The sequence below is a fragment of the Neopelma chrysocephalum genome, unplaced genomic scaffold (genome assembly GCF_003984885.1).
Source record: "Neopelma chrysocephalum unplaced genomic scaffold, ASM398488v2 Primary Assembly neopelma1_22, whole genome shotgun sequence".
Classification (NCBI taxonomy): Eukaryota; Metazoa; Chordata; class Aves; order Passeriformes; family Pipridae; genus Neopelma; species Neopelma chrysocephalum.
The window spans coordinates 11,391,639-11,462,732 of record NW_020897689.1 but is presented as its reverse complement, the minus strand read 5'-3'; the positions used below and the strand labels follow the sequence as shown (position 1 = coordinate 11,462,732).

Sequence of the window (71,094 nt, the reverse complement as noted above, 5' to 3'; positions counted from 1 at the left end):
ATGTCTGATTAAATGAGAATCGGGTCACTGCACATAAATTTTCACTCCCGTTTCAGGATCCCAATTCCCATTGAATTTACACAAAAGTGAAAAACAAATCTATTCAAATCCACCAGACTGTATGACTGGGAAAACAGAGTACGGAAATCTTGATTAGATGAGATGAGCAGCAGTTGTCCATGTTTAAATGGCTGCATGCTTTGTAGCGTTAGAATATACAGGATTTTGTTCATGCACCCTTTTTAAACTCTGACAGTTTAGGCCTTCATCTTGAAAGACAGCTCCAGTATCAATTCTGAATTTATAAAAAGGAACAGAGCACAGTTTTGCATTAGGTCCTGCCACTTCCAACTATTCATGACAGATAAGTATCCTGTACCCTGTTTTCACCCGGTGATATGTTAGAAGATAAATTATTAATAATACTGATTAGGCTGGTAGCTGGTCAAATTCATATGATTTTGCTTGATTGTACAGCTACGTGACATAGTACTCAATTGTCTCATCTGCCATCTGCTTTGGTGTCAAGATGGGCTTTTTCCCAACTGACATTCTGTTGTCAGTTGCAAGATTCTTGACATTTCAAAATGTCTTCATTGAGAATTTTACGGTCTACTTCAGGTTTCCACATAAAAGCGTTGTTGATCATCACCAGTACTATGGAACTCGCTGTTTGTGGCAGCCAAAGGGATCGTTTGCCTGGCACTTCTAGGCAGCACCATAAAAAATTCTGAAGCTTTACAGCCCTTTCTCCCAATTTCCTCCCAGTTTCACTTCTGAGTGAAGAATTCAGATGGGTTCACTTGCTCTGTTTGCTATTTTGCTCTTCACTTGCTCTACATATTTAATATTCTTCTATTCATCTATATGATGCAACTACAACAACAAAAAATTAATATTGGTTATATTCCATGAGGTCTTAGTCACCTCATGCAGGACAGGACTGCAAGAGTTAATATGTTATTGAGATGTTCAGTTTACTGTTTTCAATTTAATTTAATGTGGACTGGCTGTGTACTGTACTATATTATACTGTGTATTGTATTATATTTTAGAAAGTGGAGCCTCTCATTAGGCATCAGTTGTGCACAAAATGATGTTATACTGTTTCATGAGCTGTATATGAATCAAGTCTGTGGTGTTGGGGAAAAAAAAAGCCATTCTTACTCTTTGGGGTACTAGAAGGAAGGCAGGAAGGCCATTGGCAAGACCTGGGAGATATGTTACTAATGTTCACTTGGGATATCAAAGCCAAAGAAAGATGTAGCCTTTCTCTAAGAAAGCTTCCAGAGGACAGCAACAAGAATAAAAAGTTTGGAGAACCAACCACAAATGAAGATGGGTTAGAGGTACAATCATCATCACTAAAACTTCTGGAGGTCCTTCCCATTTGCAGTGCTGCAAGTGTGTGGTTTTTGAATTCTTGACGCAATCCTTCCAGCCCACAAACACCTAAATGTTCTCTTGGGGAAACCTTAAAAAATCTCAGGGAATTGTAGGGAATAGTTGGGAAAAGCTGCTTTGCTGAGGTCTCATTCATCATCCCTGTGTGGGTATGTAATGCAAGTTACAAGGATATTATTAATTGTCTGCAGCATCTGCATGATTTTTTTCCCCTTCCATACCGTTTTCAACAGTTTAACTTAATTATGCCCTCTGAGGGTACCCACCCGTATCTTGCAGATACTCAGACAATTAGTAACATCCTTGTATACCTAACTGTGCCTTAACTGTATACCTTCAGAAACAAACAAAACAGAGCAACTCTCTGGCTGGATGCTGTAAAGCTGTGGCCTTCTAATTAGTTTCACTGGCAGTGTGTGCACAAAAGCAGGCTCAGATAGCTGGCAAAGCTGATGTAACTCAAGGAAATGCCAAGTCACATCTGCCAAGGATCAGGTTGTAGACCTGTACAGTAGCAATTAGAGAATTTGGTTTGTAAAAGCTTTCTGGATCAGGTCCCACACAGCTTTCATAATGAATTTAAATAACTGCTCTTAGACACTGTAAAAAAATAGCTTGTACCACACAGAAAAAGGTCACAACAGCACTTGTGTTTCTACAAGAGGTAATTAACGTATTATTTGGCCTTTGATTTGTCAGTTCTTATAAAGTGATGTACATGGCCAGCAGTTACACAAGGACTCTATTGTACTAATGTTAGCACAGAACAATTTCATTGAGAAACTCCCAAAGTTGCAGGGATAGATTCACACGGAGAATAAATACACAAAATTTCTTTGTGAGGCAACTTCCCATAAGACGTACATTGAAACAAAACATACATCCCACAATCCATGTTCTGTTGGTGCCTGCGCTCCTTCATTTTGATATCACAGTGAGAATGCAGGACTTTACAATTTTGTGCTCAGTGAGGTACACTATTGGAGGATTTCTTTCAAAACTCGCAGTTAAATACATACTTCACTTCAAACCCTTAAATCAGTAGGGCTCTTTATGTACCTGAGTACCTTCCTGGATCAGGCTGCAAACAAGAGTTTCCCTACCTAGTTTAGCTAAAGATGAATCAGACAGATGAAGCATGGTAGCAGTCAGCGTATTTTGATTTGTCTGAACAGCTCTCATCTAGCGTTACCTCTCATTATCTTGGCAAGCCTCACTCACTGCCCAAAACATGGGGAAAATCCAGCTAAATTTTGCTCTTCTCTATCTAATGAAAATGGTAAAACACTGATGTGCTTTTAGTGCTGTTACAGCAAAAGTTTGCTATGCATGTAAACTTAAAATGTGTCTTCTGGATGTGAAAGATCTATCATGCCACCCATTTTCAGACAGAAGCATAATGTGAAAGCAACTTTTCCTTGACAGTTGCTGTTATGCTACTGTATATATACCCTGAAAAACAGCAGAACAAAGGAGTATTTCAAGGGACTTCGGGGATTTGTACATCTGGGCATTTTGCAAAGAGCAAGTTTGCAACAATCTGTTGAATTTTCCAAAATTATAATGAAACCAACTCAGAATCATAGCCTGTGTCCTCCATCTCAGCAAATCTGCATTTTAAAAAAGTGGGTTTGTAAAAAAAAAGAGAACAAAGCTTCAATTCATTAGGTTTTTCAATTCATGTTTAATATAGTCTGCCTTGGTTTAAACTTCAAAATCCAAACAAAGGAAAACACAAGTGACCAGCTTGAAAAACAAAAGTAGCTAGCTGAAGGGAGGTAGGAAAACAGGTTTACAAAGATAGTTTCCTTTTTATATATATATAATTTTAAACTAGTGTAATTTACACAGAAAATACAAACTCAAAATTCAAACTCAAATGTGAAGGTACAAAAAAGCAAGATCAATTTTTTTCCCAGAGGACAGCAATCAGTATTGCAGTCAAAGTGCACTTTTCCTACATGTAAAACAAAGATTTCACGCCACCTTGAAGACCTTTGCTAAATTCATTGAGATGATGAACACAAATCTTGAAATTTCCAATCCAAACCCAACCCTTTTTGTCTAACAGGATGTTTGATAGCATCCATCTACTCTTGGTTTTGTTCAAATTTTTTAGTTTAGAGGGTTTATTTAGAAGACACAGACTTAGTGTCAGATGCTTCCATCATAGTAATCCATAGCCTGAACAAGAATATCTCCCAAGATCTGTGAATATCCTCAGTCCAGACCTAAACCACCTACAGAGTTGGGTTTTTTCTCTCTCTAATCAGTAAAAACGTAATGAGAATATGCTTTATCTAGAGCTGTTTTGCACAGCTTGAGTAAATTGGAGTGAAGGAAAAGCTGCAATCATTCAAACCATTCATTTAAAGAGATGTTGCTCACCTCCTTCTTCCCTACTGATCCTCTAAAATGCATTTATGAAGTATTTTTCCATGTAGCTTTCCTCTTCTTTCATCTACTCTCTCTGACTGTAGTTGTCTGTATTTTCATTGGTGTAGGATACAAAACTCAGGAAAGGCCTTAGCAAGTGAGTGAAAAACAATTGCTTTTCAATATATAACACTGTCCACAGCAAATGTACAGCTGGGATTTTCCATGATCCTTTAATTGACTGGTAACATCAGAAAGAGTTGAGTCATAAGCTTAATTTACAACTCAAACTTACCATCAGCTCTTTCTGAAACTTACCAACACCTCTTTCTCACACTTACCACACCATTCACACTTATTGTGCCATTTATTATCCGTGCATTATAGGAAAGTTAAGCCTGGCTTACTCACACAATTTAGTAGGTACTTTTTCCAGGTCCTCAGAAGTGCTCTGTAAACCTGCATCAGAAACTCATGCTCTGACACACCTGAGCACTGCAAGTAGCTGTTCTGTCCACCAACAAACTAATCTGGAGACAGGCTGTGGGCTGCAGCAAGATTTCCTCAAAAATCATGGGCATTCAAGGTTGTTGTATCACAGAAATAATTAGAAATACTAATGGACATGATCAGAGTAGAGCATAGACTATGAAGAACAGCTTCAAATACAGGAGCAAGTAAGTAAACTCATTAGAATTAACAGGCCTTGGAGATCGAGTTGAATATGTCCCTGCTCACTGCAGGCAGGTTGGACTAGATGGCCTTTAGGGGTCCCTTCAAACCCAAACTATTCTATGACTCTACATCTGCTTTAATGCAGTGAAGAAAGAAGAACAACAGAAGGGAATGAAAGTGATGAGAGGGAAACAAGGATCCAAGCGATGGGTTACATGGAGCACCTCTGAGGCACTCCAGATGATGTGCTCTGGATGCAGCAAGGCAAGTATTCAGAAGCTCAGAGAGTAGGTAGTGTTAAATCATCTTCAAGAGAAAAGGAAGGTGCCCTATGTCAGAATCAGGGATATTTGGGACACTAGAGAATGCGAGTGCTTGGCCCTGTAAATACTAGAGAGAAAGGAGCAACAAAGAGCAGCCAAGCAAACGCTCCTATTTCCATACAGCACCTCACACTAACACGTAGTCCCAGAGGCAAAGACTGAACATGACCTGTATGAAAATTCTGCAGGTTTTAAACCCGTTTAACAGTATGGTGGATTAAACTGTTCATGTACCCTTGGCTAAAGAAGCAAATCTTTTAGTTTGTCCCTTTCATTTATTGTGTGAAAATATTTATTTTCATTTTATTGCTCCTAATTACTGCTACACACAAAATTGCCCTGCCCCTGCTTTAAAATTTCCTCAGTAATTCAGAAAAATTACAGATTGAGCAGTTCCTACGGTGCCTGTAGAAGGATTCTGGAAACTGAGATTGTATCCCATTTTGCCCTTTTTCTTGTAATGCAGCAGCTGATGAACAGAGACACTCCGCAGAAAACTAGAAGAATAAGGATGCACTGTGCAGAACAGCTGATTTGGGTTTGTGGCAGCATGAGGGAGGCTCTTAGTAGCTCAGAGAATCTCATCCCCTCTGAGGACCCTAGAGCTCTGACTGCAGATTAGGACAGGGATTTCAAGCCCCAGCTCTGAGGGCTCTGATTCAGCAGTAGCAGCAGCAGCAGGGAGGTTACCTCGTGAAGACCAATGTCATTCTTGCTTCCAGCTATTCCCACCCCACTCCTCTGAGATGCTCCAAAAACCCTTTGCAGGAATGACTGAGAAACCAATTTAGCAACTGGTTTAGTTTATTGTATGTTATAGTAAGGTAACAGCAAATTGCTGCCAGTTTCCCTTAATGCACCAAGCTGTGAGTTCTGGTTGGTATACGAGCAGTTATGGGAGATCTCTGATGCTACATGAGGAGTTAAGCCACCTTTACAAGACAGACTTCTTCATGAAGAGGTTTGGTAGGCTGCTGTAGACAAATCATGATTGTTTCTCCAAGGGAAGCCATCCCTGATTGTGAGTCAAGCTGTGGTTAATTCCCTCAGGGACAAAACCAGTTTGAGAGATTGCTGTTCCCTCTCAAATGCCTAGCCCCGAATTCGCGCTCCCACCCCACCCCAGAAGCTATGCTGATTCAGCTACCCTGCAGGCATGGTCTAAAACATGCGAAATGACTGTTAATCTCTAGGACTTCTTTTTCAGCATAAGAACTATTTTAACCAAATCTGTCGTCACTGGGTAATGATGTAGAGTTACAGCCTTAGGCTGTATGACATTCAAAATGAAAAATATTTGTTTAACAGAATTTCCCCTAATTTATTCTGAACCACAATACAGGTAGAAGCTCATACAAGTTTATAGATGATTCTTGTCTTACATGAGTCACCTGTGGTTACACGTGGTTGAAAACCTCCCTAACATCTTGGATTGAACCTCAAAAGTGCCATATTTATGTGTACAAAAAGATCTAAACCAAGACTTCTTTCCCATTTCATTGATAACTGTCAACTAAAAGTGTGTTACTAAGACCTTGAAGTCTTTAATGTAACTTTAAGACTAAAATAGTCTGAAAAGTCATTGAGGACAAAATTCCATCCTGACAGACCAGCCCCACAGATGAATGGAAATGTGGAAGATAAAAGGCTACAAAACTGTGTTTGGGGAGCCTTTTTCTTGCTGTCAAGTACTGCCAAGGCTTTGAAGACACCTTTGGCAAGCAGCACTTCAGCATACATCTCCATGTCATCCAGCAAAGGCTGGGAGAAGACTAAGGCAGTTGTGGTATGTGAAATGGTTGTGGTATGAATATGAAATGATGCTTGGATCTATGCCTAGGCTCAGGTTCAAAGTTCTTCAGTAAGTCTCTGAAGAATCATGGTCCTGAATGCATCGCATTGTCTTGCTGTGAGATCAGGTCTCATCTTTTTTGTTTTCCCAAAATCAATATTTAGATCTCTCTTGCACCCGTGAGCACTGTTATCTGCATAGGTTTAGTCACACGCATGGAGTATTTGTACATGCACATAAAAGGCTGAGGTTTTCTGCTGAAAACATGTCCCAGTAAAGCCACTGCTGGGAAATGGATTATTTCTGACTCACAGAAGCATTAGAATATAGGAACTGGCATGGTCATTTTCAGCAGACATACATTTACCCTTCTCTCAGATGGACAGTATTGAACCTCCTGCTCCATTTGGTTTGCATTGTGTCCCTGTGTCAATAAAAATCAGTAATGACTATGACACATCTTTTGTATCAAGAATAAAGATTTACATGTTCCATTTCACTCCCACTGTCGGAGATACTTCCAATCATGAAAAGAAAGAATTTCTTTACGGAGAGGGTGATCAGACATTGGAATGGGCTGCCCAGGGAAGTAGTGGATTCTCCATCCCTGGAGATATTTAAAAAGAGACTGGATGTGGCACTTAGTGCCATGGTCTAGTAACCGCAGCGGTAGTGGATCAAGGGTTGGACTTGATGATCTCAGAGGTCCCTTCCAACCCAGCTGATTCTATGATTCTATGAACCCAATCCAAGAACAGAGGAACCGGTTTTGTTCTACTGGTTCCAAGTGCAGACTTAATCAAGGGCAAATCTCTGTGCATGACAGATTTGTTCTAAAAGAAGGAAATGCGTTCATTGGCTTTTTTTTAGCTTGTAGAAGTAATCTTATGCCAAAAAGTAGGTCTACTCTAGACAGGTGATAAGAAGGACTGACCCCAGAAAAAGAATGTGTTACTATGTTGCCATTCTTTCCATCACTGTCTGATAAAGTTCTCACTCTGTTCTTTAAATTATCCTAGAAAACAACCAACAAAACTTAGCCACACCATTGCTGGTACTTCTAATATTAAGACCATGCTACAAGAAAACTTTCTCAAAAAAAATCAGGTCACTGTAGAGCTCATAAAAAAAAAGCAAACCACATCACAATCTGTTCTCAGTCTGATTCCCTAATGCATAGCAAGATAGGCATCAAGCACTTGGGAAGGCCTCAAATTAGCTTAGCTTTGTTTTGTTTACCCAAAATCAGTTCAGTGAAACCACACAGTCACAGCCAGTCAAATGATGAAAATAGATTATGGTCAACCCATCACTTTCCACAGTGCCTGCAGTCATCCAACTCCCTGCTATCTCACCAGTTATCTATGTTCTGGTTTCTGCACCAAAAATCAGGCTCTGCTTAGTAACTGCATTCCCAACTACCCAGTCTTACGTTTTGAAACTAGAGCTACAGCCTCCCGAGTTTTATCTGCACATTTTTTTCACAAATTCAGCATTCTGCTATAATCATACTAAATCTTCAGACAGAAAATCTGCCCGTTTACAAACCAACTAGAATGGTTTTTAAGCATGTGAGCATAGATAACATTATCAACATCAACAGAATTTGCTTAGACTTAAGCATGTCCCTTACTAGATTCCTAGTAAGGCCTTGGAGTAGTGAAACCCTGAGAAGGAATGACCCACTATCTGTAATGAGTAATTTAACTCTTCTAATAGGAAAAACTGTGACTGCCAGCTGTACTTTTGTTATACTGCTGAAGTAAATTCTCATATTTTATAAAAGATGGTACCTAAAGTATTTGCAAGTTTTTTATTCCTTAAAGACAGTTCTTTTCACATTATATGGACTAGTGACTAGGAAAGAGTCTTTGTTTAGCCAAATTTGCACTCCTCTTGTTCATTATTTGGGTTGAAAAGGCACTTATATGTCCCAGAAAATAAGATACATGCTGAAATAGATTCTACAGGGGTAAAAAATGTATTAGGAAGCAAAATAGGTCCATAAACTGATGTACTTAATTTAGCTTCAGTGAGCAAATAACTTCTCCCTTATATGAAGAAATCCTACAACATAGATTTTTACTTCAAAGTGTACTGAACAAAGTCAGTGGAAAGCAATGATTTGGAGATAGTGTGGATATTTTAAGGGTACTTTCTACTATTTGCCAAAATTATCAGCACTTTGAGTTTTCCTGATAAAAGTGTTCTTCATAACAATCCTCACAGCAGGCTTATGAATTGGTTGAATCATCTTGTAACTACATCTACTGCCATCCAGAGGTAATTGGCAAAAGTTTGAAGAGTAAATCTAAGTTAATGGTATCACTAACAGTGAGACATTAATCCTGCACATTAGAGCAGCTCCTATCAAACACAAACTTAAAGCTGTAGCCCAGCTGAACAGAAACTACAAAAATAAGTTTAAGCAGCATAATTCTTTATTCTTTTCCAAAAGAAAAACAAACACAACAGTATATCATGTTGATGTTGTAGTTCTTTTGGTGCATCACACATATCTTGCATTACGCTTTCTATTAATCTTTTGGGCAAGTGTTTCTTCAAATTACACGCTCGCATCTTATGTTTTTCATGCAGTTAAAATTTTTATGTGGTAAAAAACAAACAAACAAAAACAAAAAAACCACTAAAACTCTACAGCTTTCTTCATCCTAAAGAAAACCTGCACTTTGCAAAAGCATCCAGATTCTGTCTGGTGACCTCACAGTAAAGAAAACAAGTAAACACTAAGGAATTGAGCATGTACACACACACACACACACACACACACACACAGACACCAGGACATGTATTACTATTGTTCATACTAAAGAGATAAAGAACCTCATGGAAAGGGAAAGCAATGATGAAATTGTTTATTTATCTATGGATTGTAAGTGCCCACAGTTAGCTGCTTTCAAGCCCTACGGCTGAGCACTTACAAATCCAGTCCACAGGCAGTTTAAGAAATGCAGTATTTCAGATGCTAAAAGGAGCCCAGGAAGCCAAAGGCAGAGATGATCAAAATGCATAAACTTTTCTAAAATTTCACTCTTTTAAAACTTGCTGAAAAAGTCCATTAAATAACCCGGAACAAACATGAGATAATGAGAGCATTCATTTCCTAAAAGCCATTTCTATAGTTCAACACTGGTATCACCATTTCATCTTTTGAAAAGCCCAAATTTGCAGCAGTACACACACACCTATTCCCTTAACATAAGCAGTATTCCCAGCTCTAAACTGGGAGTACAAGCTCAAAGGGTGGCTATGATCACTATAGTGAGCATCTCAGAAGTCCCTTCTCAGAATGGGAGTTTCCCAAAATATCCATGGCTATTCACAAATCTTGGTTTACAAATCCATTCAAATATTCTTCCAGCTACCACCTTCCCAACCACACCATGAAACCACAAAATGCAAACGCCAAAAGCACGTTCTGGCTCTGAGGCGCAGATTTCTGGAAGGCACAAAAAGGCTGGAATTCAGTTCTACAGAGCAGTTTCCAGAAAGTAGCTTTTACCTTCTGAGATTCTTCTACATGTTTTCAGGTAAAACAAGAAGACCAATTCCTGGCATGCACTCCTTCTGCTATTCCAGTCATAATCATTAACACTTCAAGTAACTTAGGAAGTGCAATAGATACTACCATTTATGTCCTCTCAGTCCCAGGCATTTACCTGAAGCATCCTGCGCTTTGTATAAATATAGACCAAAAGAACTCCAAGATGTTAGCTGCATAAGGATAAAACAGGAGGGTACATGGATCAGTGTAAAGGTATTAACCAGACTGCTGAAATAGTGGACCTTGCAGTTCAAAAGTTTAAATTTATGCCTGAATATAGATAGTGCCTATGCATCCCTTCAAAGAACTGCCTTTAAAATTAATTTTATCTGCAATTCCAGGTGAAAGTATGAGCTGTCCAAATTAGGGAACAAAATATTGTCCAATGCCATCTTGTGGTAAATGAGAAAATAGTCTGTGCCATCTGGCTTGGATTTAAATACATAGGGACTCTGTTGCTCCACAGTATACAAATCATGCTCAAAACTGCTGACTTGGGGGAAATAAGAAAATTATCATAGTTAGAGTTAAAAAGGGTAAGTTTTTATATGCTAGCCATTAGAATTTCAGAATCAGCTATTTGTCTTCATCTTACATTTTCTTTTCATTTCAACAATACTGTTGTGGCATTACACTCAGAATCATTTCCATCACTCCAAAACTAACATAAAGGAAGATGTGATATAACTTAGTAGAGAACTGTACCTAGCATAAAAACTCGCATCACTTCCCTCAGCTACCATGAGTTAAGTGCTACCATGAACTTGTTTTTTGGGCACCAGGGATCAGTTCAAAATGTCATAGCCATACAAGCCAAATCACTGTATAGCTATAAAAAGATTCTTCCATAGCACATTTGTTTAAAAATAGCACAGAGGTATCTTCGACCCAGCTGACCTTTGGGCTCACACCATATCACCCGATCACCTCACTTGAAATTATGCCTGATGAGACATCTGCCAGGTGATACTGCTTCCCAAATTCCTCCCCTCCCTTCTCTGCAGGGAGAGAACACCTCTGTGTCAGTCTCTGGGATCCTGCAATAAAATACTATAATTTTGGTCCTGCAAGGAGCAGTTACAGGCACTGCTTTACAGCAAGGAGTGTCAGACATAATCATATGCTAAAAGAAGGGAAAAAAGAAAGAAAAAAAACCCACAACCAAAAACCACAGGGAAAGTATGTTCCTGTGTCGCAGTCCCTGTCCTGTTCAGTGTTTGGATGTCATGGCACACCCCTAGTGCAGGCAGAGGTAGGGGAAGCTGCAGGGCCCTGTTGGCTCTATGATGGTCCCAGCTCTATGCTTCTGGCATTGTCTCCCCTCACCTGCAGGCTCTTCCCACGCATTTTCCACCTCAGCACCACTCGCGGTGGCAGTGAGAGATGGGTTTGGGGCCACCACAGCCCCCGCGCAGCCCCAGCCTGGGTGTCACGGGGGATTCATGAGTACCGTTGGTGATACCATCAGTGAAGGGTCTAGAGAGTAAGTTTTCCAAGGAGCAGCTGAGGGAGCTGGGGTTGTCAGCCTGGGGGAGGCTCAGGGGTGACCTTATCACTCCCTACAACTACATGAAAGGAGGTTGTAACCAGGTGGGGGTTAGCCTCTTCTACCACACAAGTGACAGGACAAGAGGATAGAGGCTTAAACTGTGCCAGGGGAGGTTCTGGTTCAATATTAGGAGGAATTTCTTCACAGAAAGGGCAATTAATCATTGGAATGAACTGTCCAGGGAGGTGGTGGAGTCACCATTTCTGGAGGTGTTTAAGGAAAGACTGGACGTGGCACTTTGTGCCATGGTCTAGTGACACGGTGGTGGTGTTCGATCATAGGTTGGACTCGATGATCTCAGGGGTGTTTTCCAGCCTATTCGATTCTGGGATAGGAAGCGCCTGCCCGTAAGCCAGGGACGCCAAGGTGCGGTGACACAGCAGCGGCGGGGGCAGACCCCGGGAGGGTCTGTGGGGACTCGCGGCTCTCTCAGGCGGGGCCGCGACTCTCAGCGCCTCCCGCGCCTCAGGACTACATCTCCAGGCGGGCATTGCGCCGATCCCTCCCCCACGGGCAGGGCTGTTCCGGGCACGGCGGTTCCGGCGCTCTGACCCGGAGGAGCTTCCCCGCACTCCCGGGGCGCCGGCGGGGCCGCTCGCACGTGGTGCCGCCGCCGGTATGGCGGCCGTGCGGGTCGAGGCGGTGCTGGCGGCCGCCGAGGAGCAGGAGGCGGAGAAGCGGCGGAGCATCACGGTAGAGAAGGAGCTGGAGCTGGAGTTCGACTTGGGTAACCTGCTGGCGCTGGACCGCAACCCCCCTCCAGCGGCGGCGGCGCTGCGCGGGGCCGGCCCGCGGCGGGAGGCACTGCTGCGGGCGCTGGCCCGCGACAACACGCAGCTGCTGGTGTCCCGGCTCTGGGAGCTGCCGACCGAGCGCGTCGGCGGTGCCGGGGGGCCGCTGGTGGCGCGGCTGCCCGAGCCCACCTTCCGCCTGCCGCGGGAGAAGCCGCCGCCGCGGCCGCGGCCGCCGACGCGCTGGGAGCAGTTCGCGCGGCTCAAGGGCATCCGCCGCCGCAAGAAAACCTCGCTGGTGTGGGACGAGCAGGCCAAGGAGTGGCGGCGGCGCTGGGGCTACCGGCGAGCGGGCGGAGACCCGGCCCGCGCCTGGCTGGCGGAGGTGCCGGCGGGCGCCGACCCCGAGGAGGATCAGTTCGCGCGGCTGCGGCGGGAGAAGCGGGAGCGAGTGGCGCGCAACGAGCTGAACCGGCTGCGCAACCTGGCCCGGGCCCACCGCGCCGGGAGCGCCGTGCCCGCCGCGCCCCTGCACCCCACCGGCCACCAGGACCGCGAGGAGCTGCGCCGGGTCGCCCGCGTCGCCCGCGTCTCCACCGCCTCACTCGGCCGCTTCCAGCCGCGGCTGCCGAAGGAGCCGGCGGAGCCGCCCTCCCGCAGCGGTGGCAAGAAGCGCCGCTTCGAGCCGCTCCTGGGCAACCTGGCGGCCGAGCGCAGCCGGCAGCTGGAGCTGCTGCGGGACATGGGCAGCAAGAAGCCGGTCCTGGACATCACCCGCGCTGTCAACAAGCAGATGCGCCAAGAGGAGGCCGAGGCGGCCGCCGCCCACAAGGGCAAGAAGCAGTCGCAGCGGGGCAAGCGCGGCCGCCGGCAGCAGCGGCCGGGCCGCAGCGGCAAGAAGAGCGGAGCCCGGCGGCAGCAGCAGAAGCCCGCGGGCGGTGGCACCGGCGGCGGCAGGAGGAAGAAGGCATGAGGAGGGACAGTGTGCAGCACGGGCTGGGGATGCCCTCTAAGGCGTGGGAAGGGACTGTCACTTGCAGCCTCCCGCCCCGTGCTCTGTTCACACACATACTTGTCAATAAATATGCTCTGGCCTTTCTAAAATGTCCTGCTTTTGGATCTTATCTGGCAGTCAAGGAAGGCTGTGTTGTCCATCCAAGGGAAATTGGTGGTGTATCAAGGGGGTTGAGAGGCTGGGGGTTTCACAGTGACATGTGTCACATGTTGCTTCAGCATCTCCAGGCAGGACCGAGGCTGGGCAAAGCTGTCCCATGTTTGGGTAGCTGGGACTTGGAGTGGACCACAGCTGTGACCTGTGTGATGGAGTAACAGCCACGGATAAAGTTAAGAGGATGTGGCTGCTGTTTTCTGCTCTGGGCAAGTGGCCTGACGGTGGAGCTCTTGCTCTGTTAAGTCAACTTCTGCTGCTCAGCCCTTGTATGCAGGCTGAGTTACCAAAGAGATGAAAAAACTTACTGTAAGATTTATTGCAGGGCCTAAGAAATTGTACAGATTCTCTAGAGCAATCTGTTGATGAGAAAAGGAAGTCAAAACCAGCCACTGAATTCAACAGAAAAATGTTTGCATTGAACAGCAAGTTAAACCCCAGATTTCTCCCCACAGTAATACTAATCCATCATTTCATAGAAATAGTTTTACAATGCTTTTCTTCACCAAGCAGTCTGAGAGCTAATAGTGGAAATTATTTCAGACTTCTGCACATTATTCTTTTGAACTTTGTAGGTAACATGTAGAAAAAAAAAATAAGCCACCAGTGTGTGGCTTAACTATTTCCTGGTAAGAAAGTTAGTAAAACAAGTTTCAGCAGTCTCTCTTCAGTTAGGTTTTCAAACTTTCAAGTTTGTGAATTGTTAGTGATATTATAATGCCTCACTGCAAATGAGTTTTTGAAAAAACTGGGTGACTATAGCAGTTCTCTTGTCCTATTTTGTAGCAGTTCAGTTCGGATGGCAGCTTCAGCAAAAAGCATCCTAAAGGAAAACGTCTGTGTAAGGCAGCTGCCAAGGGCAGAAGGGGTGTGTACACCTTGGGGCTTGGATGGCATTGATGGACTGAGTAGCACTCAACCATGTGTTGTTTGCCTCTTAAATGTTTCTTGTCCCTGTGCTGAGCAGTTTGCCCTGCTGCAGGCTGCTTCAGTCTTGCTGATGTCAGGAATGGCCTTGTGGACACAACCCTCTGTTATCAAGCCTTCAGTGTGAGTATCAAGACAAAGCAGGGGCAAAAAACACTTGAACAGGTGGAAAAGGTTGTTTAGAGATACGTTCCAGACCTCTGAACTTCCAGGCATTGCCACAGGGCATGTCTTTTACCTGCTCAGCCAGAGAGATGGGGTCTTTCACAATGCATACACACACCTCGTAAGTATTCTATGCTGTTGATGAGGTTATTGGTAAACTTTCTTCACCAAAATCCTGAGCGGTCTGTGCATTTCCAGCAGTGATGAAGTAACCTGAGCAGAGGTGCAGGTGCCCCTGTGGTGCTAACAGTTTCTGGTTCTCACAAATGGATGGTTTCACAGCTTCATGTAGGTGCCTGGTCAGGCCATTAATATGCTTTTCTGAGCTCAGCACCTTGCAAAATCGTCCTTTTTAAGCTCAGCTGATCCATTCATAGAATCACAGAATCGTTTGAGTTAGAAGGGACCTTAAAGCTAGTTCCAACCCCTCTGCCATGGGCAGAAACACCAGATACTTGCATGTCCACAAAACGGAAATTTTCAGTATCTTCAATATCTGAAGTACTTTTTCTTTCCTGGAGACCCAGAGTACACCAGCTGCCTGCCTTTAAATTGTATTGCAAATAAATTCCTTATTTGATGCATTAACCTTTTTTGCAACTCTCAAATAAAACATAGCAGTATGCAAAGGCAAAATACCTGCTACAACAGAAAAATGATGCTTTCTTTGTCAGAATCCAATATCACCTTTGCTTAATACTGATATACATTTCTGTCAGCTAAGCAGTATACCTTAGAGAATCTTAAGAATGTGGTTACACATTTTGACTCATCCTGCACTGTAGTTTACTATGTAATTTCACAGAATCATGGAATTCTTAGGGTTGGAAGGGACCTCTGGAGATCATCTAGTCCAACCCCGCTGCCGAGGCAGGGTCACCTACAGCAAGTTACGCAGGAACACGTCCAGGTGGGATTTGAACGTCTCCAGAGAGGGAGACTCCACCACCTCCCTGGGCAGCCTATTCCAGTGCTCTGCCACCCTCAATGGAAAGAAGTTCTTCCTTGTGTTGCGGTGGAACTTCTGGTGTTTTAGTTTATGGCCATTGCTCCTCATCCTGTCGCTGGACACTACTAAAAAAGTCTGAAAAGTATTTAAGCTAATTGCCCTATGCTCAGGACCGTGGCTTTTTTATTTATTTTTACTCTGCAATCGAACTACTTTCAGTATTTTTCCGTGACAAGTACTATGACCCGCGCTCAGCCCTAACTGTACTTCAGTGGCTCTTCATGGGCACTCTGTGTTGTGTATTTTAGCAATCAGGCTTTGCTTGCCTTGAAACAGGCGCGGGTTGGGTTTTGCAGTTCGGTGCCTGCTTTGACCGCAGGGGCATTGACTGGGGAGGGACTGAATGCGGACAGTTCTTATTTAACCCGTGCGACTGGTGCGGGGCCGGGAAGCGGCGCCTGACCCGGGAGGAGGCGCTGCCGCCGTCCCGTCCCCGTCCTAATCCCGATCCTCGTCCGGCCGCAAGTGCGCGATGGCGGCGGGGCGGGCGCGGGCCGCTCGCCTGCTGCGGCAGCTGGAGCGGGCAGCGTGAGTGCGGCGGGACGGGACACCGAGGGCCATGGGTTTTCCCCCCGGGGCCGGCACTGCCGGGGGCCGGGGCCGGGCGGGAGCCGCGTGTGGAGAGTGAAAAGCAGCGGCCACTCCGTCCTCCCTCCCGCCGCACACCGCTGGAGGCTCTTGGAATGGGTGCTTGCAGGAGACTTTTAGGCAAGGACAGATTCGTTTGTCTGCTTTAGTTTCCCCTTTTAACCATACTTTTCTTTTTTTTTTTTTTTTAACATTTTAATTAGATGTCGGTGCCCGAGCCATGGCCACACTTACTCCCAAGGTAAGACTTAATTTGCGCTTCCAGAGTAAAATTCTGTAGGAGACCGTGGCCCTGCAGAACCATATGTATCAGTGTAACCAAGGCAGAGGTGTAGGTAACAGGTGGGAAAGAGAGCAGCTTGAAGGATAAGGTAAGCAGTCTGTATTTTGCAGCTGTACAGGGATACTGGTTATTGTTGGAGAGATTCACTGTTCCCACATAAACCAAAATTACTGCCTCCTGTCCCCTCCCTCCCCATACCTTGAGGCATGTTGATCAGACATTTGCTCTGGCTGCTACTACTGCTGTCACCACCTGAGCCATCTCCACTTTAGATCTGCTTTTGGATACACACCTGGTACATTAGAAAGGAAACATGAAGCATTATGGATAAGAAGTAGCTATTCACAAAGGTGGAGAATAAAATCTCTGTAGACTTTTTATACAGTCAGTGCCAAGAAGGCAGCTCAGGCCAGGGTTGTGGAGTCAGAGCAGGAGGCCTGTGCTGAGTAACCAAGCCACCCTGGAGGAGTTTCTGTGTGCATGGACTGTAGGGAGGCTATGAGAATAACTATTTGTGTCAGTCTCCAGATAGCTGATTGGTCTCCAGATCCACTAAAAATTAGTATTTTTGGGCCATAATTTCTGTAATGGGTAATTCTGAGTAGCTTGGTTTCACATGTTTTACTGAAGACACTTTTTGAAAAGTTGCCATTGCCATTTCACATATAGAAAAGCCATATCTATGTTCAGATACTTGTCTTGTCCAAGGCCATCATACAGGAAGACAATAGCACAGCTGAGAAACAGAATCTCATTCTTCTGCTTGTCTGCTTGATGTTCTACTCAGTCAATTCAAACTAAGCTCTTCCTAAACAGAAGTCTTAGTTAAGCACACTCCGTAAGTTTTAAGCATCAGTTGAGTCTATAGTGTAGCAAGATGATATCAGTTCAGTAAGTCTCTAAATAGTCAGAATTGATTTAAAGTGACTGTAGAGGAAAAATAAAAGTTCTTTATGTTTCTTGGCAGTGTTCAAGGAAATAGTGCCGTTTTTGAACTCAGTCAAATTTCCTGGAAGTTAAGTTTGGCTCAAGAGTACAACAAAAGGACATCTATTATACTATCAGAAAGCAAGAGAGTAAATGATTTGGACATGTTCTTAGCCTGTCAAATTAATGACTGAAAGTACAGCAGACTCAAGCTCCAGGAGAGGTCAAACATGTCCAGCCTGGCAAGAGGTGGCAATGAAAGAGCTGATAGCAGCTGGCCTGGGCTTCAATAGAAAGTGCATAAAGGATTTTAATACATCTGTGTGTTACTGTTGTGGGTCAGTGCTTCAGTGCACCCCAGAGTGTCTGTGATTCATTATCATGGCTTCACTCATTGGATCTGAACCCAAATTACATATTTTCAATTAATATAGCACATGTAAGGCATGACTTCAGCAGGAAGAGCAGAATGCCTCATCTGACCTTTCCTTGGAGAAGAATGGGCAGTGTCAGTTGATGTGGTTTGTTTCACTCTGTGGCAAAATCAGGATATGCCAGAAATTGAGTTTTGTGATGATTCATGCAAGAATGACATGACAGAGAGAGGCTGTGACTGAAAGACTGTCCTCATAAATATCTTTTCTTCTAAGTAAGGTTGATAGTAACACACTGATTCTTATTTATTATTAGAAATGCATGCAGTTTCTTACTTTTCTAGCAAGCAATTCAGTTTCACCTGTGAGTTCAGGACTAGGCAGAAGTAAAGAGAAGTGTAAACACCTGTCAGTATTGCTCCCACACATACAAAAGATTTTCTCTATCCAGGTGTATATGGAGGATGTCTCATGGATTTGTCTTAAAAGTTGTTCTGAAGGTTATCATCTAGCCCCTACACATTTCTAGCACCTCCCAGCTTGTAGCACCCTGTGTGCTCTGCACATACTCGATTCTACTTATCATGTGCTTTTCTGGTCTTTGCAGACTGCAAACATTCTCATACAAACTTCCTGCTAACTTGTTCGGTTTTTATAGGAAATAATTCTTGAAAGAAGGGAAAAAAATACTTGTTTTGCGGAACTATATTAATCAAATCAAGTACTTAGATAATCTCACAACCAACAAGGGATGAAATGGGTAACTGTTATCCAGACAAGCTGAGACAACCTGTGCAAATATGTTAGTGATTCTAAAAGCAAGGAAGTCTGTCAACTTTAGTGTTGAGAAACAGATTGCAATAACTTTTTGTTCTCTAATTTTACTGTTTCATTTCCATTCCAGTCCCTGAGCGGCCTACCCTGGGAAATACAGACTATGCATTTGAGGTAGGTTTAATAATCAAATGTATTTGATTTAAAAGTAGTATACAAAACACTAATTGCTAAACATGGCATTTAACAAATAGTTACATTATTAAATATTTATATTTCACTTTGTCTGTGTGGTAGTAGATACCATTTATCCATTTTTCCAGAAAAAAAAGGTTGTTTGGTTTTGATTTGTTCTTTTTTTTTGTAGATGGCCATTTCAAACATCCGATATGGAGAAGGAGTTACAAAAGAGATTGGCATGGTAAGCTGCTGTGGTGTAAGTCCATCTCGGGTGAGAAGTTACTTTCTAAAGGGCTGATGGTGCTATCAATCCGTTTTATGAAGGAAAATTTATTTATGGCGTGTCTGAATCTCCACTGATTTGCAGTATGTGTTGTCATATATACCAGTGTAAAAAGGCTGGAAAATACTGTTGGGTACAGAACAGAAGCATGTTGCATCAATGTTGCTGTGGTATAACTGAGAACATGAAATGCAGCTTGGGGGATAATTAGATAATTGATGATTTGCTAGGATTATGCAACAATATTTTTCACTGACAGGGAATTTAATTCAGAAAGTTCTGAATCCTGGTGACTCACCAGGATTTTCTCAAGATGAATTAGAGACTTTCCATTAAATTAACTAGATACTCATTCAGCTCTGAGTTTGCACCGTGAAAATGAAGAATTTTTTTTTCAGCAATGTGAGATGATTCACCTGAATACATTGTTCCAGTTTGCCTTTATCACTGGCTTTTTTCATTTATCATTTTTTCCTTCTTGGCTTTTCTGGCATTAACAATTCTCTTTTTTATTTGCAAATTTGTAAAGCAAGATAACAGTCAGTAAATGAAATCAGACAGAACCTCTGTCTTCAAATAGTATTAGAATTATTTAGAATTGCATGTATCACTTCATTCATCATTGTGACAATTAATTTAGCAAAGGTTAGGATGTATTATTTTTCTCCCTTTTGACACCTTATTTTGATTTTTAATCAATAAATTAATATTCAGTATTAAATTTCCAAGATTTTGATCCTGTGCTTTGGTAGGCATCTAGGGGAGATAACCTGTGAAAAAACCTTTTTATTGTCACAGAAATTGTGTAGGAAAATTATTTTAAAAAAAAAATTTACATTTTACTCTAGTCTTAACCATGTGGTTCAATAACTTTAGTTTTCTTCTACCGTAAGACTTCAACTATATCCGTTTGGCAACTTTAAATTTTATGCTGCTTTCTGCATCCTATATGTGTGTGGTTAATGCTCTTTTTCTTCAGTTTTATGGTTTTAAAAATTTTACAATAACCAACTATTTTTAGGTTGGGGTTCTTTTATTATTAATTGATCTGTTGATTTTGATTAGTTTTTAAATTGTTCAGTGTATGATTTTTACTAGTCATTTGGTTTTTAATGTCATTGTTATTGTAGGACCTGCAGAATCTTGGTGCTAGAAGAGTTTGTTTGATGACAGATAAAAACCTCTCCAAACTCCCTCCTGTAAATGCAGTATTGAATTCCTTGGCAAAATATGGTATAAACTTTCAGATATATGATAATGTCCGGGTGGAGCCAACAGACCAAAGGTACTACTCACTTCTGACAGTGCATTTCTCCAGGTAGTTCCTAGGCCTTTCCAGCATTCCCTGTGGCTGTTTAAACACCTTGTGACCTGCATGCTGGTCTTAATAGTTAGTTTCCCTATGTACTGGTTTAATCCTGACTAATTGGAAATCCTTTCTTGTTTTCCAAGTTTCCTGGACGCCATTAGATTTGCCAAAAAGGGAGAGTTTGATGCCTATGTTGCTGTTGGAGGTGGGTCTGTGATAGACACCTGTAAAGCTGCCAACCTGTATGCAGCCAGCCCGACATCAGAATTCTTGGATTATGTCAATGCTCCTATTGGGAAAGGGAAGCCTGTCACTGTTCCCCTCAAGCCACTGATTGCAGGTAAAGCAGGAGGGATGTGTGTGGAGAGTGAGGGCTTGGGGGAAGGGGAGTTATTCTACACTCTCTGTGATATTTCTATTGAAATCAGTTTACCATGATTATTTCAGCTTCCTCTGGGCTTACTTCTCCTCTAGTTGTATTCAGCAGCAATTTTGCTACTTACTTCAGTGTAAAAATCAGAGCTGTTGTAATTAGTTTGTCTTGTTTAGCTCAGTTAGACTGCTTTTACTGAGAAAAGAGATCAAAGTAACAGTTTCTCTTTGACCTATTGGCTTTGGATCAGGGATTCCTCCAAGATTTCCTGGTTCCTGTATTTTTGGTGGTGTTACTATTGTGGTTTTATTTACTTATTTTGCAATATTATATATTATTTATTTGTTGTTATCCCCATTCTTCCTTTTAAGTTCCTACAACATCTGGCACTGGAAGTGAAACCACTGGTGTTGCCATTTTTGACTTCAAAGAACTAAAAGTTAAAACTGGTGAGGTTTTGCTGTTTTGTTTGGGGGTTTTTGTTTGTTTGTTTTGTGGGTTTTTTTTGTATGCTATGCAAGACAATTGCTTTTCCAATGTCTTTGTTATTTCCCTGCCATGAAAGGAAGGGATACCGCATGTCATTTCAGGTGTCATTTTGTTTGAGTCAACTGCCACAGGCAAATTTGAAGAGCTTAATGGTTTCCTCCTTGAATTAAATTCATAGCATATTAACATAATGAAATACCTATGTAATACATTGGATTATAGTTTGAAGGCAAAACAGGAAACTAAAATCTTTCAAGTCCTTAAATGGCAGAAAATGTTAATTGCAAAGGAAATTTCTACTTATATTCAGGGTCAACCAACTGTTCCTTATTTCCTCTGTATTTTTCTTTCTGCTTTTAAGACTTCTGTTTCTTTGTTGTGTAATTGCAACCAAATGTTCCTTTTCCTGACTTTTGAAACCTCAGGCCTGGGATGCTGTGCAAGTGAGGGACAGTCTTCCCTTGGCCTTTTCATCCCTGCCAAATAAAGATTAAGGCTAAAATGTCATCTTGAGCTTCATAGCTGTTTCGAGGTTTTACTTCTAAACATGAGGTTTTACTACTAAACATTTTATATGCCATGCAGTCTGCAGTACTTGGGACCCAAATGGGTATGCTAAGATGTTCTGATAATAGCTCAAGAGTTTTCTAGTCTATACGTAGTCAATCAATCTGTGTCTGTCTGTCTCTCCCTCAAAGCTACATCTGTGCCTCCATAACCAAAATACGAGGGCATGGTTATTACAGATGCTGCAGACAGCAATTGGCAATAGCAATCGATTGTAGTCCCAAACCAGTTATGCCCTCTGATTGTTCACAGGAGATACAAATTAAGGAATACTGCAGATGCCATGCAGCACAGACATTTTGCAAGTATAGGCTGTTCAGGGAGTGTTGCAAACAGAGAGAGAATGCTATTCCCACTTCAGGCAAAAGTCTCAAATCATATAAGCCTGTTACAGGGACTTCATCATCAGTAAGATACCTATGATCTACATTTATAGGTACTCCTTGCTCTCCCTTCTCTCTCTTCACTTTTACGTTCATAGTTTCAAATAATTTCCCCTCCCTATTGTGATGTTTTGAACATTAAGCTTGTCCTATTTTGTTGCAAAAAATCTTTCACCGATTTCCCTCACTTACATATTGCAGGTATTGCTTCAAGAGCCATTAAGCCAACATTAGGCATCATTGATCCTTTGCACACACTGTCTATGCCTGAACGAATAGTGGCCAACAGTGGCTTTGATGTGCTTTGGTGAGTTTTCTGTGTAGGCTGCTACCTGAACTTATTACATTTTTGTATTTTTACTATGATGATTGTAGAAAAAAATATATTTTGGGAGCAGAAAAAGATGATCTTTTTTCTCCTTTTGCTCTTCTTGTTAAGGTGAGCTCTGTTATACTTTCCTCTTAGTTTCACTGCCTCCCTCAGAATGTATGGAACCAAATCATTCATTTGCAGAAATTTGCTTCCAGGATGGTTGCTGTCAGGGAAGAGGCTCCAGGTGTCCTTTTTTAAGAGGTCATGGAGATGATTAATCAGAATTTGGACAGCAGTTGTCATGTCTCACAGACATGGCAGGGAATAGAGAACAAGGATTTTCTAACAAAAGCCATGATGTGTCAATAAAAGTTTGTAAAGGCTTCTGAGATGCTGGCAGGTCTTCACCCAATTATGGCCATCTTTGGAACCTCTTTAATTTGCTGTTCACTTGGCACAAAATTTTCTTCATCTTAAACCTACAGCTTTTATTTTCACAAAATGCATTGACATTTCTATTTGGAGAGCCAGAGCTTACTTTGCTTCTGGGTTCTGTGTATATTAAAGCAATAGAGCTGTAATGAAACAGTGATTTCTCAAGCTTGGTGAAGTACCCTGAACTGCAATGCGTGTAATGGAATCGAGGCATTTGTTCACCAATGCAAATGGTTTGTCTGTAGTTTTAAACATCTAAATGTAGCTATGTACTCAGTGCCCCTTCTTTATGTGGTCAGATTCATGAGTATCTCAGAGATTAAACTGTTGGCGGTTCCACTCAGCTTAAATATCATACCCCTAATTTTTTAAAGGTTGATACTTCTAAAAGAAAGGTACCTTAACGATGCTTCCCGTGCTAAAGCTTCTTATAGTTCCTGTCCCACAGAAAGGAAATGCACCCATTGCACATGTACAGTGTTCTTCAGTGAAAAGCATTACACACCAAGGTGCCAATGCATCCAACCTAGCTTTAAGCATGGTGTGAGCTGATAGGTAGTGACTGTGTTTGAATTGCCGTCTGTGTGTTTGTTGGAGAGTGAAGCACTCTGGAGGCGCCTGCCTGGCATTCTCCCAGTTGTCTATGAGATTGTATTTTTGTTTTTGGCAACTGTTAAACACTAGAAATAAATAAGAACCTGCATTCAAAGGACAGCAGGGCAGTAACATGCAGCTCTCCTCCTTAAATAATTAATTTTTTAATCTTTCTGTTAGCCATGCTCTAGAATCATACACCGCTCTTCCTTACAACATGCGCAGTCCCTGCCCTTCAAACCCGATCAACCGACCAGCTTACCAAGGCAGCAACCCTATCAGTGATGTCTGGGCTCTTCATGCTCTGCGTATTGTGGCTAAATATTTGAAAAGGTAATACATCTAACAGCCATCTACCTTGCAGTATGTTCTGTCTTTAGTGCCCTGAAAGGGATGCTTGGAAGAGCTTGAATTTTAGGCTAAATTAAGGCAAGCTGCAACATTAAACTTTCGTTTTTTACACGGGGTTTTTCTTAAATAAAGGAAAAATTTTTTTCAAATACAATTAAAAATAAATTTGGGGTTAATAGGTTTCTTGAGGAGGTAGCTTTTTAATGCCTCTGTGAATCTATTTTAGAAGTCCTGTTAAAGGTATTTCAAGCTGCTCAGTTAATATGGGAGCATCAGTTACATATTTTTCCAAGAATCAACTTTTTATGACAGTACAATGGGAATATGTAACAAACTGAACAAAATACTGCTGATGTAACTTCTGTGACCATTAGAGTAAATTAAGATACTTACACATCCATCGAGAAGGTAGCCACATACACTTACGAATGTGCAAAATTATGCATTTATTGAAAACCTGCTCGTACTAAGAAGACCTTCAATTTAGAATAAGAATTGGCTTAATTGGATGTTGATTTTTATTCCTACCAATAAAGTTTTAGCTGGTATACAGCTTTTGTATACCATGTGCCCTTCTATTAAAGATCATTGTGGAGTTTTGTTGTAAAAGACTTTTTACAGTACCTAGCTAGTCAAAATAGTTTTTTGTTTTCATGTAGAATCTATTCACGAGACTTTTTCTCCTTGTTGTCAAAGTACACAAGGAGCCTGAGGCATAGAAAGGCAAGGAACCCTGTCTTTTTCTCACAACAGGTGATGGGGTCTAGACCACCACCTAATGAGTGGAGCGATCCTTGAGCTGTACATAGAATGGCCAAAGCTCCTAAGTAGTTGTTTAAATCACCACTGAGGTTAATATGGTTAAATTCACTCTGTTTACTCATTTTTTGGAAAAGTGAAAGGAGGCTTGCCCTTCACTGAATCAGTGTGATCTACTTAGTGATCCAGAAGCAGGATTGTTATCTTACTGCAGTGTGACTTGATCCTGTTTCCAGCATTTTCATCTCAGCTTATCTTAGAGGGTTTTGTCTATCTGTCCATAAAGAAGCCCTCTCCCCCTTCTCCCTCCTGAATCACTAATCTATTTGTGCACAGAGCCATCAGAAACCCTGAAGACCGTGAAGCAAGAGCTAACATGCACCTGGCAAGTGCTTTTGCTGGTATTGGCTTTGGCAATGCTGGTGTCCATCTCTGGTGAGTATAGACAAATAGTAACCCCATATGAGGTCAGCTTCTAGCTAGTGTTTGTTTCAGATTGTCAAAGATGTCACTGCCTTTGTTGCTGAATGTATAGTAAGGGATTGTAGCCTGGCCTGTGGATGCTGAGGGAGCTGTGTGTTGTGAGAAATTGAGGGGCTTTTGGCATTTATGTGTATGAGGATTGTGTATTCTGGTTTGTGATACTCAAATCCAATCACGTAAAAATTACAAAACATGGCCTTCTTTACCTTCCTTGATAGTAAAGACCACAGTAAAAAAAAAAGTCAATTACATCTAAAATATTAGATTTCATGCCAGCTTTTCTGCAGTGAGACAGAATGATGTAATCTTGTGCTTTTCCTGAACTGATGCAATTGTCTGTAAGTTTGTCTGTAGGGTAGGCAATCAGCAGGCTGAAACGAGCTGTAATTATTATTGTAAGTCAGTATAGTTTCATTTGGATGAAAATCTCAGAGACTGAATTGTGTGAAGTTATTAGCAGTCATTCTTTTCAAAGATGTTCCTTTTATTCCTTTTCTTTGAGCAAGTCTACTCTTTTAATTATACCTTAAAATTAACGTTTATTTTTCTTAGACAGTGTGATCATGTAGGGATGCAAATTATGGTATTTTTGGCATATCTGTATTATTTCAGGAACTGAACATCTTTCAGTCCAGTCAATGGAGTAATATAGCTTCACACTCACAAAGTAAGGAGGTACTGTTTTTTACAGCTATGTCCCTGAGGTGCAGAGGAATGAGGATTGTCTGTACCTCATATCCACACCATAGCTGTATGTCAATACCTTTTGAATATCTGTACTGAAGACACTTGCATACCAAAAACTGACCACACAAGGGACTGAAAGCAAATTTTCCAAATACCAGGAGTGCTGCCCTAACCACTTGCTCTCTGCTCTCTGTTCCAGCCATGGAATGTCTTACCCTATTTCTGGTTTGGTGAAAACTTATAAACCAAAGGATTATAATGTGGATCACTCTTTAGTGGTAAAACTTGGTTTATCTTTGGTTTTGTATTATAAGTTTCAGTTGTCTGTTATCTGTCATTAATGAGCATTAAAGCATATTGAAGTTAAAAGTACGTCCTTTTTTATTTTTCCCCCAGCCACATGGCCTTTCTGTAGTGCTGACATCCCCAGCAGTGTTCGCTTTCACAGCACAGATACATCCTGAGAGGCACTTGGAAGCTGCAGAGATTCTAGGTAGGAATCTCTATGGATACAGCTTACACGTACAAATGGAATTCTTTCCAAAACGTCGTTTTGAGAGGAAAAAAAAATGTGTGCAAGCAATTGTTGTTTGTTGTTGTGAGAGCATTAAATTTAAAAATCAGGGTTCTGGAGTTATGTGTAATGCAAAGTTAGCTAGAATAACACTAAATTTTGATATTGAATGATGTGGTTAGAGGAGCAAGCTGGAGAAATCTTCTTGGCTAGAAAACTGGACAGCTGAAATTAACTGTAGATCTGTTACACATCAAAGGAGAGTGGCTGCAATTGGCATATCTCTTGGTGCTTTATGGAGAGTAGTTGCCATAAAATGAACAAGTGCTCAGGTGCATTTGCTGAAAAAAAGGATTTTGCCTAACAAATTCCCTGCTGTGACAATGAATTAGAACAGGGTGGTGTTTCGAATCACTCCTGCTCTTTTTCCATGGCACACAACTGTGGGTTTGGGTCTTTTCTAATGTACACCTAAGCTTGTTTGTAGGTGTTGGAATTTTTCAGTGGCTGATGTCAAAGGAAAGCATGGAGTAGCTCTCCTGTGGACACATGTGATGGCTAAGAAGTGGATTAACAAGCCAAATGACCTTTTCTGCTTCTTAACAGAATAAAAGTAAATGCTGCAGGCTGACAGCTCATTTAAAGGTTACCTTTGTATACAGCACTTTGTTATCAGTGCAACCCATCACAAAAAGGTGTCTTAGAGAAAGGATACCTCTTAATTGCACCCCCAGCATGACTGTGTGTAATAAACCAGCTTCCAGTGGTGTAATCTCAGAGCTGTTAGCAGTCTAGCTGTGGCAGCGTGGCTCTGCAGTGAGCTAATTTATTTATGTCTAAGATCAGGTGTTTGTCTGCACTAGGCTCTGTGTTGTAACTAAACTGCTGCTGATACCTATGCTGGCTAAGGAGCAGTCACAGTCAGACAGGCAACAGTGCAGAGAGTAGAGAGAAAGTAGTTAGGCCAACTGTCCTTGTATTTGGAAAATTTGTGTTCAGTCCCTTGTATGGTCAGCCTTCTGTATACAAGTCACAGCAATCAAGCCATATCTATGACTTGCTTGTATAAGTAATCTGAAAACATCCCCAAGAAAGAATGGGACTTTTATATAGACAGTGAAAATATCACAGTATTTTCAAGAGGTCGTAAAATAACATGGTCAGAAAAACTACATTCAGGGAAAATTCCATTTATTTCATAAGCGGTGTCTGTGAGGCTCTTCAGGCTTCCTCTAAAGTATGCAGTCCTGCCTGTGGTCAAACCAGAACACAAACCTGGTTGGAATCATATACTAAACTACTAAACGTCTGTGATCCTGCAGCAATATCACAGAGCTAAAATTAGACAAAGAAAATGTTTCTGGATAACTAGTCACCACAGCATATCAGAGAATTTGAACTCTGGCTCTTGATTTTAAAACAAGTGGCCAAAAAGCAGTTCCTTTACTTTTTGTGATATTAACTGCTGCTATAAATTCTGTCTCTAGAAGTTCTATTAATTTTGTCAGTAGAAATTTTAACTATGTCATTGTGTGCCTTACTGTAAAGGGACTCTGCCGAAAACGTGTCACAGGGAATTGAATTTATTACTTCCCATCTGGGGTGTTTACTTCTGATTCCAGTCCAGGGTCTAACTGACTACAGTAGCTGATTCAAATCTGTCATGTTGCCAAATGCAGTGACTAATAAGGTATTTTATGACATGAAGCAGATTACTAAATAGTTATGTTATGTGTATGTACAGCTGTGAATTTGGGTAGATCCAGAAAAATCTTAATACCTCCCTGGGTGGATTCTTAAATAGTTGAAATAGGTGTGCATGTGGTCAGAAATTTTCTTAAGTGCAATCAAAGACTGATGTATCCTTTAGGTTGAGAAAAAAGAAAGTACTAGAACTATAGCAATATTTTTAAAGTGCCAGTCACATTTACTGTCATGTTTTATCCTCCTCCTTTTGCCTTTCACTGTACTATCTGAAGATAGTGTATTTATTTATTTATTATTTATTTATGTCTCAGTTACTCCTCCATAGCAAAACCCAAGATAAACTCAGACTTCATGCCATAATCCTAATAGCACAAGAGTTGGTACAAGACTTTGTCATATCTTATTTATCAATTTCTGCCAGACATTATCTGCTATAGCACTGCCAGTCCTACTACCCGAATATCTGAGCTCTTCAAATGAGCTTGTAGGTCTTCTGTTCACTTTAACTCCCTTTGAATGTTCCACTGAACTGCGTGAGGACCACAGGAAGTGTTTTCCCTGTAGCTATTTAGTGCTCTTACTCATCTCTCAGTATGGCACTTGGACCTAACATAGTTCTGGTGTAACATCATTGAGGTTACACAGAGAAGCAGTTTAGCTTGGGTTACTTTGAAAAAGAAATCATATGGAGGAACCTGTGTCTTTTGTCTGGGCATGCTTTTATTATTACTTTTAAGTAAGTCCTGACCATTCATCGAAAAAGGGGAAGCAAGCTATTCTGTAAGAAATATTAGTAATCTTTCTTTTTATATCAATGTTTTCATTACTGTTCCATAGTTGTTTCAAAGATATCAGTTCCTCCCCTTCAGTTCTGCATTATCCTACACAAGTCTGCACATGCTCAAATTAAATTTAGGATTTACTCAGCCCCCTGAACACTTCCCTGCCATCTCCTGCCTTTTTCAGCCTACATGCTCTAGTCCTGTATGTGAATGTGTAATTGAACAGAAGAGTCCTCTAGATGTCAGCAAACTCAAGGCATTAAAATGAAGTTTGCAATTGGCACACTGTCCATAAAAATAAATACCATTGACGTTCATGCGTTAGCTTCTTTCCTCCCAGCAGTTAGTCAGTCTGAAAAGTGCTTCTCCCTGTAAGTGCAGAGGAAAAGGAAGTTAACCTCATGTGGCAGTTAGTCTTTTTGGCAGCATTTACCTGCTTCTGATCTTGTTTTATTTCACCTTTCACAAACTATTCCAACTGTAAAACGAAGGCTGATTCCTCTTTTTACTTCATGTTGCTTTTAGGGCAGTGACTGCTGTGTATGGATATGTATTCAGCTGATATTATGATTAAATTAAGTCCAGAACAGGCTTCCTCCGCTCTCTCCACCCTACAGTCAAGGCATTATGTCTTATTTTAGGAGCTGACATCCGCACTGCCAGAATCAAAGATGCAGGGTTTATTTTGGCAGACACACTCCGGAAATTCCTATTTGATCTGAATGTTGATGATGGCTTAGCTGCAATTGGTTATTCCAAAGCAGACATCCCTGCGTTAGTCAAAGGCACTCTGCCTCAGGTAAGACAGAAAGCAAAACAGTTTTTCTTGTCAAATAAAATAGAACAGATTCTGGAAAAAACAGAATTGCTTCTTTTCAAGCAAATGTTATTTCTGTTCCTGCATGAAAACAATTAACATGGAGAAAATTACGGATAGTCAACTGTGTTTTGTTTCATTCCACAGTTTAGGTTTTTCTTTTCAGATTGAGTGAATGCTGCAGTCTGCAATGGCTAAATGTTCGGGTTTTTTTTTAAATGTCACGTTTTTGAAAAAGAGGATTTTTTCATAGACCTTTGATCTTTGTAGAAGATAGTGCTTTTTTGTAACTATCTCTGTTAATTATGTATGCAGATAGGCTATAGATAAAGCCTTAATACCAAGTGCTATCTGGTAAGAATGACTGAGCTCACTTTACATTAAACTTTCCATATTGAGAAGTTGCATTTTTCTTCCCAGATGGCTTTTTTGCTCCATTGACCCCCATCAGAATTTGAAATAAGGTCCCCTGGGATGATATGGATTAAACTTGTGATACTCTTTATTATTTTAGTGCCCACAAAGACATTGCAAAAAGCAGCACACCACTCTAAAAGCAAAATCCAGTGTCTTCCTTGTAAAAAGAGAGTTTGATTCATGTGCTATGGACTCTTCTGTCCACTTAGTATTTATTTCCACCAAGTTGCAAGGGAAATAAACACTATGGAGAAAGTGAAAATTTTTTAGGCCAAAAGGTTATTCGTTTTTTACAGCAGACCTCTTACTATGTCTAGTTCTTCTCAGTCATGAATCTCAGAGCAACTTAGAGCAGTTATATTAACAGTAAATATTAGTATTCCTGGTTTATACCTGAGAAAACAACAAAAAGGTGCAACTATGTAGGATCAGACACAACAGAGTGGTGGCAAAGCCAGGGAGAAAACTAAGGTCTCTGAACACCCATCAAATAGGTTATGCATGTAAATTGTTGCGGGGCATTTGGGGGGTTTGTTTAGATTAATATGTTTCTTTAAAGCAATTAGGTTTAGGTCATCATAAGCAAAACATCTCATTGAAGACTAGTTTTGCATAGCTAGGGGAGGGGGAAGTTTCTTCTCCAAAAGATGTTGAAGGGTTTTTTTGTTTGTTTGTTAGCTTAGCTCAAATTGACTTTTAATTCATTTACTGTGGTCTCATGGCATTGATGACTGTACTGTGTAAAATGAGTTGACCTGATAGTTTCTCAACCCATATTTTTGTATATAAGATGTTACATGATGAAAATGTATTAGTGTTCCTTAATAGTCTGTTAATACCCACAGAGTTAGTCCATACAGTTTAATCTTTGGTATATTTTTTTTTCTTTTCATCTTGCAGTAGGTTTGCTTTAGAATACAGCACTGACCCATTCGTGTCAGCAAAGCAGTCTGATGCAGTTGTTATAGCACTAAAAAGTGTGCAAAGTTTATTCAATGCTGTGAAGTGCAGGCTGCAGGAAAACAAAACTAATCTGACTGTCAGAATTTAGGTGGGAACTCTGTTGGGGCAAACATCTGTGCTTGAAGTTAAAACAGAATTTATTTTCCTTCCTAAGTGAGTCTATTGAAATTGATCCTATTTGCAGACAGCAGTGATTCTAGCAGAAGATGCTCTCTTGATGTCTAAGGTGGCTGGCCCTGTGGTGGTGTTTCAGAGGAGAGGATGAGAGAAAATGAGAGAGTGGAAGGGCTGTTCTCTGGCCCACCCACCCCTGCAGACATCCCAGAGACAGCTACAATGGGGCTGAACCAGTGATGAGCCTTGAGCTACTCGGTTTTGGCACTAGACCAGAATGCACTGAGTCAGATTAAGGGAGCCAGGGCCTTGCTGTCTGGGCACCAGCAAATATCAGCAAGCTTGTGCAGAGGTAGTGCTGGTGCCTCTGTGTCGAGGCAATAAAGGAGGAGCATCCGTTTGCAGCCTTCTGTCGATATAGCTGGGAAATGCTACAGTCTGTGAGGCTGATTGTATCCTGTCTCCCGGTGTGGCTTTACAGATAACTCTGGCCATTTCAGTGCACAGAGCTGCAAAACTGTACTTTGGCCCACAGTGTCCTAATGTAAGCCTGATGAATTTATGAATATTTGAGCACTGAGTTGTTATATTTTGCATATTGTGAGTCTGAAAAAAACCAACACACTTTTACCGTAGTACTATTTGAATTTTCCATTTGGTTTCAAAACTGCATAGAAGAATCTTAAGCTTCCCTTTGGCTGAGTCTGTGTGTCTAGCAACACTGGTCAGGGATGGGGAAAGAGGTACCATTTGATTGCTACTTATGCACCAGCAAAGCTTCTCCTGTAGGTAAAATTATGCACACAAAGCTGCACTTTTCAGACTCATCACAAGCCGTGCTAACCATGATTATGAACTGTGAATGCCTCACAGCTGGCTTCCTCACCATGCTAGACCAATATTTCACATTAAGTTTGCAATGTGGTGGTACTCTTGCTGTGTAACCACATCCAGCCTGCCCACAAATCGCATCCCTGCGGGCTGAGGGGGAAGTGGAGCAGCTGCAGCATTGCATTGCGGCATCGCCCTGGGCAGGGGTGTGTGCTCCACCCAGGATGGCAGCTCAGCTCAGACTCCCACCCAGGCAGGGGGCTGGAGGAGCCCCTTCCCCAGCATTCCACTTGGTGCATGAAGCAAGGACCTTAGCAAATGACATCCACTGTCTCACATGTGAAAAAGGGGAAAGAATTTAAAGCTGGGGACAGCATCTTCCACAAGGGAGATGTTGAAACAGGTTGTAGCTATAGAAATTTCCTCTTGCCAAAATACACCACATTCATCTAAAGATACTGCATTCCTAGTAGTAAGTCTGGCTTCTGTCTTTGTAGGCATCTCTAACTCTTTCCAGTATTTCAATAAATGTTAAAATCATTGGTTGTTGGAAACAGAAGTGCTAATCATAACAAGTATGAGTACGTTAGCATTAGGCCCTTTCAGCTGAGTGTTTCTGCAGTATCCAAACACCTACACTAATACAGCTCCTCATCCTCAGTAACATGGGGCTTTTCTGAATTTCCACCCCTGCCTTTGTGGTTATTTTGTCCAGCAGAGCAGTGAAGTAAATACCTGGCTTTCATTTCTGCCAGTGGTACTTCAGCACCTACAAATTCGGTTGAATCATTACCCAAATGAAGGTCAACCACAACTACTTTGTGTTCTGATTACAAGGTGTCAGGCTGTTTATTAAGAAGTTTCATACCATATCTTGACGTGTCCCTTTATTGCAGTCTGAGTTACGAGCACTGTTTACTCTGCCCATTTACAGCAGTTCCTGGGCCTTGAGAGATGTTGGGTTTTGAAAGTCTTGGTCCCTAAAACTCGAACTCCTAGTTCCAATGCTGACAAATGAATTTTAAAAGGGACTGTGTTCCCAAGATAATATCCTCCAGCGTACTGACATCTTGACGGACAAGGCCCATGTTTGCAGTACTTGACTCTGCAACTGAATGACGTTCTAATCTTGCTTCTCTGTATTTAATTATAGGCAGTTTTAGGTAGTATGTTCTTGAAAGTCCTGTACAGTTGACGATGCCCCAACCTTAATTACTTGATTACTTATTTGCAAAACCTTGTTGTTCTCTGTAAAGGATGTATTACAGAAACACATAATTCAGCTACTGTTTGATTAATTTTATTGGCAACCTTATGTAATTTAGTTTTTCTTTAATCTTCTAGGAGAGAGTGACTAAGCTATCACCACGTCCCCAAACAGAAGAAGACTTATCAGCCCTCTTCGAGGCTTCCATGAAGCTTTATTAGCTTAAACTTGGTGTTCTGAAAAGTGTGCTCTATTCTAACACAGAGGTAATTTCTTACAGATACAGCACTGAATTTGTTTAGAGCATGGAAGAACTTGGGTATTTTTGACCTCTGTTCCATTGTACACTGCAAAAAGGTCATGCAATTCATCTTTAGCTAAACAGTACTTTGAAGTGAAGACTTGACAGTGGTTTCCTTTTTGCTCAGTAGTCAGTGGTATTGACTTGCATAAAAGTTGGAGCAGATTTCTTGTAGTAGTGAAGGCTTTCTTGTGCTTTAGAGGTAATCAAAGGTGGAAAAATGTTTTAAGGGATATTCCAAACCATTTTGCAAATTATGCTTCTATTTAAATTATCCATGATTTTGTTATGAAAAGTCATGCTAGTTACAAAATAAGTAAGATCATTATTAATTAGGGAGGGGGAGTTCCCTGCAGAAAATGTCAGCTTACAGTATTCTGTTCTGCTTATCATCATCTTACCATCCGGTTTTGCTAAGAAGGCTATTGAACTGGGGTACTTCTTTTATTGTTTGGTTCAGAAAAAAACTACACACTTCATAGTTGTTTGGAAAAGGCTTCCTGAAAATTTGTTTTGGGTTAAAATTCTCACATGTATTGTCAGATATTTATCTTTCCTTTTAAGATCTATGTGAAGTGTTCATCAGAGGAACAAAATCAGAGTAAAACACGGTCACATGCTCAACAGGAACCATATAATAGCAAGACAGCATCCATCATGGTCATTCTGTCTCTGGAGGCAAGAGCTCCTTTTTCCTGCTGTCTTCTGTGGAAGGAAGCTCTCAACTGTGTCTAACTTTGCTGTGAATCAATTGCTTCTGCTGAGCTCTTGCAGGTGCTGTCCCTCAGAGTGCAGCCACCAGCTTAAGGAAGTGGCTGTGTGCTGTGGTTCAATATTAAAAATTGGTGGTGAAGCATATGGCTGCACAGTGCCCCGTGGGGAGCACTGGTTAAATGTGGGAATGAGCCTGCACCTTCAGAGCAGTTAACCAGCTGGTTGACTGTCAACTGAGAAAGGGAAGTGGGGAAGGGAGAAATGAAACTAAAATTTTAATACTATTTTTCTTTTTTTGAAAGGTTCATGTGGCTGTGTGTACAGTTCATTTAAATCAGTTTCTGCTTCGTGTTGAACTCTTTCAGCATCTGATTCATGCAGCTACCACAGCACAAGACAAATGTGAGAAGAACCCCATAACCTCTTGTGTGCTTGTTTCTTTCTGCTGGGAAGGGAGCACTTTTCAGTCACCCTGTTGAAGTAGAAAGCTCTATACTTTCACCTCTGCATTTAGATGTTTGTCTGATCAAGCTAGTGCTCTCCTAGAATCTGAGAACAGATGTGTACTCAATATTGACACTGGATCTGTTTTAGTGCTGTTAGAATAGGTGGATGGATGCTATGGTTGAAGCCTGGTTGTTTTTAGCAACAGAACAGGTTTAGTTGCCATAGGACTGCACTGCCAGTATGCCTCAGCCTGTGCTGGGATACAAATCTGATTTCCATGTCATTCTGAATCTTTTCCTCTGCTGAAATTGCCCACAAGTACCTCTGTCATGAGGGGTGATGTAATAGCAAGAGCTTCACTTTGTTATATTGTGCGAAGCTTCCATGTTTTGGAAAAAAAACCCTTTTTGTCAAAACCTTCTGTCAAACCCTGTCGTTCAAGGTCAGGCTGGATGGGCTCTGAACAACCTGGTCTAGTGGAAGGTGTCCCTGCCCACAGCTGGGGGTTGGAACTAGATGATCTTTAAGGTCCCTTTCAACCAAAACCACTCTGTGGTTCTATATAAACTTTTGACCTGTTTTGTCTTTCCACTCCTGTCTTTCTCCAAGCTGTAGTCCTGAAGAGAGAATATTTTTGTACAGGAGCCTAAGTCATGGCAGTCATGCTGCATTTAGGGAGAATATACTTTCTGGGGAACTGAACAGCACATGATTTCATCACTTCAGCAGAGCACTTTGTTGGGCTAGTTAGGGAGGTAGGATATTTCCTTCCAGCACACTTTTTATTTGCCATTTATGCCAGTATGGCAGTTATTGGCAGGCTGCATTTCCAGCTGACAGAACCTCACACTTAACTTCCTATACCAGATAACCCAGAGCTCTTGCTAGTTTTTAAATAAAACCTCATACCCCCACTGATATCCGTATTTTGCAGATGAGACAAAGGGTTTGATGTAATACCTAACCCAACATAAGCAGATGGTGCTGTAAGAAGGGCCCTTTCTGTCTTCCACAGTCCTTTCGCAGATCAGAGTCTTCAGCTGACTTAAACTGGTTGTGAAATCTCACTCATGGATATCAGCTACACAAGTAGTGGTTTTCCCACCACCAGTTGTTAGTTACTAGTGCAAATTTGCTGAGGAAAAAATGGGGGAGCTCATGTCACCCCACAGTGCTGTCTTTCAAATAGTGGTGATGTGACAGGGAGTCACACCCTGGCTCACAGGCAATTGTAGTTTTATTCACAGCTGAAGAGTTATGTGGAGTTTTTCATGTATTATCTTACTAAATTACTCTGTACTGAAACAACCTAGTTGGTCAAATGTATCTGTATCTTTGAACATGTCGATTTTGTGCATGAGTCTGGCATTTGTATGGGGAGCTGGGGTGACACTGTAATTCTGAGTGCCCAGCAGTGATTTGGCATATGTGTGAAGTCTGGGCAGCTTGTTCTTGTGGCTCTTGTTACCACTCTGTTACTCAAGCCCTCTGTGATAGATCTCTTACTATGTTTAGATGATGCTGAAATGCAAATAACAAAAATAAACACAAGCTTGTTCAAAAGTGTTTGAGAGCAGTGTTTAACTCTGTCATGTTTAGTTCAATCCTACAAGGTAACTATGAACAAAAACTATTCAGAGGAGGAGGCTTTCACTGGCTTCATGGACCATAATGATTCCTCCTGCCTAGTCACTTGCCTCGTGAGCTTGGCACTGTGCACCCAAAAACATTGAGTGAGAACTGAGAGCAGTGGTAGAAGCATTCCAGAAGTAAAAGCCTCTGAACTGCTGCATAGTATTTCTGTGAACATTTAGGACTGCATAATCAGTACACAATACATAACTAGTACATAATCAGTTGTAAATATTATTACATATTTCATGACAACACTGTTGATCCTTCTACGTCATACTTGCTAGTAGTAGGGCTTGACTGAGTCACTCCTCTTCCTTGCAGGGTCAAAGACTTACTTCCTGCCTTAAACAGCTGTAACTATATAAAAGGATTTGTCAGTCTCTATATAAAGAAGAACAAATGTCCAGTTCATATAGACCATGGTTTTTGAATAGGTTTTAAGTAAGCATACATGTCAGCTATTCAGTCATGACAAAAGGATGGTTTGAAGAGGCTTTAGGGACTCCTTTTAGAGTGGGAGTTATCACGTTCGTGATTCTTGCTGTGGACATTCACCTGCTATTTCTTTTCCCTAGTCTTGTATTCTCTGAGTTCTGTGCAGGCAGACACAAAACAAAACCTGGCCCATCTGGTTACTCACTCAGTCCATCTACATTAATAAGATTAGCTTTGGGGAGCAAGTGTGAACGAGTGCATATGAAAATGCTGGTGAAAGTAGTTTACCAGTGGGTATATTTTCACCTGGAGTGCAAAAATGAAAAGCTCACTCCACTCCCCTCACAAGGTAGAGCTCGCAGGGTTTCTGCTTGTGATATAAAAATGAGAGCAACTGGTACAGTAGTTTGTCCATCCCCTCTTTTCCCTTGCCTCTTCCCATTCCAGTGCTGATTTTATCAGCATTTAAAGCAAAAAGACAATGAAGCAAAAAATATGTAACCAACATGCCTAAATCTCCAAAAACTCTCACCATCTTCCTGTGTGAATAAACTTGGAAGAAACTACGGGTAGGTTACATGTATGCTCATTCCTCGTCGCACCCTCCTGTGCCAAGTCTGTCATCCTCTGTCTTGTGGTTGGCTGTTCATCCCCCTGAGACCTGAAGAAATGAATGAGAAAGAGCAATGGTTAAGGGACACAGCCCAGCTCTGTCTAGGCCCTCTCCATAACCCCCGAGTAAATCTGCTTAAGTATCACAGTGCTCCAGGACACGTGCAGTGTGTCTTGGACTCAACAGCTCCTACCTAGTAAATCTGTCACTGCATTAAGTGTTGTCTGTGCAGAAGGGACAAGGGCAATCTGATGCAATGCAGCAAGAGGCCTAAAGGTAGGGTCTCCATTTTTCCTCAGACCATCCCTGTGAGCTTTCTAAAGGAAAAGGTACTTATTTTAAATCCAAACACCAGCTAGTGAATGCAGAAAATGATGCCACCATTTTCCTGATCTCTCCAGGAGCTGTAGCTCATGCAGCAGCACACAAACTGCTTGTCTGCTGCAGTGTCAGCCCTGAGCAGTGAGAAGAGGGTCTTCCACACCAACCCACCCCTGCTAATCCTTCCTCGAGACCTGGTTTAATCTTTGATGTACCACCAGGCCACCTACAGAAGAAGAAGTTTCTCTTTAAGCAGTGGTGTGGTGGGACTGTCCAGTGACTGAATTTGCAGACTCCATCTGCGCATTGGGTTGCAGTGTACATATGAGAAATCACACATGGTCAGTTTGTTACAAAATGTTTAGTGCATATTTTTATGTGTAGTGGTCCATGAAAATAAGCAGAAGCTTCTACTGCTCCTCTGAATTTCTCAGTGAAATTGAGACACAAAAAAAAAAAAAAAGCCCAAAACCTGGGCTATCATTAGGAACACTACGGTTCCCTTAGATGCAATGTTTCTGAATGCAGTTTTATATTTTACCAGTCCCAGTCTCCCATTAAATAGTCCTCTAAAATGCAATTCTGTTTCTTTTTTTCCCCATTGTACAGAAACAGCTGCCACGAGTGAGTTGGTAGAAAATGTTTACAGCCAAATAATAAGAGGAACAACCATTTGACACAGCTCAATGGAACGTTAATCAGGTTCTTAAGTTAACTGCTTTCCTAGGTGGAGGAGAGGGAGATTAAAACAAATACTTTCAGTCTCTAGTTTCTATTGAAAAATTACATGTACTCCATTTTCAGAGAACTCTAAGTACAACAAATGGCAGCAGATATTTTCCTTATTTCTCTAATATGAAATTAAAGGGGAAAAATTAATGTACATCCATGAGGTGGCACAGTTAAATGAAAGCGGAGGAAACGTGACATGTATCCTTTGAAGATAATTCACGTGGTAATTCATTTCACCCTGTAGAACCACACAGCTTGGTTCTGTGGTCAAGTACGCTGACAGCACGTGCACAACCAAAGTCAGCTGAGCAGTGACAGAATGTTGGTTGTCTGAGCTCCCATTAAATGTTCAATTTAATCTAATATGCCTGCATCATGAAATATATATATATATATATATATATATATCATAGGACCCACTGGTTTATTGATGGGGAACTTTTTCTCTGTGTTCCCTGACCTGCAGTGACTTTGACCTACTTTAACAGTGCACTTGTGCTTTTTCTGGGATACTCTGTTTAGATGTTTGACCATACAGCCCTAAATTAGCAACTTGACATTGAAATGCTGATTTACACCTGCAGTCAAATGGATAACACATGTTAAAGACTGATTGTCAGCAGCTCTAATACGTTATCGCTTCATTCTGTGGCATTGTCACTTGCCTTTATGGGATTTAAGGAAAACATTGTGTGGCATTGTTGGTATGGCTATGGACACAGCTGTAGGGGGCTGACTGTGTATGGACTTTGTCATTTATCTAAAAGCTGACATCACTTTCAAAAAACCACTGTGAAAGGTTGGATGTTTAAGTGTTGCTGTATATTTTAAGACAGCATTGGAAATAGAGAAGCTTTTTTGATTGCATAATAAAACAGTTAACATTGAATAACTTGCTCTTCTGACCTTTTCACCTTAAGAAAGATTAATGGTGGTTTAGATAAGAACTTCCCCCCCAACCCAATCAGGGGTCTGAATGTTTCAGGGATTCAGACAAAGAAAGTCATTTCACCTCTAGGTCACCAGCACAGACCTAGGGTGTCTCACTAGTGACCATTAGATGATTGCTCAGTCGTTTATGTGCAAGAGTTGGTGGTCATAATCCATTTTCCAGTGGACAGGTGCCTGCCTCATGAAAGCTGTCACTACATGCTTATCCAAGCAGCAACAAATGGGAATTAACCTGAAGAGAGCCTGAACTGCATTTGCCTTACACCACTGAAACCTTAGAGCCTCTGTAACACTTGTTTTAGTGGATCAGAGCCTCCCCAGGAAGGGTCAAAGCCGTGTCAGTGCTGTGTTGTGAGCAGTGGCACTTCGGTGTTCCCTTCCAGAGGGCTGCAGCCTCTGCTCCCACCTCTGGAGCATGTGGGTCCCGTTCAGACACACTCGCAGTGGCAGCATTTGCATTTCTGACAGTTAGGACATCCTAGAATAACACATCCCACAGCCTTCATGTAGCCATCTCCCAACGTTAGTTCTTGGTGTGGTCAAGCTGGTGTACTTCATACCTACTGGTATTTTAAATAGAAGTCCTAAAATTAGGACTTCTCCATTGGCAAAACTGAGCAGAGAGCTATTGGGCAGATTTTGATAGTAAAGTAACCATTTGTGACTTCTCGTGTCAGAAATTATAACGTCACCAACTGTAAAGCACGGTTCGGGGACCTACCCAATAGAGCCAAGCTAAAATCACCGAAGCACCAAAGGCAGCACAGGGTCGGTTGATGGGCGTTTAAAGTGTAAGTATGTCCTTCACCAGAGACATCTGCATGCACACAGCAAGCAAGGCACTGGGAAAAACTGACATGAGTGCAAACATCTGCATACAATTATTCATGGCTGAGACATTGAGCGTGAATATATAACATGGTTACATGCTAGAGAGAGAGAAAGTTGAAATGCTAGGATCCAGGAGTATACCACTTTTGGCTGACCAAGTTGAGAGGATATACGAACATCAGACTTCAGAGGGACATCTAAGATGAGAATATGCATTTTAAAAAACATCATAAAAACCTGAAGGATGAGGAATCTAAACCTATATAATTATTAAGGAGAATGTGCCATGTCTGTTGCAAAGCCCAAAAAACTTTTTCCTGTTCCCTTTTGGTTTTCTCTCACCCAGGGTTACCTCTGTACAGTACTTTCCTCATACTGGACAGAGCAACAGAGCAGATTACAAGTAAAACTGAATTAATAAAGGTAAATGCTTAAGTGTAAAGGCTAACGGGAGAGAGGAAAAGGACAAGTAAAGATCATCAGTTCTGCGAAAATCAGAGATCTCAGAGGCTGCTGCGTGACTTGTACTGACCTCCGTGTAGCTTATGAGATTGAAAATCCTCTCCTATGTATTTGCAGCATTAATTCCTCTTGTTATCTGAGGTGATCTACTTTAATCAGATTCCTACAAACAAGTTGAGTACTTACAGCAGAAGATCTTTGACACTCCTTCTTGGCAGCATCAGCAGAGAGGACAAAGACCAAACCAGCAGGGAGATCAGATAAACCGTCTCATCTCTGCAAAAACTTTTAGGATAATTGGCATCAGAGGAAGTCCCCTCCCTCCAGACTCATACCTGTATGCTCTGTGGTCATGTGATGAAATGGTTGCACAAAAGCTACCTCAAAATTCTCACATTTCAAAGACTGGTGCTCCCATGCTGTTTTAAAACCTCCTCTGTTGCAGTACCATCTCCTGTGCTACCTTGCTGCTTCACACAGGCCCGTAGCTTAAGTCTGGATCAAACAGAGATTCACAAATTTGATCCTCCTTATATGCCTTTAGTGCAGCTTCTAATTCCTATTTTCTAAGTTTCTGGAACTGGGGTTTCTGAGTGCCAATAATGATGGTCCTTGTTCTCGTGCTCATTTTCGCACAGAACTTGAGCCAGAGGAGGCAATACCACTTGATACCCTCCAAAGACTTTCATCCCCACAAAGCACATGTGTTGCACGTGGCAAAAGGAGCTTGATGGCTGTGTGAGGACATACTAGAGACATGTAAGGTGACAGTTCAAGTTGCCTTATTATTTAGACTTATCCATTGGAGAAATCCTAAGTATTCTGTGCCTGGTTAGCCAAGCAGTGGATTTTACTGCATATGGTGTGAGACACAGTATGCAGTTAGAGCAGGAGGGCTACCACTGCATAAATCCAGGAACCACAGGACAAGCTTTTATTAACATGCTTGTTTGCCCAAAAATGGTTATGTTCATAGCAGGAGCCAATAGTCAAAATAATCTTTAAATATTCTAAAGAAAAAAAACCATACAAAAATCCCTGTACTTTATCAGCAGAATAAAGACATCACTGATCAATTAGCCTGAAAAATTAATAAATCAAGGACAAATGTAATAAAGTTTAGCGTTTTAATCAGCTATTGTTGTCACAGCCCAGTTTGGACATATCGCTCCTTTGTTGACATTTTTAATGCTTTCTGTGGATTACCAGTACATGACCAGTATATGAAAGCTTGTTAAGCCTCCACGTGCTCAGCCTAGCCCTAGCTTTAATACTGGCTTAGTGCAATCCCTTCTGCTGGCACAAGCTCTGCGGGACTTGAACCTTGCAGTCCTGGGCATTGTGTTTCTGGATAATCATCATGTGGACTTACTCAAGTGTGTTTTACAAGCTTAGGGCAAATTTGTGAATGCCCAATTATCTATATGTAACTTTTTTAAGAGAAGCCAACCAGACTTGTGGTTTTTTTCTTTTGTCAGGATCCTGCAATATCTTCCTGTAACTAGTGGGGGGATGCTTTCAGCCTGGCTTCCATGTCTAGTTGGTATTTTCTTTCCTGACCAGCAGAGAAGTCTGTGCATTAGTCCTTTCAAACTGAAGAGCTCTTGCACCTCTCTCACCTGGTCCCCTGTAGTGAATTTAAAGTTCAAAATATTTCTTAAACGTCTCAACCTTATTCCCATTCAGGAAAAATCTGTTACAACAACTTCTAGCCAGATGCAAATTCAAATGTTACTTTTGAAAATTCTTCACTTATTCACAGATCTTTCAGTCATGCAGTGCTACTTCAATTTTGAACTAGATTTTCAGTCTACTACAAGTGGGAGGTGAAATTATTGATAGTGTATCTGTCTCTCTATTCCTTTCATTTAGAGAAAAATAATGGATTATGTATGAGAAGCTCACTTTCTATTTTGCTTTTTTTTGTTGTTTGTTTTCCTTTTCAGTCATTTGCAGTTGCAATTCTGTGGCCCTAAAATGAAATGAAGCAGTTTTCCTTTCACAAAAAGGGGTGCTGACACTGCATTACGTGGAAGTGTTTTAGAGTAGATGCCTGCAGCATGCATGTGCAGTTTTATCCCATCTTATTTTTAAATGGTTATCTGTGCATCACTCTGGTTCACAATCCCATTCCAAAAATATCTGAGGTTTATCCTTATCATATTCCCCAGCTAACAGTAAGAAATAGGCTCAAGGGGCTCAGTACAGATTAGATTTGCCTCTTATACAACGAGGTACAAGATCCAGGTAGAAGCCGGAGACCTGCCTTGGGGACAGCTCTGTCCAGGGAATCCCTTGGCAATATTCCTTGCCTATACTGAGAGTACCAGGATGCTTCCCACTAACTTCATGGGAAAAATGCTGTGTTGAAAAGGGATTAATTTGTTCACAGAGGCCAGGATAAATAAGGTCTAGAGGTTTCTGACACTTATCTTAAATCACTCAAAATTCTAATTACAGTTTTTGTAACCATATTTGACTTTTTTATTCGATTACTTTTAACAGCTCTGACATACTTGGTAAACAGGACAAGCATCTACACTTGTTTCTTCCAAATGTATCTGAACAGATTCAGCCCTTGGGAAAAGCACCCTTGCCACCTCCCCAGAGGGACATTTCACCAGTTTATGGGATTTTCTGCAATGTTTACCAGGGTCACTGAGCCTCCTGCTGTTTTCAACAGTTGTTTTTCTCTCAGCCTCAGCAAACTTCTCTTCTCCTCCACCTTTGCTTCCTTCCTACCCACATTCCCAAGAATCAAATACCTTCCCTGTCCCAGACTTGCAGATAAGGTTAGATGGGTGTTTTGGCAGACGCCATATGTCTGTTCTTGTGTCCTGAGTTCTCCTCCTCCTCCTCTTCCTCAGTTGTCCTTGTTCACCTTTGGTCACCCTGTTCTTGCACCAGCAAACATTTTGATCCTTTGCTGTCAACACTGAGAGTTCAGCTATTTGGTAAACTGCTATATCAGCAAGGAATTTGAATTCCACATGTTTGCTTGGGAGTCTTCAGTCAAAGATATACCCTCATGCCAAAACTTCTTTGGGTCTTCTCATGGCTGCAGGGGCACCATGTGAATTAAGTTAATAGCTTATTAATTGTCTTTAGCAGTGAGGAAAAAAATTGAGCCTGGTCTCTAGATGTTTTATGTAGTTTGGGGAACAAAACAATGATTCATGGAGACAAAAATTGTTTGGTTTCCTGCTCCCACCACAGACTGGACTCTTGTTAGGTCAGTAGGGAGCCAAAGGGAGACACTATATGAAATTGTCTGATGTGGCTCTGCAAACATGTCCTAGGTTGGACATTGTGGAGAGTTATCTCCCTCAAGTTTAAGATTACTGCCTGCTGTTGTTCAGCAGGTAGCATGAAGTCGAGCTTTGTAGTACACTTCCTTGTCAGGTGTTATTACACCCATTTTATAGCTAAACCAGGACATTTGCCCAAAATATTTCACAGATAGGTGGAAAAAACATAGCCCAATATGTGCAGTCATTTTCTTGAAGCCACATTAAGATTTCTTGCAAAACCCTGGGCGTTCATAGTGCTCGACTATGCTGTAAGATCTGGACAAAATAAGGCAGCAAACTCCCTTTCATGACCAGAGGAAAATTCATTCCCAAATGAGGATCCCTGATGAGAAGTGCTATATTTGCCCTCCTAAAGCCTGATTTTCAGCTTGGAAGTGAGGTGAGAGCCTTTTATCAGGTCCTTGTACAGAGTGACTCATCCCCAGAGCATCCTGTGCCTGTAAAGATGTGTTCAAAGCCTACTTGCCCTGTAACACAGTGAATGCCAACTAGTAACAACCTCTTGAGTCTCACTTCAGTGTCCACATTCCCACCACCCCTTGACAGCACAAAGCACCCAATACTTGTTCTAAAGTTAAACCTCATCTATTATGTGAAAATATCTCTAGGTCATTCCTAGAACTAGGAAACCAATGACTTGGATCCAAAAGTACCCCTCTTCTCATAAGACTATGAATATCTTGAAGGTGAAATAAAGGGTGGGTTAGATTTGTTATAGCCTTTTTTTTTTTTAATCGACTATTCAGTGTTGGTCTTCATTATTTTTTTTTATTCTTTTGAAAGCTTTAGAGCCTCCTGCATAACCGCGTCTGCCCCATTCACTGCTGAATGGATGGTGCGCTGATCTTTTTCTCGGTGGGTAATGGATTTGGTTTGATTGCTTGACACAGGAACAATAGGGGGGTAAACAATTGCCTTCGCACCCGTGCAGCTCCCCATCTGTTGAGTGTGTGTGCCTTCAGAGGCAGCCGGGCAGGGACAGATGAACGTGCCAGCCAAGCCTGATGTTAATGACATCAGTCATACAAGCAGAACATGTGGCGCAATAAATCAAAAACTAATTGAACTTTTGGTTGATTATATTGCTGTCCCACCGCCCACTTCAAGCACGGCACGGTTTCTGAGACAATGCCTCCAACACCACAATGGCTTTGCTACCGCTGGACAGCAGGAGCCTGCCCTGGGAGGTGACAAGAGATAACAGCTTCTCTTCACTCATTGCTTTCCTGAAACAGTGACACCTTCCACTCAACCAAAATGCTTCCAGGCTCAGGATGTGTATTTGACCGGTATCTATTATTTCAAATAAGAAATGTTCATCAATATGACAATGACAGCCCATGTTCACTGACACTTTCCGTCTGGGACTGTTGGTGGCAGACCTCTATTATAGGAGAAGACAGCTCTTGTTTTTGTGTTAATTAGACACACACGTGGTAGTAATGGAGGCTATTCATTAGACTGATATAATTTAATATCATAATTGACACTTGAAAGTGTTCCTACTACATCAGTTGCTGGGGCCTGCAAGCCAAAATTTTCTGTCTTAGGTGTCCGTGGCAGCAGTAAGTCACCAGAAGTTGAGGGGGCTGATATTCAGAGGTGGAAAAGAACAATTTCTGATAGGAGCATTAAGGAATGAAAAGCTTTGGCAAGAAGACCCTTTACTGAAGTGCATAAATATGGGATTAGGCCCCAGAACCATCAAGTCATGTAGGAACCCATCTATGACTGAACCACCTGCCCTCCCTCTGCAACCACGGAAGTGTAGGGGGCATAGAGACCTATGCACATCTGCCCAATGTGCCCTTTCTTAGTCATCTGCATTTGAAATTTTCCTTTGAAATGCCCAGGATTCTGGTACTTTTTCATGAAATTAAAAGGTAAAGCACAAAACGCTTTTCTTAATGCCCTTAGAATCAACTCCTCATTATATGGAAGAAGCAAATTTTTATGCTAAATGTGTTAAAGTACACACTTAACCCAATTTTTTTTAAAAAATCCTTGTAGTACTTCTGTTAACATTTGTTTGCCTATAGATTAGACTTTAATTATTAGCTATTTGTTGCAGAGGATTCTCCACACGGGTAAAATGAGACATTAAATAAAATGCTCCTGAGTAGAGGCTTAAGTAACAGCTAAATTAAATCTTTGTGTTAATATTATTCATAGAAAGCCAGATGGGAGCAGAAAATGTTGCAATGAAGAATATGGAATGAGATGAGATCACAGCATCAGTCTGTCCTTTGTAGATCTGGACAATGATCACAGAGCCAGATTGGATTAGTGAAACCTATTTACCAGAAGTTCAGAGCGGTTGCATGAAGCTGAAAGGCAGTCAGTAGGGAGACGTGGAAAATGCACCAGATTTACAGCTGCAGCGACGAGAATTTAGAAGTTTTCACCACTGTGATTTCATCCAAATGTGAGTACATCAAAATGTAACAACCGCTACGGTGTTGTCTTTTGGAGGGATGGTATGTTTAGCAATGGGGAAATCTTTGAAATGAGCAGCTCCTCTGCTCTGCCGTGCCCTGCTCTGCCTGCAGCCCAGCACTCGCTGCCGCTTTCACGAGCTAATCCGTGCAGGTGCTTCGACATTCTGGCTGTGTAAAATCTTTGCACTGACAAAATTGGGAGATCTGAAATCGGTGTTGCTATACCTATGAGGTAACTGCTAAAGTGACAGCTTGCAACTGTGTGGCTATTCTGCGTAATAGAAAAGAGAATGAAGTTCTGTGAGCAGTTAGCAGCTCAGATGAAGTGGGGGAACTGCATGAATGTTGAATTTAAGTCTGCTGGCTCAATAAGTGGACCATTTCCAAAGCCATGCCCTGGAAATGAATGCATGATTAACATTAATTGCTTCTAATGAAGAGTAAGAACCGGACAAAGCCCAGCCTGCATTTGATTGAACAAATTAGTTTAAACTCAATGGCTGCATATTTCAGCAACAAGAAAGCAGGGGAAAGCAGGGAAAACAAATTCTGGGACCAGATCAGATCTTTACTTGCAAGCTGCGAGCATGAGCTCTCAGCTGCTTAATTTTGCAATATAAGTGGAAATGACAAAGTGAAACATCACTGTAATTGTATTTGTTGCCCAAAAGCTGAGCTGTACATACAAACATTCTTTTGCAGGCAAATCCAGATACATCATCTGCAGGGGTTAATTCTTCCCTTCCTTCTCTCCCACTCTCTGCATAGATTCGTGTTTGCAGGGACAGCCCCGCAGCCCCACTGTTTGCACTGCTGCCATTGTGTTCCCCCACAAGTGGGTCACTTCTGGCTACCTCTGTGATTCACTCTTCTTTCAATGGCTATTCAAGTAACTGCATGTTTGCTGGTGCTGTGACTTCCCTTTCATGCCTTGCCTTTCTTCAGCCCCTGCAAGCCTTTTGCCACTTGTTCTGGCGGATGATAGGCAGTAAGTTTGACTGTGGATCCTATGTACTCTGAAAATATGCAAATTTATTACTGTTAGGCACATTTATGTGTTCTTCCTTGTGCACCAGCCTGGGTAGCTATAACAGCACAACAGCACTTGCTTCTGGTAGAAATCTCTGTGAATTGTGCTCCTCACACTGTCTGGTAAAATACATAAAATACCAGAGAGACAAGAAGATAATTACTTGCATCGCTAAACTTTTTTGCACTTGAGTGTTTCATTTGTGAGCAATTAGTTTAGTCCTCACACAATGAAATTCCAGAATTAAAGGTGATTGAAGCAGCTTCAAAAACAACTTACAAGATATTGCCAGGGAAGAAAAAAAAATCAAGCTATCTTTATTATGTTTGTCTAGCTTTCATCCCACACTCCTGTGGTTTAAAATATAAAATGTGTCCTGCAGGAGAAGACAGTAAGGATCCCTGAGGATATCATGCCATGCAAAACAGACTAATTGAACTGACAGCACACTCTTAAGCTCTAAACAGGCAGATAACTTACTTGTGATGAGTTCAGTGTGGAAGTGCCCTGTGCTGCAGTGAACCACTCTCAGGGACCCTGGGCAAGACTGTTCACCTCCCATGTTCCTGTCATGTTTCACTATCGGCAGAGCACAGGCCAAAACTTTTTCTCCAGTGTGGTCCTAATGCTCAGTACTTATACCCTCACTGGGGTATGGAGAGGTGGCTGTTAGACATACTCAAACTGTCTAGGAGGAGTGACTTTGGTCTCACTGCCAGCTCTGCTTGTACTGGAGCCCTGGAAAGCCCAGTCACTTGTTATTCCTGCCATCTGAGGAGAGCAGTTTGGCTGCAGTAACCAGCAGCCTTCAATGACCTCCAGCTGCTTCCACAGCTTCAAAACTCTGGAAACAGTAATACATAGCAGCGACAAGCACTGTAACTCCTGGAGTTAAATGTATGCCAATGTAAAGGAAAGCTCACCTGGGGAGCAGGAGTCACCCGTCATCCCATAACAAACCTTCCTGGCTCTTCAAAGCCTTTGGATTATACATGGAGCCTGAATAGGAAACCTCCATTCACATGCCTTGCCCCAAGGCTCAGCCTTTAGAACTGGAGTTAATTCTCCACATTTGGCAGGTTTTTGCAAGTCTGTTCCTGTCACTGGCTGCTAAATCCTGTAGCTCCTGTAGCCTGAAAACAGGTGAGGGTAATATATGATGAGAGGGAGAGCTGGAAGTATCGCAGAGCCTTTCAGGCCAGTTTCAATTCTAACTCAAACAACAAGTGTTTAAATAATCTTCACTTTGTCCAATAAAACCTTCACCCAAAACCACTCACTTCAGTCCAGCCAAAAACTTGGCTTATGGACCTGGTATTTTGTGTGTCTATTGCCTAGTGGTTCTATGATTTTGGTGTTTTCATGGGCCTAAGAAATAAAAAAGAAAAACAGACTTTAAGCAAAATGCCCCAAGTTAAAGAACTAAATGGGTCATTTTGAGGATTGAAAAAGAAAATATTAGGCTTAGTGTAAATGTTATGCTTTGGAACTCATGCAGTAAAAGTGAAATTATGTCCTGAGGGAGTTTGAGCTTATTGATAAAATCCCTAACTAGATAAAATTATAGAACTCTCCAAGATAACGTTTAGACTAGTCATTTCCTTCTGAAATATTGGCAGGTGGGATGTCAGATCAAAACTGAGGAAAGAGAAGGGTTCCTCCTGGAAGCCTATGGAAGAGTTGCAGAAACTTGGGATAGGCTGTTGCCCTGAGCCCATGGATGTCTGTATTGTGTAGTAGAGCATGATCTCTGAGACAGCATTAAAAAGGAGTTTTTTGGGAGTTATTTCAGCTGAAATCTTCCTTAAAGGCAGGTGTCCACCTCCACTACAGGCTGACCATGTTCCTGTTCTTCTTTTTGCAGCATGTAGTCCTGCCCGAAGACGAGCCAAAACTACGCAACACATCCTAACAAAGAACGTAAGAAAAGTCTCCTTTTCTCTCTCTCTTTTTTTTTATTTTTTTTTTTTAGTTCTAGTTGACTACACTTATCCTAAAATATGCTGTGGATAAATGGGAAGCAGATCTTTCAGGGAAAAGAAGTGCATCGGTGTCTGATGTAGAGAGTGGGGTGGGAAACAGAAATGAGAGTTTCTGTAAAGCTGCAGTTTATTTACAGAAGTGTTTTGAAACAAACAATAAAATAAATGTGGTCTTGCTGTGCACAGTCAAAAGGAACATAGCAGCTTATCAACATGGACCATCTGAGGGAATCACAGACTTAATTCTTATCATAAAGCCTTAATGATAGTGCCAGGGGGACAGGCAAGAATCAAAAGTAAACAAATCATAGCAATACGTGTTAATCAAGGAGCCAGTATCCCAGGGAATTTGGGAGAAAAACACCAAGCAATGGACTGTAATCTCAACCCAAAGGGATGACTCTGATAGAGCCACTGGAGGATGCTTGTCCCTTGGCCCCAGCAGTGTTTGCCTGCCCTTGACTCACCCGCAGTGTACCGGCACAGAGGGCACACATGGAGCTTTACCCACTCCCTGTAGGTGAGGTACCCCCCAAATTAAACATTTTTCATTCTCTGAGAAAATGTTTTCCAAGTTCCAGTGCTTTGGCACATGGTGTGAGCTTTCTTGCCTTCAGAGCTAGTTTTTCCTCCTTAAATCCACTTGACCCATTCACAATTCCTTTCACAATCCTTTTAGCTGATTTGCTTCTCTTCTGCATATCCAAGCACTTTTTACAGGGTTTGAGACTCTTCTGCCACAGCATTTCTTCTCACCACAGACCTGTCTCCTCTCTAGCACTTTGTCGAAATATTTTGCTTCTTGGCCTTTCTTTTCTCCATGCTCTATCCTACTACACAGCCCCATCCTCAATTGTAGAGAGCCTCTTCTTTGCATTCCTGATTCCCTGATCTCCCAACAGAACTGTAGGTCCTCCTGCTTACCGCACTCAGTCCCGTTCCCTCTTTTGGTTACTAAAGCACATCACAGGATCCCAGAATGTCACAGGAGGCCTGAATTGGTTCCCAGGCTGAGTCAATAACATGCCTGTCAATATATATGTGTATTTTTACAAATGGTAAAAAGTCTTATTTTTGTCCTGTAACTCAGGCTCAGGTTTCAAAATGACTCTTCAAATGTGGATGAAAGTCAGAGTGCTGGAGTGTTACTCGAACTAAGCCATTCTGAGATACCCCATTTTTATTTCCTCACGCCTTTTATTTCCATTATGCCTTTGATATCTTTTGTTTTCCATGCAATATAAAAACAGAAGAAAAGTCCAAACTAAAAGTAAACTATTCTCACTTGGTGAAACAGTATGCTCAGATAACTTATCTCTTTTTGGTTTTTGACAAAATTTCTCATAAAAATGTTTAGCTGAAAACTTTCAGCTAAGCTTTCATTGAAATCAAGGGCAACTCTATGTCTGCTATGATGTTCCAAATCTCAGCAGATAGTTGTTGTTGTTTCTACTAAATGGAAGCATCTAATATTTAATTTGGATTGGATCAGCTACTGTGGCAGCACTATACTCATAAAAGCCTAAGAAAATAAGATAAGAAAGTCCCTGTTTTGTTGCTGTATTTTAAGAGGATTGGTTTTCTCCTTTGGGGCTTTCCTGACCCCAGTTAAGGATGTCCTTTGATTGGCTCTTAGTCATGATGCAGGCAGCATCATATTAGCAGTGGAGCACCAAGCCCGAGGAATGGTCTGCAGCTCCAGCAAAGAAAACAAGGATGGCTCTCAAACCAAAGGAATTGGCACAGTCAACTCTTAGACTTGTGCATTCCCCTTCATCAGTGGGATGCAGCTGCTTACAGCTCATACACAAGCATTCAAATAAATTGCATGTACTGGAATAGACATGCCTGTGAGGAAGTTGTGATTGCCAATTTCTAGACCCACAGAAAAGTAGCAGAATGATTATTTATTTTTCACTTTTACATCTGCACCTGTAGTCAGTGCCGTAGAAATGCCTCAGCTAACATGAAATCTCCTGCTCTGGCGATTGCAGTGGATGCACAGCTTTAATCCTCAGCAAGACAAAAATAGCAACCAATGTGGACATCTGCAAGACCTTTTTTTTCACAGCAGAAATATTCAAGCAGTGTAACAGTAAGTGATTTAACATTCAAATGACTTTACTTTTGGAGGCGTAACTTCCATCACATTCAAGAACCCATCCCAAATGCACAATCGTGACTGTGGAAGGGTGAACGAAAGGGGGAAACACCTTCTCTTTTTCAGCTGAGTGTTTAAAGAACATCTTTATTTGCAGTTCCTGTTGCCCTATTAAGAGATATTTCCAATGACAGTAGATCCTTCACTTCTCTTCCCTTGCTCTTCTAGCCCCAAAATCCCTTGGGTAGAACTGTCTGGACACTAGTACCTGGCTACTTTGCATGAAAGTGGTAAATCCCTCTGTGGATGCTAGAGCTGCCGCATTAAAAATTAGCTCAGTATTAGATCATCAAAAAGATCTTAAGTCTACAAATCTAGCATTTGCTCCACTAACAGGCACTTGGTTGTTCAGCCTCTAACCTTCAAAGTTTTATCCACTTGGTTTGGTGGTGGGATTTTGGGTCTAGCATCAGGGTGGCTGGAACAGCATCTGTGCTGCTCTGCAACCCTCCTGTGTCTTTCATACCCCTTCCCCCTTAGCACAGCTAATTCCAACAGTGGGTATGCAGGCCTCCGTGCTGTCATGTGCACAGCAAAGTCCATAAAAAGACACTTTGCTGAGCTCTGAATTCAGAGGCAATGTCCTGCAAACAGACTGAGCCAGTCAAGGGACTTACAGGTTCTAAAAACAGTAGATTTTTAGAGAGCAACTTGCTAATTTTGCACAGTCTGGCTGACTCTGCCATTCACAGATTAAATCACACAGATTTAAATCTCCTGGTATGTCTAGAAAAGAAAAGTGACTCCCAGCTGATCCTTCTGCCTTACCCTAGGTACCCTAGAGAAATGTCAGCTCCACTTTAGATCAAAACCGCAGTGCAGCAGGTTTAGTTTCCTGACCTAGATAAGTCTTAACATATTACAGCAATGGGTGAGGTAGCCAAAGTCACAGTGAAATCTTGAATTAGGAGATAAGGAACTCCCAAAGTGTGCTACAGCCAAACACTGCAAAGACGTTCACTATAGACGTTGGCATTACTGATATCACAGGTAACGAGGAATCTTGCAAACAATAACCATGTGCCTAAATAATTCCTGCTATTAATCAAGTTAAAAATCCTACTTCCTTTCCCCAAACCATATTTCATTCTTCGCAACACGTAGGCAGAATGTTACGTTTCAAGTCCATGATGGTTTACACTGATCGAACAAGCCACTTTCAGGATTAGAATTAGCTGCAGCCAGCATCCTACTTACCAAAAATGCTCTTTCCATGACAATGCAAAATAAGTGACCTCAGGTGTCTCAGTAGAAGAGAGTTGATGATATTTTCTGTCACACACCAATGAAGTCTGAGTTTGACCAAGAGCACTGGGCGTATTTCCAGAGATGATGGGAAGAGCTAAGCCTTGTGGAATTCCTTGAAAGCTTGCTTCACATGAGGCAGGTTCCAAGGGCTGTCATAAGAGACCCCTGCCAGCCACAGTCTCATCATATTTGTACTGAAGACAGGTCTCTCCACTGATGTCATTGTGGTGAAAGGGTGATGCCTCTGATAAGCAGCCTGCAAGGTTCAGGTGGTCAGGGCATGTGTGGACACAGGAGCCTGCAGCCTGTGAGGAGCTGCTGCAGAGGGATGGGGAGGTGCTGGAACTGGTCCAGGGGCAGCTGGGAGAGAGCCAATGCCAACAGCTTCAGCAGCAACAGGAGGCCTCTCACAATCAGTATCACCCTTGTTTCTGAGTTATCGGAGTAATGCTGAGGCTCAACTCTGTTCAACAGCACCAGATTCATGGTCAGTAGAGCTGGGAACCAGCCGCAGCTGCCCTTAGTGTGTGCTTATCTTCAGACACCAAGTAGTCCCTTTGACTTTAACTTACCACTGGGCATGTCCTTATGTAGCTTACAGTGAGGACTGTGTTTGGCTGTGTGTCAAAGTCCACAGAATTAGGAGAAAACCCCTCTTAGACCTTGGATTAGGCTTTGGTTGCCTTACCAGCCTTTTCCAGCAGTATTTCTGCCTACTGTTGGGCAGTTTCTGCTCCTCTTCCTGCTGGTCAGTAGGATTTAGGCCATGTAGCCTCCTCCAGACTCCTGAGGATACATGGAGACAAAAGAGTTAAAAGTGGTCAGGTTGGGGTTTTTCTTCTTTCCTGTTTTGCAAAGCATTGGTTTGTATACATTTTTGTGTCTGTGTAAAAAATCACATGCTCTAGAATATTGCAGATTAATGGCAAACTGAATTAAAACTTAATTAGAGGAAATGGACAATTTGGCATGAGGGGCCATGCTTAAATCCAGTCTTGCTTTTATCATGAGTGTATGTTAGAAGGCAATAGATAAAATTAAGGTTTTTTCTATGCCAATAGTGGGCTGGTCAGTTGTTGGTCTCAGTCCTGAAACAAAATAACTGTATTTATATCTAAAACATGAAGATGGCAACTATCAGTCAGTCATCCGTTAGATGCAAGTAACTGCTTTACTCCTGGTCTTCCAGTGTAGGATCAACATAAGTAAGTCTAATAGGAAACACTCTGAATAGTTGCCATGTATCTTATTTCCTTGAAGATTTGGATCTTCACCCTGTTTAAGTGGTTCTCTGTATGACAGTAGTAAGTCTTCAGGGAAGAAGAATAAAAAAAACATAAAACCACAACAAAGTATGAAACACTCTTTTCTTGCTATTGGAACTTTAATCTTCTTGAGAAAACTGTTCCCGGAGCATCCTGGATAACAGTCCTGATGGATCCACTTGTTTGGAGTGTATCCCTGTTTTTTTAAACTGACATTAGCTTTGTCTCACCCAGTTGCTTGTGGCAGCACAGTGAGTGACATGGCTTAGTTGTGATTGATGTAGAACTTGATTTTGTTCACACTCGTTTTCAAGATACAGGGGACCTGATCTTCAAAGATGCAGCTCTCAGTGAATTTTGTTTGTGGGAGCTAATGTTTATGAAAATTAATCTCTAGAAGCACAATTATTCACTGCCTCGTATCCTCATGTAGCCATTTGCCAGGTACAAAATGTAAATAAGTCCAAAAGACAGGGGAGACCATGAGGAAATAGCAATTGTAATTCTCACTGTGTAAGTTTGATCGATTGCCCAAGATGTGACACAATAAAAAATTAAATTTGAGCTGTCTAATAGGCATATCCTACTCAGTGGAGCTTGAAAAAGACCATATTTCAGTCTCCTGAGGAGAATACAGAAAGGTGTAAATAAGTAGCTGGGTCCCAGAGAGACCCCACAGGATTTTCCCATATTTTTATATGTCTTATGCACAGAGGCTAGAGCCAAACAAAACAAATCCCACAAATCCCAGAGCCCCCACCTGACAAAATCCGCTTTGGATGACAGTAAAGCAGTGGGAAGAGCAAACAGCCTTTCAGCTTCCCCGTGACCTCAACAGACCACCTAATGCCCAAAGCCAGGTGTAACGGGATGGTTTTGTCTCCTCCCTGCAGGTGGTGGCCATCTCCGACCGCCGGCCCCACCAGGGTGACCTGCTGCAGGTGCTGTACAGCGAGGACGAGGCGCGGGGCCGGGGGGGGCAGAGGGGGCCCCGCCCCACCAAGGGCACAACCCAGCATGGTAAGTCCACAGAAGGGGCTTTTTTCCTCCGCAGCTTTAGGACATTTTTAGATATTGCAGCCTTCCAGTTTGCAGCGGAGCGGGCGCTTTATTATGTACCTGGAGTATAATTCCATGCTTAAAATATCTAGTGGAATTAATGAGATAATGACTGTGGCATTGCTCAATTTATTTGGAGTCATAAACTCACTTTATTCAGTCATAAACACTCCTTGACAATATTTTAGAATGATAAATTGTGAATTACTGCGTTTGCCTGAGTCATCTTATTATATAAGATCCCTGTTCAGTTGCTTAGAACTTGCCAGAACATAATAATTTGAGATGAAATTTCAGATTCAGGATGTCAGCCACAGACCTGAATTTTTTTCAACTAAAACTTCTTCAGCATATTTGTGAGAACTCGTGAAGGAAAAATAGAGCTTGCCAATACAAAACCAAGGAGATGAGTAAACATAAATAGAGTGGTCATTCAGCTCCTTCAACACTGGTGTGTTATGTTTGGAGGATCAAAGCTGGAGCAGGGCTGTGCAGTTTGGCAAGGGATGGCCTTTTAATCAAAACCATGTGTTTTGCTCTTTTTTGGAAAACCACCCAGTTGCAGTCAAGTCATAAGCCTTTAAAAAAATCCCATATGGCATGTATTTGGTAGACAAAATGGGAATCTGGCTGTTAAAACGTGCTAAATTAGTAAAGCAGGTGCATGAAGGTGCATATTCCTCACATCAGCGGTCTGCAACTGCATTGCACATAAGCCATCCCATCAGGAACACAGACCAGACAGGAGCGGGGCCTGGAAAACTGGGAAGGAAGAAACCGAGCTTGGGACCATAGGGAAAGATCTCAAACAAGGACCAGAGCCAAGATGTATCTGAACAAAGAACTGGAGCCTCAGGGCTGGAGCGGGGAGAGGAGGAGGAGTGGCTGGGACTGGCTGCAGGGTAAAGGGTGGCAGAGAGCCAGAGAGGGAGAAAGGAGGGCCTTCTGGTCTCTGCTGTTAGGGGAGATGAGTAAAGGATGACAGAGAGGTGCAAAAAAGAGAAAAGCTGTAGGAATCCAAAAAGAAGAACAGAAAAGGGGGAAACAGGTCTCATAGTAGGAGAAAGGGAAGTGAGTGGGCAGAACTTAGAAACTAGGTTTAAATTAGAACAAAAAACATAAAAGAGCACCAATGAGGCCATCAGCATGTTTACTGGTAGCATCAGAAATCTCACACAAATAACCAAGCATAAGGACAGTCCATTTCAGTGTGCAGGAAGGCACTTCTGGAAGTGGAATTCACAATACACCCAGCCACTACTGTCCTGAGGGGAGCACCTACAAACCTGAAGCCATGAGGCCTTACTTTTGTTCAGATACTTTGCTAAAAGTTTGCCAGAACATTTTCTGTATCTAGTAAGAAGAGGAACAGGCTGAAGGGAAGAATCAGACAATATAAGAGCAAACAAAACCAAATAAAAAGAAAAAATATGGACATTAGCTGAAGTACTGATGCCTAGAGCTACTTACTGAATACTGTTAGTACCTAATATGCAAGATGAGAGGAGGTAATTTCATTAACTTTGACGTGAGGGATACAGTAAGGTACCTAATGGAATTACTAGAGGGGGGTGGAGCGGGAAGCAAGAAGCTGGTTAAGATGTTTGTCATGCTCAAATATTGCCCCCAGAAAGGACAGTTCTGATTGCTAAGTCATGCTGGAGACAGCACTATAAGAAGCACCTTGACTATTTCCAAATTTGCTTTCGTTATTTGTATTCCGTTGGTCACAGCGGTAGAAATGTCCACATTCCCCCAGCCAAGTGGGAGGATTTGGCTCCATGAAAAAAATCTGGCATCCCTCAGTCATTTATTTCCTTGGCACAGCTAGCAGGAATGTCAGTGAGCATTTATCCATGGATAAGTTACTGGCTGAGCACTCACTTGAAACTGAAGGGTAACCTCCAGAGTTGAGGACAGCAGAGAGGTGTCACTCAGCTGCGAGCAGACAGAAATGTTAAATCCCTCCCTGTGATGAGGTGGACATAACACACATCTCTGCCCAGGTTAAAATAACTCCCCAGAGCAATGCAGAAACGAGAGAATTATCTCCTAGGCAGGACAGACCTGCAATGGGTGCTCCAGGATGCACAAAAACTGGATTACCCAACCTCTGCTGGGGAGCAGCAGATGGGACCACTCCTTGCATGTAGAGACATGTGAGTGTTCCCGGAGGGGAATGGCTCCCACTTAGCTTGGTCTGCTAAGGACAGTTCACCATCTCATTTGAAAAGTCTAGGAGCAAGCAGTTGAGAGACTTTTCGGAATGACTTAAGTAATTCCACAGTCACTTATTTTGACATCACAGTAGATGGTCATAGTAAAGAAAACTGTGCTTTTGCTATAATCAAAGCTAGTGGAATTATAATCTGTATCTGGGCTCTGTCCGTATCTGAGTTTATACTGCATGAAAAGAGGCTTTTCATACAAGATATGCCAAAGGGATAATTACAGATAATGCCATGTCTCTTATGCTTTGCAGTGGGAATTAATGAACGAGAGTCATCCAAGTCCTATAATCACCTGCTGGATGGAAAGTCTTTGGTAAGTAAATACAGCAAGACCAACTACCATTGTCTGATGCATCTTAAAGCATTGTACCTTTCGGTTTGTCCCACAGTAACAGCATGACAGTCTGTCACAGTACATGAGGATTTCACATGAGGATTTTGTTAAAGCTTTGAGACGTAATTTTGCCATAGGATCCTTAGCTGGAAGCAGAGACTGGCTCAGGACAACTACCCCTCAGGGGACCAGGAAGGGTGTTGGGACAGCAGGAGACAGGCTCCTGTTCTGAATGCTCAGCAACTGGCAAGAGCTGGGAGGAATTAGCCTCTTGTTTCTCAGGGAATTTCACAAATCAGGAAAAAACTAATTTCTAAAGTGCAACAGGCATCAAATAATTTGCATTCTCCAGAATGCCAGCTTGACATGATAATCACGTAAGTCAGAAATGTCAAAAAAGAGTTGATGAGAAAATCTTCATACTAAACCCTCAAATTTGTATTTTAATGGACAGAAAAAATGTTTTGGTTAAAAATTACTCATGTTTACTAAAACATTCTCCCTCCTTTCTTCGTCTTACAAAAAAAAAAAACAATTTTCAAAATCCCTACATTTAAAAAATATAGGTTTTTCAAAGAGAAAAAAATCTTCTGAAAAGTTTCTGGCCAACACTGGACCATACTATCAAAACTTTCGGCTTCAAAGGCTCTTTTGGATGGCTGCAACATACTTGCTAGCTGCAAGCTGGGCTACACTTGAGAAAAACAACAGTACAATATTGAAGGATGGTCAAAATTAGTGGTATTCAGTGTAATGAAACTAATTGAACTTACTAATAATTACCGTGGTTAAATTGCAAAAGATGCCTGCAAAAGTGATTTCAAAATCTCCAAGCCTTGGGATACTTGAAAAGCACATTTAAACATATCCAACCTCAGAATAATCCCAGGAGAAACAGCCCTAGACAGTTTAAAGGTCAGTTATGGTAGTGACAATAACATGAAGAAATTTTTCAGTATTGCCAGTAAAATCAATATATGCTTGTTGCCTGAAATTATGAGATCACAGCACAGTTTTTGACTTTTTTTTTATTTCTGAGCAACTAACATTTTAACTTACTGTCTTGGAGGATGTGCTAGTCTCACTGACCCGTTTATGGGATAAAGTGACTCAGTTCTGGCAGGCAATTTAGGTTCGAATAAGACCAGGAGGGAGTCGACAATCAGGCACTTGTGGGGCCATGGCAGAACTGGAGTATAACCAGGGCCCTCCACACCACAGAGAAGCACCCAACAAAACAGGGAAACATTTCACAATGCTCAAGGGATGGTGATGGCTGAGACATCTGCTTCTCAGGCAGCCACAGAGGTGGCCTGTGAGGAGTTGCAAGAGGCAGGCTGCTCAGTCTGCACAAAGCCTCACTGCCTCAGGAAGCTAAATGTAACAACTGGGGACTAAAAAGTTCTGCAAGCCTCCCTCTTTTGATGGGAGGTGTAACTCTTGCTCATACAAGTCGTGTCCTGACCTCACTGAGAACATTCACGTGAGCAATTGGTATTGGTGTGGTTGAGAGTTGGGCAGTCAAATCCCTAACCTGCTTTCTGTTGTTGAGAGATTTACAGTATTTATTGATTTTGTTAAAACAGCCTCTTTCCTCAGATGAACCTGTGTCCCTATTCACAAGTGGCATTTCCTAACAATGTGTTTTTTCCTCTCACAGATTCCTCCATCTCCAGTTGCCCATATCACAGTGAAAACTGTGACTGTCACAGGCTCTCCCACACGTGACTGCACTTCTACAGAGGAGTAAGTTCCTTCCCATCCCTCCAGCCAAGCCATGCCTCTTGCTTCCCAAAGGCAGGGAGAGGTTGGTAAAGGATATGCTGACTATATCATTAACCACAGCCGCTTATTCAGCTCAGTGCCCATTACAATTCTTTTATCACTGGAAAAAAAGTCATCTTAATTCAAAATATAAGTATTTTCAAGTATTTTCCCTCTAAGAAGTCTACCATATTTGCCCTGAGGTAGCTTAGAAAATGTAATTAACTAAAAAAAATCAAACAAAACCAAACCAAAACAAAAAAAAAAACCAAAACACAAAAAAGCACAAACCTTTAATGTCTTTAAGCATAATTAAGGAACAGCTTGACCGCAGTACAAATGCATTCATCAGCAGGCAGTTAACTCAGACATGGATCTATGTGATATTTGAGATGCTGCCATTGCCACCTGAGGGACAGTAACAAGCTGATTGTCACAGTGTCATCGCACTCTGTACAGAGACATGTAAATCCCCCTCAGCTAGTGGAGTTCACCCCTCCTAGGTGCTGCCACATGGTCCCCGGGACTTTGGTGGAAGGGCCCAGCTCTCTCCTTGGACAACCTACCAGCTTCTTGTTGAGTGACAAGTGCTAGAGAGGATGCACTTAGTAGTGGCCCCACTTGTGTGAGTGTCTACTCTGATAGCAAGGGAACAGGGGCACCAAGTGGAAGGGTGGCAGCTGCAGCATCCAAGCCCACTGTCCTGCACAGCCCCTGCTCATTCCAGACTTGCCAGTCCCAGGGACAGGCCAGCACGGACATATCTGGTTGAAACAACGAGACAGCTTTTGGTTTTGAATGGCTGGTCTCCATAAGCAGGGAAGAAGGGCCATGGAGATGCACTCTGTACACATCTGTGCTTTATTTGCCAGACACAGGCACCGCTGGAGAAAGACAACAGAGTATGACCTGGCCCTGCCACCAGGAGCAGAAGCTTCCCTGCCACTGACAGGAGGCAACCTGTGCGGGACACCCAGCCTCCTGAGGAAGATGTGGATGAAGCACAAGAAGAAGTCAGAGTACCTGGGGGCAACAAACAGTGCCTTTGAGGCGGACTGATGAGGCTCAGCATCACTTGGAAAGGCAGAAGGTCCTTTAGCCAAGGTGCTTTATGGAACAGACATAGCACAGCTCATCCAGGAAAACAATATCCTTTTTATTACTTCATGCCATTGCCTCAAAACAGTGGGAGAAAGGCTAACTAAGATAAAAGTGGTGAACATGATGCAACTCACTGGCCTTTTTTTGTTGCATTATACTAAAATCCCAAGTATCCCACTAGATTTACAACTTGATTCAAAGATGCTGAAACTACTGCTGACCCATTCGCCATTTTCTATGTCCTGTCTGAATCAGCTCAGACTTACAACAAGAAAAGCCTACCAAGAGGTTTGTGTATTCCTGCAAGGCAACAGATCAGTAACAGAGTGCCATTAAATCCCAGGAATCTACTTGTCGTGTACTGCTGCTTGCTGTCTTTCCCCTCTCATATCATGAGAAAAAAAACATATCTTACGATATGCTTGGTTGAATGACACATCCTAAACATTTTTCTTACTTCAGTTTCAGTATTTCAAGGCTGGAGTAGAAGATGCAAAAATTTTAAAACAATGGGCCAGAATTGAGAAAATTTGCAAACATATGTACCAAACTTGCGATTGATGTTTCAAAGTGTTCTGCCAGATTAAGCTATGAACAACTGAATAACCTCAAGGGATACTTTCTGCCATAGAACCTGCTTACATGTGAAGTAGTAGTCAGCAACTTAACCTCTACCCATGTGGTAGAGGATATTTCATTAAGTGCACAAAATACTAGGAGGAAAGAAAACATATAAATGGTGCAACTAGGTAACTAAACATGAGATATTTGCATGTAGGAGACCTGTGCTTATGAATAGATAGATTTAATGGAATTTGCTTAATTTTTTTTTCTCAATTTAGAAATAGCTGGTCAGGGCCTCTTGGGTTTTTGTCTCAAAAAAAGAAAAAACCAGCTTTACAAAAAGGTTTTCACCATGGTTACAGATAATATTACACTAGTCATGAGCAGTACTTGCCTCCTATGAGTGCTCCCCTGGTTCTTATAAAAGACTTTGGTTTCCCTGAATACAGAAGTTTATTTTTCAAGCTGGAGAAAGAATATATCCTGTTGCTCATAATAATGACGATCTCTAATCTAACAGCCAGTGCACCAAAGCATAAATTAAAAATACAAGTCTTACTCTGTGACAGAAGCAGAAGGAAGAAGCTCCCATCTGAAACTTGCTTGCCAGCAGCCAGTGCAGTAAAATGCACTGAGATGCCATCAAAAGCAGTGCCATGGTACATACTGAGGTGAGGAGGCTCAGACAACTGTCCCTGGTCAGGGGTCACGAGCTCAGAAGTACCAGGGTACCACCTGGCCAGGAGAGAAAGGCAGACAGGCCCTCTGGCTTTGGGCTGAGCAGGGTAGAGCAGTACACAGGAAAGGTTTGCAGCTTGACAGCCTGAGCAACCGAAGTCCTTGGAATGGGAAAGCAAACGGAACAGTGGCTTCACAGAGAAAATGTGCCCAGTGGCTCTAGGGAAGCCAGCAGGGGACACCTATGTGGGGCTAGACATGATGGAGGAGGCAGTAGAGTGGGGATGGAAGCATTATTTAAAAAGATAACTGTGGCTTTTCATACAGCCAGAGCCCACTCCAGAGTCTGCCAAAGAGAGAGAGAGGCACTAGACCTTCATGAAATACCTCTGTCAGCCCTCACATTCAGTTGTCTGTCACTGCTTCAGTCACAGGCTCCTCTTTCAGAGATGCTCAGCTATTCAGAGTACAACCTTGCAACCAGCAATCACACAGACTTTCAGTCCTCCTTACCAAAGGTAAAAGTCTTTTTCTGACCCAGCAGCCTGATACAGGGATAATCTGCTCTCCTGCTTTTGTTTCTTGCTCCTGGGAGCAAGGAGAACACAGTTCCTTGTTAACCACGTGCTGGATGTGGCAATGGTGACCCAGTATTAACCATGTGCCACCTACCACAGCATGTGAAAGCAATGCCAATGCCCACTGAAGGCTGCACACCTGAGCAGTTCCAGAGCAGTTTTCTCACAGGAGTCCACCCCACCTTTAAATTGGAGCCTGATACATTGGCTCTGTGTAATAGTCTGGGCACCGTGACCCTGCCAACACCAGGTCCTCTATGACCTCTATGAACCAAGTTGGAGCCATGGACAGGAGTTTCTTGAAAACATCTTTTACAAATATCACCAACCACACTGCAGCCCCCACCCCAGCCCAGAACAGTAATCACTCATTCCCTTTCTTGGTCTGATTTCCTAAACAAAGCAAAAAATAAGAATGGTGGACAGACATTGGGAAAAGTCCGTTTGCTGAAATTGGTAATTAGGAGAGTGAGCATTTGTGGTACCTGCCCTTGTAGCTAACATGACCCATAGAGCACTCAAACAAACTCCAGGGAAGCAAGAGTTTTGTCTGTTGAGAAAGTTGTATTGTAGTATTTAATTTGTTAATTAATAGCTTTAAGCAGTATGAGGATGGAGGCAGAGATGATTAATATTTCTTCTTAATAATTGCTGTATCTTGAAATGTGTATTTATGTTTTTCTTATTTATTTAATTTATAATTTGGATCTACAAGAGGAGGAGATATTTACAAGAAGCATATTTAATTTTCTTGTATTTCAGGTACTGCTGTGAAGATTTTTTGTATTGCAGTAGATATTTATTTTATTGATTTAAAAATATGTTCTATTATAAAAAAAAGTAAATAAACAAGTAGCATGTGGTAACCTATGGGTCTCAGTGACTTAAGAGGTTTTGGGAAGCATTTAGTAGAAAACAAAGGCAGGGTGCATGGTACTTAAAAATACAAACACCTGATACCAAAGAACGCGAAATTTGCTCCCCATAGAAAGAACCTGAAAGTGTGTTTGTGAGCAGCTCCAGTATTTTACAGGTGGTAGAATCATTGTTTGTTATCAGATACACAGAGAAAAGCCCTGGCACTGCCAGGAGTCAGATATTAGATACACCTTTGCACAGCTGACCTCAAATGCATTCCAGACACAACATTAAATGTCATTGCGGCCCTGGGAGGAAAGCAGCGTCACCTCCCTCCCATCAAATAAGAGCACCAAGACAGAGACTCCTCAAAGGTAGTTAAGGCTCTGGTAGAGAATAAAACGAAGTGCTCCCTCTCTTCATCTTACCAGCTGACAAGAAAGTCAGTGAACTTACCTCAAACACAACATTGTCTTTGGAGACCCCCTGCTAAACCACAGCGCAACCCGAGAAGGGTGGCACAGGGACGCAGGGGCTCAGCCTAGGGGAAATGACTCAGGACTGCAAGTGGAAAGACTTTAAGATACAAGGAAAGAAAATATATCGTGTTGGCATTCTTTACCAAACCGGACTTCAAAGCTCATCTATTAGAGGGTGACTTGTCCCCCTGCCTGCCGCAGTGCTCGTACCTCACACAGCTCTGGTGAAAAGTTGCCAAATTTCTGTTCCTTCCATTACAGACAGCATTATGTTTAAAATGAGCAAGCCAGGGAGTGTCCTCTTGGTGAGTCTCCACACCACAGGACTTGGCACAGATTTTTTCTAGGACCTGGCCTCTGCTAGAAACTCCTCTGCAAATACCTGACCTTTAGCCATGCATTAAAAATATCGGCATGAGTATGCAAGAGAATGTGGATATGCAATACATTTTCCAGATGAAACTGTACAGAAAGCAATGTTGGGTTGACTCCAGCACACTGTCAGAAAAATGTGGAATAGTGATAACTAAAATAAGTGAACTGTACTATTTTTCCACCAAAGACACAGAGATTGTCAACTTTGCAGCTGAAAGCATTGCCTCTGGCACTACCAGGCACAAGCCTGTTGTTATAGTTTATAACATCTGTCAGAAGATGCATTTTTCAGACATGTTTCATGTCAATTTATAATTTGGCATTCCCTGGAACTACAGACTAACTGGGTCACTGACCTGACAGAAATAGACTGCATGATGACAATCCATTCCACTTACGGTAGTTTATAGTTCATTTCCGAAAAAAAGGTTTTCTAATTTCTTCTCACGCTTTCAAAAATATTTTTGTAATAGAGCTAGTCACTAAAATATCCATCATTACTTTGCATACCACTTTATTTAAATAAACTGTAGTGAATTTAAGGCTATCCTACTATATAAAATAATTCCTACTGATGCGTGAAAAAAAATAAATCTCAGATATGCTTTGCCTGCCTTTCTTCCCCTTTTGCTCTCAACTTACAGATCCTGTAGCAAACAGTGTCGCCAGAAGAGCCAATTATGGACACATGGCTGTTTGAGGGAATACCACAGACTTTATACAGAAAATATTTAAACTCAAACATTGGCATCTGCAGAACAATTTCATGTCTGAGAGTTACCCAGCCAGAGAAGTTGCAATATCAGAACTTGCACACACAAAAAAACCCTGAAACAAGTCAGATTTCTCAGATGAAACTCCTCCTCAGAAAGCCATATGTGAACTCTACAAACAATGAAGATGTTGAATAGCGACAATTATTTTAAGAGAGGTTTTTAAAATCTCAACATAGATGATTCACAGGTGAGCAGCTCGACCCTACATGGTATTGAAAAACTTTTTTTTTTAAGTGGCAGAACCATTATTAAAATAAATGGGCACACAGATCACTAGTATGAAAACTGAAGTGATTAGAAGGAAAAGAGAGAGTTGAATATATAATTCAGTTAGATGAAGGCCCAGAAAAACTGAGAAGTTGAGTTAAAAGGGGGTTGAAATGGAAACCGTTGTGAATGGAAACCCTCTTCTCAGCCATCAGGTTGGAGTCACTCTTAAAGAGACATTATATTTAACAGCTTTTTATTAATAAGCCTCGGGGAGCAGTCAGGGCCTCAGACCCAGTCCAAAGGTAGTAGGTCAGCACAGACACTTGCTGGCAGTCCCCAGACTCAGCCAGATGTTCCACCATGTCAGACCTCTTGTCCTGCAGATTCACCTGCCTAATATTCTGCTCTATTTTAGACTGATATTTTCCTGCTGAGCCACCACATTTTGCATAAAAGCGGTGAAACAGTAAGAGGCAGCACACAATCTATTTGTCTGATGCTTCCTTTTTTGGGGAGGATGGGGTGCACTGGGCCATAAAGCAGAACAGACGCACAAAAGCCCACGCAGCATGCACGGTTCTTCACCCCTCTGTCTGACAAGGCACTTTTTGGTGAAGTGAGCCCCAGGCAGAGCCGTGCCGGGAGCTGACGCTGTGAAACCAGACACTCTGCCTGTGATGTGCCAGCAAAAGCAAAGGCGGAGCTCAGGAAGCAACAGCCTCCTCAGCAAAGCTGTTGCCCAAGTAACAAGGACCACTAAACACATAGCAAAAACTTCAGAAATTACAGGCTACTTTACTTGGTAGGGACCTTAAATATCATCTAGTTCCAAGCCCCTATCATGGGCAGGGACACCTTTCACTAGACCAGGTTGCTCAAAACCCCATCCATCCTGGCCTAGAACACTTCCAGGGATGGGGCATCACAGCTTCTCTGGACGACCTTGTTCCAGTGCCTCATTACACTCATAGTGAAGAGTTTCTTGCTAATATCTCATGTAAACCTACCCTATTTCAGTTTAAAGTCATTCCCTTATGACCTATCACTACATGCCCTTGTAAAAAGTCCTGCTCCAGCTCTCCTGTAGCCCCCTTTAGGTACTGGAAGGCTGCTCTAAAGACTCCCTAGAGCCTTCTCTTCTCCAGGCTGAACAACCCCAACTCTCTCAGCCTGTCTTCGTAGGAGAGGTGTTCCAGCCCTCTGATTATCTTCATGAGCCTCTTCTGAACTTGCTCCAGCACATCCAAATCTTTTTTATGTTGGGGGCCCCAGAGCTGGACACAGTAGTCTGGGTGGGGTTTCACAATACTTATCCATAATGAACCCTTATAAATGGTGTTCATCAACACTCAGACTCTTGCAATGTCTATTCATTTAATCTCAATGGCAATATTTAAAAATCCAAACTTAGCTACTAATTTTAAAAAATAATTTACATTATAAATAGAAATAACAAGTTATTTAGCTGATGACATGCTTGAGGTGGGTCATCCCATTAGCTGAAGAGACACAATATTCTAGGGGAAAAAGAAATAAGCCTCCAATCATTTTTCTCCACGGACAAACTCTTTGACCCAGCAGCTGACACACCAGGCTACTCTGCCTCAGCGCACCAGCGATTTGCAGCAAAGACAAAGGTCTGTGCAAAGCTGCCATGAGGCAGGCAAGGCTGTGAATGAAGGATGCTATCAGCCAGCCTGGGGGTGTGTAAGGGGGCCTTTATTTTGTGACTGTTGCACCCACCTCAGCTGACACCTGATCAGTGCACCCTAAGGTAGTTATGTAGTTGTCTTGGAGCCAAGTTCAAGGTTCTCACCAGACAGAGGGTCTCCATGTGGAAAGCAGATACTCAGTAACTCTGCCGTGCCTCAGATAATGCCCTTTCATCCCTGACCTTTGCTACCTAAAACAATGAGACAATGTGACAGGGGAGTCACCCCACATGTGCAAAACAGCTACGGTCTGGTTGCCACTGCTACAGCACCTGTTTTGCCCATGTCAATCCTCCTGCAGGTAAGGAGCAGGGAAGAGCCGTGTGATCCTTTTCTAGGGACCCTGTGGAGCAGAAGGACTCAGCCAAGGCTGCTCTTCTCCCTGGCCCATGACATTCCTGGCTGTGCTGCAGCCAGGACACATTCCTGTGTCTCCTCATGCCAGGGAGGGCAGGTAAATACAGTGCTCACACATCCTTCCGTGCAAGGATGCAGAACAGGGTCCAGCCCCATTTGCATACCAGCCACAGCAGCTGGACACATCGAGGCACTCTCTGCAGCCCACCACCTCAGCTCCAGCTCCCAGGGCTAAAAATACCTTCTTACTGCCAGGCTGGAGCCACAGTGCAATGAAGGCTCAGCCAGAGTCATCAGTAGAGATGGAAGCCCTCCAAATCCAAAAAGCATGGGCATTAGCAGCCTCAGCCCCCCCCCCGCAACAAAGGGTCAGTAAAACCCTTCCTCACCTGGTCCAGCCACTAAAGCAGGCACCAGCAGCACAGACAGCACAGTGAGGAGGAAGACTGCACTTCAGACTGATAACAACCTTTATGTAAAAGCAAGAGAAATGGCTTATTCACATGACTTTTGCTTTTTGCCATGACAGGCTGGCTTACACCAGCCTTGCCACCACACAACAGCCCCCAGCAGGCATCTGAAGTATTGTATGAGTTACCAGTGCAACCATCACACACCAGCATCATCCTGACACAGGGCACAGCTCTGAGGCCAGGTCAGCTTCACACAGACTTTCTCAGCCTTCACATCACCCCACTGGGCTGTTCAGGTCCATACCCAGGTTTCGGGGGTGCATCACCCCTCAGAAACCATGCAAGGATGTGGGAGGATGCTGGCTGCTCTTCCCAGAGGGTGGGAAATCCCTGTCCTTCCTTCCTAGGTATCCTCTAATAAAGAAGAGAGGCAGACAGGCAACCACAGATTCGCAAGGGGGTAAATGCTGCTTTACACAGACACAGTCTCCATCTTCACATCTCTCTATGTCACCAGATAACCTGGCTGGCACCATCACCTTCTCATAGGCGCCTGCATTTCTCTCAGGAGAGTGTTGGTAATAGCAGGATTGAAAACTGCTGTTCTGCAAGATATTTAGAGGCTTAGTAAAAGCAGACTTCAACAAAATAAAAATCTATTCCAGCTAATCCAAGTGCCTAAAAATACAGTAGAAAAACTGCACTGCTGTGATAAACCTACATGCATTTGTAAAGTCACAGAATGGCATCACAGTCACTGAGCTGAAAACTTCAACAATGATTATTAATAGAAGATGGTGAAAAGCTCAGAAGTCAGATAGAACAGGTATGAAGTTAACACAGAGCTCCTGACGGCCCATGGACTGCCCAATATTCAGTAGTTTATCTGAAATGCAAAGCCAGCACATTATGAAATCATCAGAATGCTGAAGGAGGCTCTGATCAGTTCAAAACTCTGGGACTGTGCCCTGCCGCCAGGGAAGCCTCCTCCACAGACTCCAGAGGAGGGGGCTCACCTCATGCCAAAGGAGAACACTCACCTTTACAAACGGGACTCAGCAATGCAAACCTCAGCACAGTCTGTATTCAGTTGCTCACAGTTTTGGACCTGATACTTTCCATGAGAACCAAAATTTTTGGAAAAAACTCAAGGCAGCTTGCATGCTTCCTTATTCCTGGATTTGACAAATTCTAAAGAGCCCTTTCCCCTCCAGTCTCCTTTTTGATGGGCCATAATAAACTATTTAGCAGATGTTTGGTGTGAAATTTAAGATAAATGAGTTTATGGAGCCAGTTTATTTGCAGCCGACAGTAGTCAGGTCAGCCAGTTATAGCCGTAATTTTCATCCCTAGAAATCATCAGATCAACAGAAAAACCCCTTTAGTAGTTCCCTCTTTAGTAGTTCTCCCACAGGACCCTCAACAGAAGGAAAACTCCGAAGTCATCTCCCTCACATCTAGCTGTGTTACCAGCTGGAGAGCTCATAGTTTAAGCAGATCATTTCAGAGAGAAAGTAACATGTGCACGAGCCCTGCAACAGCCCTCTGTGACACAGGACACAACAGCTGCCTTATAGATGGGTGCAGGTAGCACCTCAGAGAAACCCTTCTTATAGGCAAGGAGATCTTGCCTCACACTTGCTACATGGAGGGTACTTGTTGTACAAAACCACCCATTGACACACACATTTTTCCCTGCGGCTCAACACCTACTCCCAAACAACAGTGTAGGCAGGCCAGCGACGTCTTTCTGGGGCACCGAGCCAGGGGGTGCCTGGCTTCACCCTCTCCCCGCCAGCAACCCTATCACCAAGCTACTATTACCTGCTGCAAAAGAAACTGCTTTATTTCCTTTTATTTACCAAGAAAAAAACAGCACAAACTCCATCTAATCAGGGCAAATGCACACAGCTATTATCAAAGTTTCTGCACCTTGATAGCCAGCGCCAACACAGAGACACAGTAGATGTCACACATTGGGAAACGAAAGGATTTCCCTCAAGTGTTGAAAATAGTGTTATGCAAAACTATTCTATTGTTGTTTCATAAATATCTTGGCAGGATAGCTGGACATGTGTCACCTTAGGCTGCACCTTTTGAGGTGTCTGAAGGTCATTTTTCCCCAAGATTTTTCCTGGTTTTTTTTCCATTTTCCTGCTTTTTTTTTCATTTTTCCTGCTTTGCAGCTGTCGTATTACTTAAGTAAATCAATGTGATAGCTTTATTTATGTTCAGTAAAGAGCCAGAAAGACTTTTTGTTCTGGGCCATAAGCCTTATGCTACAATGTGATGACTTCTATCCTGATATCACACACCTTGTGAAACAAAAAATTGCAACAAACACTGCCTGAAAATATTCTGTCCACAGTCATTAGGCATAAAAACTCACATCTCCCAAATGATCTCTCAGACTTTAAATTAAAAATAAAATTACATTTAAAAAATAAAAATACAGTTTAAGGGAAAAAAGTTACCAGGATACAATGGCAAGAGCTTCAGTTCAGCCATTACCTGAACTTCGAGGGCCTGTCATGTAGATTCAGCTTTAAACCTCATGACATCTAATATCAGCACTCAGTAGACACACAGAGGTGCTGGCACTTGAGGGTGCCACTGGTCCTGCTCACTTAGCTCTACAGATTTTAACTAGAATAACATTAACTTTTTTTCCCATCTTGCCATACTCAGACCTTGCCCACTCCTGGTGAATTTTTTCAGCATTTTTAGTTATTTGCATTTTCGACTGTTTAAGCAGTCAAAGGTGGCACCAACCACCTTTGTGGACTATGCCTTTGCTATGAATGAAAGCAGTCCCTAGCAACAGAGTTTGAAGGAGGTAGAAGAACAAGATAGACAAGGATTCCTGCCAACAGCCAGATCCACTGCTGACTTTTCCACCTGCAGAACTGAGTTACTATGGGATGGGGAGGTGGGCTGGAATTGGGGTACTCACACTGCCCTTGTCACAGAGCCTGGCACCAAACTGTGGAGAGCTGAACAGGATTAGAACCTGCAGGTGCCTCTCCCCTGAAATTGCACTTGCAAACACTAATTCTCTTCAGGACATCATTTCTGTTCTTACCTGCTCATTTTAAAGCTGGAAATAAGAGAAACACACATGCTTACTCCCACCTTCCCCAAGGGCAAGGAACACAATGCTAACACACGCAGAGCCGGGTGTGGTTATAGACACAGACCCTGACAACTTCTGGGCAAACCTTTACCGGCAGGAAACACTAGATGTAAAACTCTGGGCAATGTATGTCTGTGGTGGTTTGAAACTCCCAAGGATCCAATTTTTAAGTTCAAGCCCCCCTCCCACAGTCTGCCCCTGTGAGAGGGTTTAGTGATGGTATGGACTTTCACTTCATGTGGAGAGTTTTCAGACAAAACACAACCATTCGTTATTGGGGGAAGGGAAAAATATTTACAAAGGTTTATTTACTTACACCTATATATATATATATATATACATTGAATTAAATTCCTCTTTTCCTTCAATAAAAGTCCAAGAAGGAAAGAGAAAAGTCTTTCTGTCAC

General features: G+C 42.2%; 3 protein-coding genes across 6 annotated transcripts; all 3 read left to right on the top strand.

The window, feature by feature from the left end:
• The first annotated feature begins 12,182 nt into the window (after positions 1-12,182).
• RRS1 (ribosome biogenesis regulator homolog) lies at positions 12,183-13,519 on the top strand. The gene has a single exon (XM_027702352.1). It carries the CDS (start codon positions 12,303-12,305, stop codon positions 13,386-13,388), a length of 1,086 nt encoding a protein of 361 aa, XP_027558153.1. The 5' UTR covers positions 12,183-12,302; the 3' UTR covers positions 13,389-13,519.
• A 1,161-nt stretch (positions 13,520-14,680) lies between these two features.
• Positions 14,681-36,216, top strand: ADHFE1 (alcohol dehydrogenase, iron containing 1). Of its 3 annotated transcripts, XM_027702130.1 has the most exons (15): positions 14,681-14,796; positions 16,476-16,513; positions 18,761-18,804; positions 18,998-19,051; positions 20,224-20,378; positions 20,546-20,742; positions 21,147-21,224; positions 22,416-22,521; positions 23,737-23,889; positions 25,003-25,101; positions 26,036-26,114; positions 26,233-26,329; positions 29,481-29,638; positions 33,326-33,454; positions 34,053-36,216. In XM_027702130.1, exons 1-14 carry the CDS (start codon positions 14,738-14,740, stop codon positions 33,407-33,409), a joined length of 1,401 nt encoding a protein of 466 aa, XP_027557931.1. In that variant the 5' UTR covers positions 14,681-14,737; the 3' UTR covers positions 33,410-33,454; positions 34,053-36,216. The 3 variants fall into 3 exon arrangements, with proteins under 3 accessions (XP_027557931.1, XP_027557846.1, XP_027558016.1); XM_027702045.1 differs by having other exon boundaries at positions 33,326-36,216; XM_027702215.1 differs by lacking the exon at positions 14,681-14,796 and adding an exon at positions 16,131-16,212 and having other exon boundaries at positions 33,326-36,216.
• Positions 36,217-42,829: 6,613 nt separating this feature from the next.
• Positions 42,830-62,726, top strand: VXN (vexin). Of its 2 annotated transcripts, none has more exons than XM_027702474.1 (7): positions 42,830-44,796; positions 46,194-46,366; positions 49,274-49,329; positions 54,959-55,085; positions 57,607-57,668; positions 59,350-59,435; positions 60,326-62,726. In XM_027702474.1, the coding sequence occupies exons 2-7, from the start codon at positions 46,300-46,302 to the stop codon at positions 60,510-60,512; spliced, it is 585 nt and encodes a 194-aa protein (XP_027558275.1). In that variant the 5' UTR covers positions 42,830-44,796; positions 46,194-46,299; the 3' UTR covers positions 60,513-62,726. The 2 variants fall into 2 exon arrangements, with proteins under 2 accessions (XP_027558275.1, XP_027558348.1); XM_027702547.1 differs by having other exon boundaries at positions 44,731-44,796; positions 46,114-46,366.
• Positions 62,727-71,094: the final 8,368 nt, after the last annotated feature.

Coding starts and splice junctions, on each gene's coding strand:
- RRS1 (XM_027702352.1), top strand. CDS start 12,303: ATGGCGGCCGTGCGGGTCGAGGCGGTGCTGGCGGCCGCCGAGGAGCAG.
- ADHFE1 (XM_027702130.1), top strand. CDS start 14,738: ATGTCTTTTACCTGCTCAGCCAGAGAGATGGGGTCTTTCACAATGCAT. Junction 18,805..18,997: donor ATACAGACTATGCATTTGAG/GTAGGTTTAATA, acceptor TTTTTTTTGTAG/ATGGCCATTTCAAACATCCG. Junction 26,115..26,232: donor ATGTGGATCACTCTTTAGTG/GTAAAACTTGGT, acceptor TTTTTCCCCCAG/CCACATGGCCTTTCTGTAGT.
- VXN (XM_027702474.1), top strand. CDS start 46,300: ATGCACCAGATTTACAGCTGCAGCGACGAGAATTTAGAAGTTTTCACC. Junction 46,367..49,273: donor CACTGTGATTTCATCCAAAT/GTGAGTACATCA, acceptor TTCTTTTTGCAG/CATGTAGTCCTGCCCGAAGA. Junction 57,669..59,349: donor TGCTGGATGGAAAGTCTTTG/GTAAGTAAATAC, acceptor TTCCTCTCACAG/ATTCCTCCATCTCCAGTTGC.